Source organism: Mustelus asterias, unplaced genomic scaffold, assembly GCF_964213995.1.
Source record: "Mustelus asterias unplaced genomic scaffold, sMusAst1.hap1.1 HAP1_SCAFFOLD_1761, whole genome shotgun sequence".
Lineage (NCBI taxonomy): Eukaryota > Metazoa > Chordata > Chondrichthyes > Carcharhiniformes > Triakidae > Mustelus > Mustelus asterias.
Window position 1 is genome coordinate 2,145 of NW_027591706.1, and position 71,094 is coordinate 73,238.

At 53.7% G+C, this 71,094-nt stretch overlaps 2 protein-coding genes across 3 annotated transcripts in view; both read right to left on the minus strand.

The window, feature by feature from the left end:
- Nucleotides 1-2,899: 2,899 nt before the first annotated feature.
- LOC144488674 (SLIT-ROBO Rho GTPase-activating protein 3-like) lies at nucleotides 2,900-32,812 on the minus strand (the record flags this gene model as incomplete). Its single annotated transcript, XM_078206761.1, has 8 exons — nucleotides 32,580-32,812; nucleotides 31,235-31,548; nucleotides 29,139-29,334; nucleotides 10,827-10,989; nucleotides 9,168-9,230; nucleotides 7,536-7,721; nucleotides 6,655-6,783; nucleotides 2,900-3,130 (listed from the first exon to the last, which is right to left on the minus strand). Coding segments are annotated over exons 2-8 (1,032 nt in total), but the record flags the coding sequence as incomplete, so codon positions are not given.
- A 12,858-nt stretch (nucleotides 32,813-45,670) lies between these two features.
- Nucleotides 45,671-71,094, minus strand: part of LOC144488675 (U8 snoRNA-decapping enzyme) — a 25,605-nt gene continuing 181 nt past the window's right edge. The window contains exons 1-3 of one of the 2 annotated variants that reach the window (XM_078206763.1): nucleotides 71,000-71,094; nucleotides 62,819-62,954; nucleotides 45,671-46,257 (exon numbers count right to left, since the gene is read on the minus strand). The exon at nucleotides 71,000-71,094 is cut by the window's right edge and continues 181 nt beyond it. In XM_078206763.1, coding sequence (XP_078062889.1) covers nucleotides 46,157-46,257; nucleotides 62,819-62,954; nucleotides 71,000-71,094 — 332 coding nt within the window. In that variant the 3' untranslated portion in view covers nucleotides 45,671-46,156. Of the gene's footprint in view, nucleotides 46,258-61,438; nucleotides 62,955-70,999 lie in introns of those variants that run through there. The other variant, XM_078206764.1, reaches the window with a different exon arrangement.

Here is a 71,094-nt window from a genome sequence, read left to right on the forward strand (position 1 = left end):
CCTCCGCCCTCGCCCCTCCGCCCTCGCCCCTCCGCCCTCGCCCCTGCCCCTCCGCCCCTGCCCCCACCCCCCCGCTCCACCCCCCCGCCCCTCTGCCCCTCCGCCCCCACCCCTCTGCCCTCACCCCCGCCCCCACCGGCAGCTTTATTCTGCAGCTTTCTGAGTTCAGTAACGCTTCCTCAATGCTGGCGCTTTCGAGTTCTGCTCAGCAAGGGGAACCATTAGAACAAACTTCCTCCTTTTCCCCGTGGAAAGGGGAACTATTTGCTCTTTTGGGACAGATTCCTTCTCTGATCTTGCTGTTTTGGAGAAAAAGGAAACAGCCAGGACCTGAAGCGGGGTCAGCCGCAGAGACACAGATACCAAGTCCCAGGGTCTTCCTTCTCTCCGTGGGGGGGAAGGGAGGGGAAAGGGGCAGAGGAGGGAGAATGGTGGGCGAGCACAGGGTTCAGATCATTGAGAGCTGACGAGGTGGCCGGGGGGGGAGACGGGGACGGAGCAATTATTTAATCCAGACAGAATGTCCAGCACAGACGCAGGCCATTCAGTCCCTTTCTTCCACACCAGCCTTTCCCCCACCTCCTCTCCATCTCCTCATACCCCTGCATCCATCGATCACTTTCTCCCTCATGTGTTTATCCAGTTTCTCTCTTTAAATACATGGGATAATATTCATCTCCCCCACTCCCCGTAGCAGCAAGTCCCACATTCTCCCCACTCCCCCGTGGGAGCGAGTCCCACATTCTCCCCACTCCCCCGTGGGAGCGAGTCCCACATTCTCCCCACTCCCCCGTGGGAGTGAGTCCCTCATTCTCCCCCACTCCCCGTGGGAGCGAGTCCCACATTCTCCCCACTCCCCCGTGGGAGCGAGTCCCACATTCTCCCCACTCCCCCGTGGGAGCGAGTCCCACATTCTCCCCCACTCCCCCGTGGGAGCGAGTCACACATTCTCCCCCACTCCCCGTGGGAGCGAGTCCCACATTCTCCCCCACTCCCCGTGGGAGCGAGTCCCACATTCTCCCCCACTCCCCGTAGGAGTGAGTCCCACATTCTCCCCCACTCCCCGTGGGAGCGAGTCCCACATTCTCCCCCACTCCCCCGTAGGAGCGAGTCCCACATTCTCCCCCACTCCCCGTGGGAGCGAGTCACACATTCTCCCCCACTCCCCGTGGGAGCGAGTCCCACATTCTCCCCCACTCCCCCGTGGGAGCGAGTCCCACATTCTCCCCCACTCCCCCCGTGGGAGCGAGTCCCACATTCTCCCCCACTCCCCCGTGGGAGCGAGTCACACATTCTCCCCACTCCCCGTGGGAGCGAGTCACACATTCTCCCCCACTCCCCCGTGGGAGCGAGTCCCACATTCTCCCCCACTCCCCCGTGGGAGCGAGTCCCACATTCTCCCCCACTCCCCCGTGGGAGCGAGTCACACATTCTCCCGGGAGGTGGCATAAAGCTAGAAAGTAGGGGTTGGGGGTTTCATTGTTAGAGGATAACAGATGGGTGGGTATTCTAAAAGCATCATCAAACACTGGGCTAGAACCTGCTGGGAGGACTGGCTCTCATTCTGGGGCCTCAGGCGGAGTTAGTCTGAGGATCATGGTCAGGGTTAGGAGAAGCAGAAGGAGGCCATTCGGCCCATCGAGTCTGCTCTGCCATTCAATGGGATTCTGACTGATCTGATGTGAGGTTCCTCAACTCCCACTTTCTCACTTTATCCCCGTAATGACAGCACGGTGGCCCAGTGGGTTAGCACTGCTGCCTCACAGCGCCAGGGCCCCGAGTTCGATTCCCGGCTTGGGTCACTGTCTGTGCGGAGTCTGCACGTTCTCCCCGTGTCTGCGTGGGTTTCCTCCGGGTGCTCCGGTTTCCTCCCACACTCCAAAGACGTGCTGGTTAGGGTGCACTGGGCCGTGCTAAATTCTCCCTCAGTGTTACCCGAACAGGGGCCGGAGTGTGGCGACTAGGGATTTTCACAGTAACTTCATTGCAGTGTTAATGTAAGCCTTACTTGTGACGCTCATAAACTTTAAAACTTAACCCCTTGATTCCCTTCCTGATGAAAAATCTGTCTGTCTCAGCCTTGAACATACTGGACAACCCGACCTCCACAGGCCTCTGCGGGAAAGAATTCCACACACTCACTCCCCTCCCAGAGAAGAAATTCCTCCCCATCTCTGTCTCCAATGGGTGACCCCCCCTCACTCTGAGATTATTCACCCTGGTCCCAGACTCTCCCACAAGGGGAAACACCCTCTCAGCATCCACCCTGTCAATCCCCCCTGAGAATCCGATATGGAGTCTGGTCCCAGACTCTCCCACAAGGGGAAACACCCTCTCAGCATCCACCCTGTCAACCCCCCCTGAGAATCCGATATAGAGTCTGGTCCCAGACTCCCCCACAAGGGGAAACACCCTCTCAGCATCGACCCTGTCAACACCCCTGAGAATCCGATATGGAGTCTGGTCCCAGACTCTCCCACAAGGGGAAACACCCTCTCAGCATCCACCCTGTCAACCCCCCCTGAGAATCCGATATAGAGTCTGGTCCCAGACTCCCCCACAAGGGGAAACACCCTCTCAGCATCCACCCTGTCAACCCCCCCTGAGAATCCGATATGGAGTCTGGTCCCAGACTCCCCCACAAGGGGAAACACCCTCTCAGCATCCACCCTGTCAATCCCCCCTGAGAATCCGATATGTCTCAATAAGGTCGCCCCTCATTCTTGGGGAGGGACTTGGGGGGGGGGGGAGGGGAGAGGGCGGAGGGATGAGGGGATTTCGAGAAACTGGGAGAAGGCGGGCTTATGGAGGTCTCTGTCCAGGTTAGAATAGATTAGAATGGATGGGTGCTCGATGGCCGGGGTAGACAGGATGGGCCGAAGGGCCTCTGCTGTAAAACTCTACATACCTCGTCCTGGTCGTGGGGCAGGAACTCAAATTTATTTGGGAGGCAGAAGGCACTGTAGTTGATGTCCATGATCTTGGTTTTGTCATTCTGGGGGTCCAGGCCATCGATGGCGTTCTCGATAAGGTTCAGGCCATCACGTCGGGAGCTCTCCACCCGGGTCTCCGCCATCAAGTAAGTCCTCAGCATTCTGCTCAGCGACGAGTGGAAGCCCAGGTCCCAGCACTGCCGGGGAGACAGGACAGCGTCAGCATCAGGGTGCAAGGGAGCTCCCGTGCCCCACTCCCCCAACACAAACTCCCCCCACACCCCCCGCCACCACCAGCCACCCAGCCCCACCCCCCAACACAAACTGCACCCCTCAACCCCCCACCACAAACTGCCCCCACCACCCCCCCCGCCACCACCAGCCACCCAGCCCCACCCCCCAACACAAACTGCACCCCTCAACCCCCCCAACACAAACTCCCCCCCCACCCCCCCCGCCACCACCAGCCACCCAGCCCCACTCCCCACCACAAACTGCCCCCACCACCACCACCACCAGCCACCCAGCCCCACCCCCCACCACAAACTCCCCCCCTCAACCCCCCCAACACAAACTCCCCCCACCCCCCCCCAACACAAACTCCCCCCACACCCCCCCCGCCACCACCAGCCACCCAGCCCCACCCCCCACCACAAACTCCCCCCCTCAACCCCCCCAACACAAACTCCCCCCACACCCCCCCCGCCACCGCCAGCCACCCAGCCCCACCCCCCAACACAAACTGCACCCCTCAACCCCCCCCGCCACCACCAGCCACCCAGCCCCACCCCCCAACACAAACTCCCCCCCCACCCCCCGCCACCACCAGCCACCCAGCCCCACCCCCCAACACAAACTCCCCCCCCACCCCCCCGCCACCACCAGCCACCCAGCCCCACCCCCCAACACAAACTCCCCCCCCACCCCCCCGCCACCACCAGCCACCCAGCCCCACCCCCCACCACAAACTGCCCCCACCACCACCACCACCAGCCACCCAGCCCCACCCCCAACACAAACTCCCCCCACACCCCCTCCACCACCAGCCACCCAGCCCCACCCCCCACCACAAACTCCCCCCCTCAACCCCCCCCAACACAAACTCCCCCCACCCCCCCCGCCACCACCAGCCACCCAGCCCCACCCCCCAACACAAACTGCCCCCACCACCACCATCACCAGCCACCCAGCCCCACCCCCACCACAAACTCCCCCCCTCAACCCCCCTGCACCACCTCCAGCCACCCCCCCCACCACAAACCCCCGCAACCCCCCCCAAACCAGCACCAGCTACCCCCCACCACAAAACCCCCCAAAACCTGCACCACCACCAGGCATCCCCCCCCCACCACAAACACCCCCCCCCCCCAACAAAACCCCCCCCCGAACCCTCCACCACCAGCCACCCCCCCATCCCTCACCAGAAACTTCCCCCCCCCAACCCCACACCACCACCACCCACCCACTCCCCCCACCACAAACTGCCCCCCAACTGCACGACCACCAGCCACTCCTTCCTATCGAACTAGAACAAAGAACAAAGCAAATTACAGCACAGGAACAGGCCCTTTGGCCCTCCAAGCCTGCACCGACCATGCTGCCCGCCTGAACTAAAACCCCATATCCCTCTATTCCCATCCTATTCATGTCTTTGTCCAGACGCCCCTTAAAACTCACTATCGTATCTGCTTCCACTACCTCCCCCTGCAGCGAGTTCCAGGCACCCACCACCCTCCGTATAAAAAAACTTGAAATACGACCAGTTGCAGTGAAGGCTCAGTGCTGAGGGAGCGCCGCACTGTGGGAGGGTCAGTGCTGAGGGAGCGCCGCACTGTGGGAGGGTCAGTGCTGAGGGAGCGCCGCACTGTGGGAGGGTCAGTGCTGAGGGAGCGCCGCACTGTGGGAGGGTCAGTGCTGAGGGAGCGCCGCACTGTGGGAGGGTCAGTGCTGAGGGAGCGCCGCACTGTGGGAGGGTCAGTGCTGAGGGAGCGCCGCACTGTGGGAGGGTCAGTGCTGAGGGAGCGTCGCACTGTGGGAGGGTCGGTGCTGAGGGAGCGCCGCACTGTGGGAGGGTCAGTGCGGAGGGAGCGCCGCACTGTGGGAGGGTCAGTGCTGAGGGAGCGTCGCACTGTGGGAGGGTCGGTGCTGAGGGAGCGCCGCACTGTGGGAGGGTCAGTGCTGAGGGAGCGCCGCACTGTGGGAGGGTCGGTGCTGAGGGAGCGTCGCACTGTGGGAGGGTCGGTGCTGAGGGAGCACCGCACTGTGGGAGGGTCAGTGCGGAGGGAGCGCCGCACTGTGGGAGGGTCAGTGCTGAGGGAGCGCCGCACTGTGGGAGGGTCAGTGCTGAGGGAGCGCCGCACTGTGGGAGGGTCAGTGCTGAGGGAGCGCCACACTGTGGGAGGGTCAGTGCTGAGGGAGCGCCGCACTGTGGGAGGGTCAGTGCTGAGGGAGCGCCGCACTGTGGGAGGGTCATTGCCGAGGGAGCAGTGCACTGTGGGAGGGTCAGTGCTGAGGGAGCGTCGCACTGTGGGAGGGTCAGTGCTGAGGGAGCAGTGCACTGTGGGAGGGTCAGTGCTGAGGGAGCGTCGCACTGTGGGAGGGTCAGTGCTGAGGGAGCGCCGCACTGTGGGAGGGTCAGTGCTGAGGGAGCAGTGCACTGTGGGAGGGTCAGTGCCGAGGGAGCGCCGCACTGTGGGAGGGTCATTGCCGAGGGAGCAGTGCACTGTGGGAGGGTCAGTGCCGAGGGAGCGCCGCACTGTGGGAGGGTCAGTGCTGAGGGAGCGCCGCACTGTGGGAGGGTCATTGCCGAGGGAGCAGTGCACTGTGGGAGGGTCAGTGCTGAGGGAGCGCCGCACTGTGGGAGGGTCAGTGCTGAGGGAGCGCCGCACTGTGGGAGGGTCAGTGCTGAGGGAGCAGTGCACTGTGGGAGGGTCAGTGCTGAGGGAGCGCCGCACTGTGGGAGGGTCAGTGCTGAGGGAGCGCCGCACTGTGGGAGGGTCAGTGTTGATCCACTCATTATTACATTGCTGTCTGTGGAATCCTGATGTGTATAAATTATCTGTCACCTTTCCTTACTTTCCAGCAGTGAACGCGTCGCTGTCTGAAGCTCAGTGTTGTCCTGACTCCAATGTCAACCAGCAGACCCGTGTCTGGTCTGCATATCTGTCTGGCTGGCTGTCTGTCTACCTTCCTGTCTGTCTTTCTTTCTGCCTTTCTGTGTGCCTGTCTGCCTGGCCAGCTATCTGTCTAGCTGTCTAAGTGTGTATGTCCATCCGTCTGTCTGTCTGTCTGGCTCTCTCTCTGTCTCTCCCTCTCTGTCTGATTGTCTGTCTTCCCGCGGAGGTGCTGGAGTTCATATGATTTGGGCCCCTGGGAGACGGTGGGGTGACTCAGAGTGAAAGGGGAAGGAAGGTGGCGAGGTCACACACCGGAATCAATGAGGTCGCTCTGAGTACACAGCACCACTTGCAGAATGGGCTGCAGGTAGGCCCGGGGGGGGGGGGGGGGGGGGGGGGGGGGCCTGGGAGACAGTCAGCCCTGCCAGAGAGAGAAATAAAACCCCGGAGCTTCTCAGCGAGAGAATCACACCCACACGGTGATGCCCAGCTCCTTCCAGCCACGGCGCAAACAGACAATCCTGAGGCAACGTGGAGATTCCCCAGTCAATCCCCAGCGCCGTCCCCCCACCCCACCCACCCTGCCCACAGGGGCTGACACCTACGTCAATCAGTGTGGAGACATCATGAATGAAGTAGCTACTCAGAGCAGCATTGGCCACCGACAGGTTCAGCAGATACTCGTTTCGAGCCTTGGTGCATTTCAGCTGGTTTTCCAGGTAGCGTTCCTGCCTCTGGGAGAGAAAGGGCAAAGGTCAATGTGCGAGGAGCGCCCCCTCATTCACCCTCCGTCCCCTCGACGCTCATCCCTCTTGCCACCCAGCGGACAACATTGTGTTCTCCAACCCTTCCTCACTCTGTATCGAACCCCGTGCTGTACCTGTCCTGGGAGTGTTTGATGGGGACAGTGTAGAGGGAGCTTTACTCTGTATCTAACCCCATGCTGTACCTGTCCTGGGAGTGTTTGATGGGGACAGTGTAGAGGGAGCTTTACTCTGTATCTAACCCCGTGCTGTACCTGTCCTGGGAGTGTTTGATGGGGACTGTGTAGAGGGAGCTTTACTCTGTATCTAACCCCGTGCTGTACCTGTCCTGGGAGTGTTTGATGGGGGACAGTGTAGAGGGAGCTTTACTCTGTATCTAACCCCGTGCTGGACCTGTCCTGGGAGTGTTTGATGGGGACTGTGTAGAGGGAGCTTTACTCTGTATCTAACCCCGTGCTGTACCTGCCCTGGGAGTGTTTGATGGGGACAGTGTAGAGGGAGCTTTACTCTGTATCTAACCCCGTGCTGTACCTGTCCTGGGAGTGTTTGATGGGGACAGTGTAGAGGGAGCTTTACTCTGTATCTAACCCCGTGCTGTACCTGTCCTGGGAGTGTTTGATGGGGACAGTGTAGAGGGAGCTTTACTCTGTATCTAACCCCGTGCTGTACCTGTCCTGGGAGTGTTTGATGGGGGACAGTGTAGAGGGAGATTTACTCTGTACCTTTTCCTTCATTTTCTCGATCTTGCGGAGAGAGCCACGTCTCTGAACCTTGTTGTCCAATCCGGGTTGGGTTCCTCCCGGCTCGCTGGACTTCCCGATCTGTTTCTCCTGCATCTTTTCCACCTCCTTGAGTTTGCTCTCGGCGGTGGCGCTCTCCAGGTGGTACGTGTGATAGGTCTTCATGGTCTGCTTACACAACATCAGGGAAATCACTAGCCGGCTTGCTCCAGCTGTGCAGGGCTGACGTGAGGCCACATCTGGATTACCGAGTGCAGTGTGGTCTCAACGTTTAAGAATCTACGTTCTCGTACTGGAGGCAGCGCAGAGAGATTTCAAAGAGATCAGAATCCCTACAGTGCAGAAGGAGGCCATTCGGCCCATTGGGTCTGCACCAACTCTCCGAAACAGCATCCCACCCAGGCCCTCCCCTTCCACCTCTACCTGTAACCCCACACATTTACCATGGCCAATCCCTCTAACCCGCACATCTTTGGACACGAAGGTACAATTTAGCATGGCCAATCCTCTAACCCGGACATCTTTGGACACGAAGGTACAATTTAGCATGGCCAATCCACCTAACCTGCACATCTTTGGACACTAAAGGGCAATTTAGCATGGCCAATCCACCTAACCCGCACATCTTTGGACACTAAGGGGCAATTTAGCATGGCCAATCCCCCTAACCAGCACATCTTTGGATACTAAGGGACAATTTAACACGGCCAATCCACCTAACCTGCACATCTTTGGACACTAAGGGGCAATTTAGCATGGCCAATCCACCTAACCTGCACATCTTTAGACACTAAGGGACAATTTAGCATGGCCAATACACCTAACCTGCACATCTTTGGACACTAAGGGACAATTTAGCACGGCCAATCCACCTAACCCGCACATCTTTGGATACTAAGGGACAATTTAACACGGCCAATCCACCTAACCTGCACATCTTTGGACACTAAGGGGCAATTTAGCATGGCCAATCCACCTAACCTGCACATCTTTAGACACTAAGGGACAATTTAGCATAGCCAATACACCTAACCTGCACATCTTTAGACACTAAGGGACAATGTAACACGGCCAATCCATCTAACCTGCACATCATTGGACTTTGGACTTTGGACATCTTTGGGAGGAAACCGGAGCACCCGGAGGAAACCCACGCAGACGGGGAGAACGTGCAGACTCTGCACGGACAGTGACCCGAGGCCGGAATTGAACCTGGGTCCCTGGCGCTGCGAGGGAGCAGTGCTAACCACTGTGCCACCGTGGCATAGAATGCAGGCTGATATCGACTCTCATTGTGAACCCTAAGTGCTGAGCTCCGCTGTAAGCTGCCTGAGGCTCGAGATGTAGATTTGTTTTCGGCGGGGGAGGGGTGGATGGGAATGAGTTGAGGTCACCCCCCCCCCCCCCCCACCCCCCTGGGAGAGGGAAGGATCAGTTAACAAGGTGAGGAACTTTCCAGGTGTCGAGCGAATGAGTTTCCCCTCCCCCACCCTCGATGGTTAATGGAGGATGGGTATAGGTGACTGGGACATGGCGATGTTCCGGGGGGAAGGGTGCGAGGGGTGCACAGTTCCCCCGGGCTCTGTTAGTGAAGGGAGAGAGGGTGATACTCACTGTCTGTAGCTGACCGGTGACCTTCAGTAGTTCCTCCTGCATCTGCACCGCAATCTCCTTACTCTGCAAAGGGAATGACCGGCTGGTTAGCTGGACGGCTGCACTGGAGTCTAGACAGACGTGTCTCCAACACCCTTCACCCTCGTCGTGTCCCAAAGCACTGCCCACATGGTGAGCTGTCCTGCGGGGCCGTGGCCAATGTTGGGGGCGCGGAAACCAACTTGCGCACAGCAAGATCCCAGGGGCTGCAGCGCAGTGAACAGCTGGATCACTGGGGTTTCACTTCGCAATGTTGGTTCAGAGTAAATACACCTCGTGGATCCACTCACGCAGATCAAATGGAGCGCCATCACCGAACTGGCCAATTGGGGTTGACACCCAATGTCAGGGGTCGTGACCTGGCGTCAGGGAACATGACCCAGTGTCGGGGGCCGTCACCCAGTGTCGAGGATCGTCATACAGTGTCAGGGGTCATCACGCAGTGTCAAGGGTTGTGACTCAGTGTTAGGAGTTGTCATCCATTGTCAGGGGTCGTGACCCAGTGTCAGGGGTCATTACCCGGTGTCAGGGGTCGCTGCGCAATGCTGGCTGTTGCCAGTCGGTGGAATGTTCCAGATCTCAGTGTGACGATTCAGTAACTGTGGAGAAACAGCCATCAACAGGCAGCACAGGGACAGTTGCCAAGGGAGACAGACATTTGGGTAACAGGACAGACAGTTGTGAAGCAGACGGTTGTGAGATGGACAGAGGGTTGTGAGATGGGACAGACAGATACGAGGCAGAGCAGACGCTTGTGAGACGGGATAGACGGGTACGACGCATGGCAGACGGTTGTGAGACGGGGCAGACAGTTGTGAGACGGGGCAGACGGTTGTGAGACGGAGCAGACGGTTGTGAGACGGGGCAGACGGTTGAGAGACGGGGCAGACGGTTGAGAGACGGGGCAGACGGTTGTGAGACGGGGCAGACAGCTGTGAGACGGGGCAGACGGTTGAGAGACGGGGCAGACGGTTGAGAGACGAGGCAGACGGTTGAGAGACGGGGCAGACGGTTGTGAGACAGGGCAGACAGCTGTGAGACGGGGCAGACGGTTGAGAGACGGGGCAGACAGCTGTGAGACGGGGCAGACGGTTGAGAGACGAGGCAGACGGTTGAGAGACGAGGCAGACGGTTGAGAGACGGGGCAGACGGTTGTGAGACAGGGCAGACGGTTGAGAGACGGTTGAGAGACGGGGCAGACGGTTGTGAGACGGGGCAGACGGCTGTGAGACGAGGCAGACGGTTGAGAGACGGGGCAGACGGTTGTGAGACAGGGCAGACAGCTGTGAGACAGGGCAGACGGTTGAGAGACGGTTGAGAGACGGGGCAGACGGTTGAGAGACGGGGCAGACGGTTGAGAGACGGGGCAGAAGGCTGTGAGACAGGGCAGACGGTTGAGAGACGGTTGAGAGACGGGGCAGATGTTGGCAGCTGGGACTTGCTGCTTCACTGCGTGCCGTGTGGGAGCTGCGATTCTGGATGGAGTTAGTGTTGGGTGGGGGAAGAGTGGAGGAGGGTATCTGAGCCCAGACCCCAGGGGAGGAGGGAGGCTGTGTGACATACTGTCTAGACGGTGTCTGACATACCACACAAACTGCAATTGTGCGCCACGGCCAATACCTTCTTGGAAATCCGCGTGACGTCCTCAGAAATGTGAGACAGGCGCAGTACAATGTTGGTGCTGTAGATCTCACTCAGAGAGACGTGATCCTTGCTCTCACGGCGAGTCTGGTCCAGGATCACATACCAGCAGTTCACAGTCGACAGCAGGTTCTGGTCCTTCCTATAAAAACAAGATTATTCCCATTTATCCCGTGTGTGGAACCCGTATCCCAGTGAGAGTCAGTGTGTGTGGAACTCATACCCCAGTGAGAGTCAGTGTGTGTGGAACCCGTACCCCAGTGAGAGTCAGTGTGTGTGGGACCCGTACCCCAGTGAGAGTCAGTGTGTGTGGAACCCGTACCCCAGTGAGAGTCAGTGTGTGTGGAACCCGTACCCCAGTGAGAGTCAGTGTGTGTGGAACCCGTACCCCAGTGAGAGTCAGTGTGTGTGGAACCCGTACCCCAGTGAGTGTCAGTGCGTGTGGGACCCGTACCCCAGTGAGAGTCAGTGTGTGTGGGACCCGTACCCCAGTGAGAGTCAGTGTGTGTGGGACCCGTACCCCAGTGAGAGTCAGTGTGTGTGGGACCCGTACCCCAGTGAGAGTCAGTGTGTGTGGGACCCGTACCCCAGTGAGAGTCAGTGTGTGTGGGACCCGTACCCCAGTGAGAGTCAGTGTGTGTGGAACCCGTACCCCAGTGAGAGTCAGTGTGTGTGGGACCCGTACCCCAGTGAGAGTCAGTGTGTGTGGGACCCGTACCCCAGTGAGAGTCAGTGTGTGTGGGACCCGTACCCCAGTGAGAGTCAGTGTGTGTGGGAACCCGTACCCCAGTGAGAGTCAGTGTGTGTGGAACCCGTACCCCAGTGAGAGTCAGTGTGTGTGGAACCCGTACCCCAGTGAGTGTCAGTGTGTGTGGGACCCGTACCCCAGTGAGAGTCAGTGTGTGTGGAACCCGTACCCCAGTGAGAGTCAGTGTGTGTGGAACCCGTACCCCAGTGAGAGTCAGTGCGTGTGGGACCCGTACCCCAGTGAGAGTCAGTGTGCGTGGGACCCGTACCCCAGTGAGAGTCAGTGTGTGTGGGACCCGTACCCCAGTGAGAGTCAGTGTGTGTGGGACCCGTACCCCAGTGAGAGTCAGTGTGTGTGGGACCCGTACCCCAGTGAGAGTCAGTGTGTGTGGGACCCGTACCCCAGTGAGAGTCAGTGTGTGTGGGACCCGTACCCCAGTGAGAGTCAGTGTGTGTGGGACCCGTACCCCAGTGAGAGTCAGTGTGTGTGGGACCCGTACCCCAGTGAGAGTCAGTGTGTGTGGGACCCGTACCCCAGTGAGTGTCAGTGTGTGTGGAACCCGTACCCCAGTGAGAGTCAGTGTGTGTGGGACCCGTACCCCAGTGAGAGTCAGTGTGTGTGGGACCCGTACCCCAGTGAGAGTCAGTGTGTGTGGAACCCGTATCCCAGTGAGAGTCAGTGTGAGTGGAACCCGTACCCCAGTGAGACTCACTGTGTCTGGAACCCGTATCCCAGTGAGAATCAGTGTGTGTGGGACCCGTACCCCAGTGAGAGTCAGTGTGTGTGGGACCCGTACCCCAGTGAGAGTCAGTGTGTGTGGGACCCGTACCCCAGTGAGAGTCAGTGTGTGTGGGACCCGTACCCCAGTGAGAGTCAGTGTGTGTGGAACCCGTATCCCAGTGAGAGTCAGTGTGAGTGGAACCCGTACCCCAGTGAGACTCAGTGTGTCTGGAACCCGTATCCCAGTGAGAGTCAGTGTGTGTGGGACCCGTACCCCAGTGAGAGTCAGTGTGTCTGGAACCCGTACCCCAGTGAGAGTCAGTGTGTGTGGGACCCGTACCCCAGTGAGAGTCAGTGTGTGTGGGACCCGTACCCCAGTGAGAGTCAGTGTGTGTGGGACCCGTACCCCAGTGAGAGTCAGTGTGTGTGGGACCCGTACCCCTGTGAGAGTCAGTGTGTGTGGGACCCGTACCCCAGTGAGAGTCAGTGTGTGTGGGACCCGTACCCCAGTGAGAGTCAGTGTGTGTGGGACCCGTACCCCAGTGAGAGGCAGTGTGTGTGGAACCCGTTCCCCAGCGAGAGTCAGTGTGTGTGAGACCCGTACCCCAGTGAGAGTCAGTGTGTGTGTGGGACAGTCAGGGAGAGGGAGAAGAGCAAATATTTAGGTAAATCACATTTAAGTGTAAAATCAATCGTAATAACAGTGGGGAATTTCAATTTCGCCAATAGTAATTGGGATGGGCAGAATGTGAAAGGCTTTAGAAGGGGTGGGCTTCTTAAAGTGAATCCAGGAGAGTTTTGTAGAAAGCCCTACAAGACTGGACTAATATTTTGAAATGAAGCTGGGCAGGTGGTGGAGGTGTCAGTGGGGGAGCACCTTGTTAATAGTGACCATAACTCAGTAAGATTTAAGGTGGTTACGGATAGGGTCAAAGATAGGGCCAGAAATAAAGGTTCTGGATTGGGAGAAGGCCAATTTTAATCGGATTGGTCAGGATCTGGCCAAAGTGGAGTGGGAGCAGTTACTTGGAGGAAAATCCACATAAGAACATAAGAAATAGGAGCAGGAGTAGGCCATCTAGCCCCTCGAGCCTGCCCCGCCATTCAATAAGATCATGGCTGATCTGACGTGGATCAGTTCCACTTACCCGCCTGATCCCCATAACCCTTAATTCCCTTACCGATCAGGAATCCATCCATCCGCGCTTTAAACATATTCAGCGAGGTAGCCTCCACCACCTCAGTGGGCAGAGAATTCCAGAGATTCACCACCCTCTGGGAGAAGAAGTTCCTCCTCAACTCTGTCTTAAACCGACCCCCCTTTATTTTGAGGCTGTGTCCTCTAGTTTTAACTTCCTTACTAAGTGGAAAGAATCTCTCCGCCTCCACCCTATCCAGCCCCCGCATTATCTTATAAGTCTCCATAAGATCCCCCCTCATCCTTCTAAACTCCAACGAGTACAAACCCAATCTCCTCAGCCTCTCCTCATAATCCAAACCCCTCATCTCCGGTATCAACCTGGTGAACCTTCTCTGCACTCCCTCCAATGCCAATATATCCTTCCTCATATAAGGGGACCAATACTGCACACAGTATTCCAGCTGCGGCCTCACCAATGCCCTGTACAGGTGCATCAAGACATCCCTGCTTTTATATTCTATCCCCCTCGCAATATAGGCCAACATCCCATTTGCCTTCTTGATCACCTGTTGTACCTGCAGACTGGGCTTTTGCGTCTCATGCACAAGGACCCCCAGGTCCCTTTGCACGGTAGCATGTTTTAATTTGTTTCCATTGAGATAGTAATCCCATTTGTTATTATTTCCTCCAAAGTGTATAACCTCGCATTTCTCAACGTTATACTCCATTTGCCATATCCTCGCCCACTCACTCAGCCTGTCCAAATCTCTCTGCAGATCTTCTCCGTCCTCCACACGATTCACTTTTCCACTTATCTTTGTGTCATCTGCAAACTTCGTTACCCTACACTCCGTCCCCTCCTCCAGATCATCTATATAAATGGTAAACAGTTGCGGCCCGAGTACCGATCCCTGCGGCACGCCACTAGTTACCTTCCTCCAACCGGAAAAACACCCATTTATTCCGACTCTTTGCTTCCTGTCGGATAGCCAGTCCCCAATCCACTTTAACACACTACCCCCAACTCCGTGTGCCCTAATCTTCTTCAGCAGCCTTTTATGGGGCACCTTATCAAACGCCTTTTGGAAATCCAAAAACACCACATCCACCGGTTCTCCTCCATCAACCGCCCCAGTCACATCTTCATAAAAATCCAACATGTTCGTCAAGCACGACTTTCCCCTCATGAATCCATGCTGCGTCTGATTGATCGAACCATTTCTATCCAGATGCCCTGCTATCTCCTCTTTAATAATGGATTCCAGCATTTTCCCTACTACAGACGTTAAGCTGACCGGCCTATAGTTACCCGCCTTTTGTCTCCTTCCTTTTTTAAACAGCGACGTAACATTAGCCGTTTTCCAATCAACCGGCACTACCCCAGAATGCAACGAGTTTTGATAAATAATCACTAACGCATCCACTATTACCTCTGACATTTCTTTCAATACCCTGGGATGCATTCCATCCGGACCCGGGGACTTGTCCACCTTCAGTCCCATTAGTCTACCCAGCACTGCCTCTCTGGTAACATTAATTGTATTAAGTATTTCTCCTGCTGCCAACCCTCTATCATTAATATTTGGCAAACTATTTGTGTCCTCCACCGTGAAGACCGACACAAAAAACTTATTTAAAGACTCAGCCATATCCTCATTTCCCACTATTAACTCCCCCCTCTCGTCCTCCAAGGGTCCAACATTCACTCTAGCCACTCTATTCCTTTTTATATATTTATAAAAACTTTTACTATCATTTTTTATATTAATTGCTAGCCTAGCTTCATAGTCTATCCTTCCTTTCTTTATCGCTTTCTTAGTCTCTCTTTGTTGTTTCTTAAATTTTTCCCAATCACTTGTTTCTCCACTATTTTTGGCCACTCTGTACGCAGCTGTTTTTATTTTAATACTCTCCTTTATTTCCTTCGTTATCCATGGCTGGTTCTCCCTTTTCTTAAAATCCTTGTTTTTTGCTGGAATATATTTTTGCTGAGAACTGAAAAGGATCTCCTTAAAAATCCTCCACTGTTCCTCAGCTATCCTACCTGCCAGCCTGCTCTCCCAGTCTACCTTAGCCAATTCATCCCTCATCCTATCATATTTCCCTCTGTTCAAACAGAGGACACTGGTTTGGGACCAAACTTTTTCCTCTTCCATCTGAATCAGAAATTCGACCATATTGTGGTCACTAGACCCAAGAGGGTCCTTCACAATAAGATCCTTAATTCTACCTACCTCGTTACACAGTACCAGATCCAAAATAGCTCGTTCCCTCGTCGGTTCCGTAACATGCTGTTCAAGGAAACTATCCCGACAGCATTCTAAGAACTCTTCCTCCATTCCACCCTTACCGACTTGAGTCTGCCAGTCAATGTGCATGTTGAAGTCCCCCATGATTATTGCCGTTCCGTTTTTACACGCATCCCTTATCTGCTTGTTTACAGCCCTCCCTACCTCAACATTATTATTTGGGGGCCTATATACCACACCTACTAGTGTCTTTCTCCCTCTACTATTCCTCATCTCTACCCATAATGATTCCACGTTTTGTTCCTCAGAGCCTATGTCATCCCTCAGTACTACCCTGATATTATCTCTTATTCATAGCGCATCAGTTAATTAACATCAGTGCAGTCATTCATCAAGAAAACAGAGAGAGTACAAAGCCAACATGTCCCTGTAAGGGTGGGAGCAACAAGGCCAGGGAACAGGCACGGTGGCACAGCGGTTAGCGCTGCTGCCTCACAGTGCCAGGGACCCGGGTTCGATTCCGGCCTCGGGTCACTGTCTGTGTGGAGTTTGCATGTTCTCTCCGTGTCTGCGTGGGTTTCCCCAGGGTGCTCCGATTTCCTCACACACTCCAAAGCTGTACAGGTTGGGGTTATGTGGCCCTAAACTGCCCTTGGTGTCGGGTGGGGGGGGGGGGGGGAATGGGGGGGAATGGGGGGGAGGGGGGGGGGGGAATGGGGGGGAGGGGGGGGGGGGAATGGGGGGGAGGGGGGGGGGAATGGGGGGGAGAATGGGGGTGGGGGGAGGGGGGGGGGAATGGGGGGGAGGGGGGGGGAATGGGGGTGGGGGGAGGAATTGGGGGGGGGGGGAGGAATTGGGGGGGGGAATGGGGGGGGGGGAATGGGGGGGGGGAATGGGGGGGGGGAATGGGGGGGGGGAATGGGGGGGGGAATGGGGGGGGGGGAATGGGGGGGGGGAATGGGGGGGGGGAATGGGGGGGGGGAATGGGGGGGGGGAATGGGGGGGGGGAATGGGGGGGGGGGATGGGGGGGGGAATGGGGGGGGGGGATGGGGGGGGGGATGGGGGGGGGAATGGGGGGGGGGAATGGGGGGGGGAATGGGGGGGGGAATGGGGGGGGGGAATGGGGGGGGGAATGGGGGGGGGAATGGGGGGGGGGAAGGGGGGGGGATGGGGGGGGGGGATGGGGGGGGGGGATGGGGGGGGGGGATGGGGGGGGGGAATGGGGGGGGGAAGGGGGGGGGATGGGGGGGGGAAGGGGGGGGGATGGGGGGGGGGATGGGGGGGGGGGATGGGGGGGGGGAATGGGGGGGGATGGGGGGGGGATGGGGGGGGGGGATGGGGGGGGGGAATGGGGGGGGGGATGGGGGGGATGGGGGGGGGGGGGGAATGGGGGGGGGGATGGGGGGGGGGGAATGGGGGGGGGGAATGGGGGGGGGGGAATGGGGGGGGGGGAATGGGGGGGGGATGGGGGGGGATGGGGGGGGGATGGGGGGGGGATGGGGGGGGGATGGGGGGGGGGATGGGGGGGATGGGGGGGGGATGGGGGGGATATGGGGGGGATATGGGGGGGGTGGGGGGAGATGGGGGGGGGATGGGGGGGGGATGGGGGGGGGATGGGGGGGGGATGGGGGGGGATTGGGGATGGGGGGGATGGGGAGGGGGGGGATGGGGAGGATGGGGTGGGGGGGATGGGGAGGGGGGGGATGGGGTGGGGGGGATGGGGAGGGGGGGATGGGGAGGGGGGGGATGGGGAGGGGGGGGATGGGGAGGGGGGGGAGTTGGGGGGGGGATGGGGAGGGGGGGATGGGGAGGGGGGGATGGGGAGGGGGGGGATGGGGAGGGGGGGGTGCGGAGGGGGGGCGCGGGGGGGGGAGGTTGAAGGGCGATGAAGACGAACATCTCGCCAAGGCCATCCCCACTTCTTGCCTTCAAACAACCGCACAACCTCAAACAGACCATTGTCCGCAGCAAACTACCCAGCCTTCAGGAGAACAGTGACCACGACACCACACAACCCTGCCACAGCAACCTCTGCAAGACGTGCCGGATCATCGACACGGATGCCATCATCTCACGTGAGAACACCATCTACCAGGTACACGGTACATACTCTTGCAACTCGGCCAACGTTGTCTACCTGATACGCTGCAGGAAAGGATGTCCCGAGGCATGGTACATTGGGGAAACCATGCAGACGCTACGACAACGGATGAATGAACACCGCTCGACAATCACCAGGCAGGAGTGTTGCCTTCCTGTTGGGAAACACTTCAGCGGTCACGGGCATTCAGCCTCTGATCATTGGGTAAGCGTTCTCCAAGGCGGCCTTCGACACACAACGCAGAATCGCTGAGCAGAAACTGATAGCCAAGTTCCGCACACATGAGGACGGCCTCAACCGGGATATTGGGTTCATGTCGCACTACCTGTAACCATTTGACCTGGGCTTGCAAAATCTCACTAACTGTCCTGGCTGGAGACAATACACATCTCTTTAACCTGTGCTTAACCCTCTCTCCACTCACATTGTCTGTACCTGTAAAGACTTGATTACCTGTAAAGACTCGAATTCCAACTATTGTCTTGTAATTGAGTCTGTGTCTATATATTGCCCTGTTTGTGAAACAAATCCTGCACTCACCTGATGAAGGGGCAGTGTTCCGAAAGCTCGTGCTACCAAATAAACCTGTTGGACTTTAATCTGGTGTTGTGAGACTTCTTACTGCGCCCACCCCAGTCCAACGCCGGCATCTCCACATCAGGGGGGTTAGCAGGGTAAAAGTATGTGGGGTTACGGGTATAGGGTCTGGCTGGGAGTGTGGTCGGTGCAGACTCGATGGGCTGAATGGCCTCCTTCTGCGCTGTCGGGATTCTATGATTGTCTGATTCTAATGACCCTTCGTCAGAGCTGAAAGGAAAGCGAGTCAGCAGAGATTTATACTCTGAGGGTTGGGAGGGTTGGTGGAATGGGAGAAAGGGAATGTAAATGAGGATACAGGAGGCTGAGAAGGTGTTGAAAGTGTCCATTAAGTGATCAGAATGCGTGAATGGCAAAACAAAGGTACAGCTTGGTAAAGGACTGCCTGAGGAAGGTGGCATTTGCCCTGGAGGAGGAGGGGGTGGGGTGGAGTGCAAAGATGTGTGGGTTCGGTGGATTGGCCATGCTAAATTTCCCCTCAGTGTCAGGAGGACTAGCTAGGGGAAGTACATGGGGTCATGGGGATTGGGCCTGGGTGGGATTGTGGTTGGTGCAGACTCGATGGGCCGAATGGCCTCCCTCTGCACTGTAGGGTTTCTCTCATTCTAAGGAGAGTGATAAAATGGAGAATGAGACGAAATGAAATGAAACAAAATAAAATAAATGGAAATGGGGTGGAGGGGGAGCGTTCATGCTCTGAAATGGTTGAACTCAATTTAGATTTACTGGGATGCTACCGGGACTTGATGGTTTGAGTTATAAGGAGAGGCTGGATAGACTGGGATTTTTTTCCCTGGAGCGTAGGAAGCTGAGGGGTGATCTTATAGAGGTCTATAAAATAATGAGGGGCGCAGATCAGCGAGATAGTCAATATCTTTTCCCAAAGGTAGGGGAGTCTAAAACCAGAGACGGGAGGAGTATAGAAAGTGCAGGGGAGTGCTTACAAAACAAATTAGGAGAGTGAAGGGGAGGCATGGACGAACACTGGCAGGTAAAATAAAGCATTTCGTAAGTATATTCAGTATATTCAGAGCAAGAGCAAGAGTAAGGCCCATTATTGTATTTATCTATTAGTGTCACAAGGAGCCTTACATTAACACTGCAATGAAGTTACTGTGAAAATTCCCTAGTCGCCACACCTGTTCGGGTACACAGAGGGAAAATTTAGCACGACCAATGCACCCGAACCAGCACGTCTTTGGACACTAAGGGGCAATTTAGCACGGCCAATGCACGTAACCTGCACATCTTTGGACACGAAGGACAATTTAGCATGGCCAATCCACCTAACCTGCACATCTTTGGACACTAAGGGACAATTTAGCACGGCCAATGCACGTAACCTGCACATCTTTGGACACGAAGGACAATTTAGCATGGCCAATCCACCTAACCAGCACGTCTTTGGACACTAAGGGGCAATTTAGCACGGCCAATGCACGTAACCTGCACATCTTTGGACACGAAGGACAATTTAGCATGGCCAATCCACCTAACCTGCACATCTTTGGACACTAAGGGACAATTTAGCATGGCCAATCCACCTAACCTGCACATCTTTGGATAGTAAGGGCAATTTAGCAATCTGCCTAACCAGCACATCTTTGGACACTAAGGGACAATTTAGCATGGCCAATCCACCTAACCATAGAACCATAGAAAATTACAGCTCAGAAACAGGCCTTTTGGCCCTTCTTGTCTGTGCTGAACCATTTTTTGCCCAGTCCCACTGACCTGCACTTGGACCATATCCTTCCACACCCCTCTCATCCATGAACCTTTCCAAGTTTTTCTTAAATGTTAAAAGTTACCCCGCATTTACCACTTTATCCAGCAGCTCATTCCACACTCCCACCACTCTCTGCGTGAAGAAGCCCCCCTAATATTCCCTTTAAACTTTTCTCCTTTCACCCTTAACCCATGCCCTCTGGTTTTTTTCTCCCCGAGCCTGAGTGGAAAAGGCCTGCTTGCATTCACTCTATCTATACCCATCAAAATCTTATACACCTCTATCAAATCTCCCCTCAATCTTCTACGCTCCAGGGGATAAAGTCCCAACCTATTCAATCTCTCTCTGTAACTCAGCTTCTCAAGTCCCGGCAACATCCTTGTGAACCTTCTCTGCACTCTTTCAACCTTATTTATATCCTTCCTGTAACTAGGTGACCAAAACTGTACACAATACTCTAAATTCGGCCTCACCAATGCCTTATATAACCTTGTAAGAGTTTTAACAACACCAGGCCAAAGTCCAACAGGTCCACCTGGCAGCAAATGCCATCAGCCTTCGGAGCGCCGCTCCCTCGTCAGATGAACCTGCACATCTTTGAATACTAAGGAACAATTTAGCATGGCCAATCCACCTAACCTGCACATCTTTGGACACTAAGGGGCAATTTAGCATGGCCAATCCACCTAACCTGCACATCTTTGGACACTAAGGGACAATTTAGCATGGCCAATCCACCTAACCTGCACATCTTTGGACACTAAGGGACAATTTAGCATGGCCAATCCACCTAACCTGCACATCTTTGGACACTAAGGGACAATTTAGCATGGCCAATCCACCTAACCTACACATCTTTGAACACTAAGGGACAATTTAGCATGGCCAATCCACCTAACCTGCACATCTTTGGACACTAAGGGACAATTTAGCATGGCCAATCCACCTAACCTGCACATCTTTGGACACTAAGGGACAATTTAGCATGGCCAATCCACCTAACCTGCACATCTTTGGACACTAAGGGACAATTTAGCATGGCCAATCCACCTAACCTGCACATCTTTGGACACTAAGGGACAATTTAGCATGGCCAATCCACCTAACCTGCACATCTTTGGACACTAAGGGACAATTTAGCATGGCCAATCCACCTAACCTACACATCTTTGAATACTAAGGAACAATTTAGCATGGCCAATCCACCTAACCTGCACATCTTTGGACACTAAGGGGCAATTTAGTATGGCCAATCCACCTAACCTGCACATCTTTGGACACTAAGGGGCAATTTAGCATGGCCAATCCACCTAACCTGCACATCTTTGGACACTAAGGGACAATTTAGCATGGCCAATCCACCTAACCTACACATCTTTGAATACTAAGGGACAATTTAGCATGGCCAATCCACCTAACCTGCACATCTTTGGACACTAAGGGACAATTTAGCATGGCCAATCCACCTAACCTACACATCTTTGAATACTAAGGGACAATTTAGCATGGCCAATCCACCTAACCTACTCATCTTTGAATACTAAGGAACAATTTAGCATGGCCAATCCACCTAACCTGCACATCTTTGGACACTAAGGGGCAATTTAGCATGGCCAATCCACCTAACCTGCACATCTTTGAACACTAAGGGACAATTTAGCATGGCCAATCCACCTAACCTGAATGTCTTTGGACTGTGGGAGGAAACCGGAGCACCCGGAGGAAACCCACGCAGACACGAGGAGAATGTGCAGACTCCACACAGACAGTGACCCAAGCCGGGAATGAAAGAGGTGCTGGTTAAGTGCATTGGCCGTGATAAATTCTCCCTCAGTGTTACCCGAACAGGAGTGTGGCGACGAGGGGATTTTCACAGTAACTTCATTGCAGTGTTAATGTAAGCCGACTTGTGACTAATAAATAAACTTTAATGTGGGAGGTGTGATCAGTAAATTTGGAGATGATACAGAAATTGGTGTGCGGTACATAACGAGGAGGGAAGTCTTAGATTGCAGGATAATATAGACAGGGATGGTCAGATGGACAGAACAGGAACTTAACCCTGAAAAGTGTGAGGTGATATGTTTTCGGAGGACTAACAAGGCAAGGGAATACATAATGAACGGTAGGATATTGGGGCAGAGTATGAGAGGGTGTGCGTCTACAGATCCCTGAAGGCAGCAGGACAGGGGGATAAGGTGGCTAAGAAGGCAGAAGGAATACTTGCCTTTGTTAATCGAGGGATAGAATATAAGAATGGGAGGTTGTGATGGAGCTGTATAAAACGCTGGTTAGGTCACAGCTAGAGTACTGGGTGCAGTTCTGGTCTCCACACTATCGGAAGGATGTGATTGCACTGGAGAGGGTGCGGAGGAGATTCACCAGGATGCTGCCTGGGATGGAGCGTCTCAGCGATGGAGAGAGGCTGGTTAGACTGGGGTTGTTTTCCTCAGAGCAGAGAAGGCTGAGGGGGGGATCTGATTGAGGTGTACAGAATTATAGGGTGGATAGGAAGAAACTTTTCCCCTGAGTAGAGGCATCAGTAACCAGGGGCAGAGATTTAAAGGAAGGGGCGGGAGATTTAGAGGGATTTAGGGAGAAGGTTTTTGACCCAGAGTTGGGTGGGAGTCTGGGATTCGCTGCCTGAAAGGGCGGGAGAGGCAGGAACCCTCACAATATTCGGATGAGCTCGAAATGCCGCAGCATACATGGCTACAGAGAATGGGATCAGAGTAGATAGGAGCTTGATGGGCAGGGCAGACATGATGGGCTGAAGGGCCTCTCTCTGTGCTGCAAAACTCAGTGACTCGATGACTCAGTCAAAGTCTGTGAACTTAAGATGTAATTTTTTACAGAGTCAGCTAACAATCATACAGCACGGCCCACAAAATCAAGCAGATTAATTTAATAAAGTGCTCACTTGGGATGGTCATTCATCACTGATAGACTTTCAACACAGTCACACAAACTGTGATCAATACAACTTCCCTCAGGCCTCCCACTTCAAAACAGACTGCACCAGTCATAGAACATAGAACAGTACAGCACAGAACAGGCCCTTTGGCCCTCGATGTTGTGCCGAGCTTAGTCAAAAACCAAGATCAAGCTATCCCACTCCCTATCATCCTGGTGTGCTCCATGTGCCTATCCAATAACCGCTTGAAAGTTCCTAAAGTATCCGACTCCACTATCACTGCAGGCAGTCCATTCCACACCCCAACCACTCTCCGAGTAAAGAACCTACCTCTGATATCCTTCCTATATCTCCCACCATGAACCCTATAGTTATGCCCCCTTGTAATAGCTCCATCCACCCGAGGAAATAGTCTCTGAAAGTCCACTCTATCTATCCCCCTCATCATCTTATAAACCTCTATTAAGTCGCCTCTCACCCTCCTCTGCTCTCAAGAGAAAAGCCCTCGCTCCCTCAACCTTTCCTCATAAGACCTACCCTCCAAACCAGGCAGCATCCTGGTAAATCTCCTCTGCACTCTCTCCAATGCTTCTACATCCTTCTTACAGTGAGGTGACCAGAACTGCACACAATATTCCAAATGTGGTCTCACCAAGGTCCTGTACAGTTGCAGCATAACCCACGGCTCTTAAACTCCAACCCCCTGTTAATAAAAGCTAACACACTATAGGCCTTCTTCACAGCTCTATCCACTTGAGTGGCAACCTTCAGAGATCTGTCGATATGAACCCCAAGATCTCTCTGTTCCTCCACATTCCTCAGAAGCCTGCCGCTAACCCTGTAATCCGCATTCAAATTCAAATTTGTCCTACCAAAATGAATCACCTCGCACTTATCAGGGTTAAACTCCATCTGCCATTTTTCAGCCCAGCTTTGCATCCTATCTATGTCTCTTCGCAGCCTACAACAGCCCTCCACCTCATCCACTAATCCACCAATCTTGGTGTCATCAGCAAATTTACTGATCCACCCTTCAGCCCCCTCCTCCAAGTCATTGATAAAAATCACAAATAGCAGAGGACCAAGCACTGATCCCTGTGGCACTCCGCTGGTAACTGGTCTCCAGTCTGAAAATTTTCCATCCACCACCACCCTCTGTCTTGGATGGGGTCTGATGTTGCAGATGTATAGAACGTTGGTTCGGTGGCATTTGGAATACTGCGTCCAGTTCTGGTCGCCACACTACCAGAAGGACGTGGAGGCTTTAGAGAGAGTGCAGAGGAGGTTTACCAGGATGTTGCCTGGTATGGAGGGGCTTAGTTATGAGGGCGGCACGGTAGCACAGTGGTTAGCACTGCTGCTTCACAGCTCCAGGGACCTGGGTTCGATTCCCGGCTCGGGTCACTGTCTGTGTGGAGTTTGCACATTCTCCTCATGTCTGCGTGGGTTTCCTCCGGGTGCTCCGGTTTCCTCCCACAGTCCAAAGATGTGCGGCTTAGGTCGATTGGCCATGCTAAAATTGCCCCTGAGATGCGTAGGTCAGAGGGATTAGTGGGTAAAATATGTAGGGATATGGGGGTAGGGCCTGGGTGGGATTGTGGTCGGTGCAGACACGATGGGCCGAATGGCCTCTTTCTGCACTGTAGGGATTCTATCTATCAGGAGAGATTGGGTAAACTGGGGTTGTTCTCACTGGAAAGACGGAGGATAAGGGGAGACCTAATAGAGGTGTATAAAATTATGAAAGGCATAGATAGGGTGAACGGTGGGAAGCTTTTTCCCAGGTCGGTGGTGATGTTCACGAGGGGTCATAGGTTCAAGGTGAGGGGGGGGGGAGGTTTAACACGGATATCAGAAGGACATATTTTACACAGAGGGTGGTGGGGGCCTGGAATGCGCTGCCAGGCAAGGTGGTGGAGGCGGACACACTGGGAACGTTTAAGACTTATCTAGATATCCACATGAACAGAGTGGGAATGGAGGGATACAAAAGAATGGTCTAGTTTGGACCAGGGAGTGGCGCGGGCTTGGAGGGCCGAAGGGCCTGTTCCTGTGCTGTATCGTTCTTTGTTCTTTGTTTTTGTTCTTTGTCTTCTATGAGATAGCCAGTTACTTAACCAATCAGCCAAATTTCCCTCTATCCCACACCTCCTTACTTTCTTCATGAGCCGACCATGGGGAACCTTATCAAAATCCATGTATACGACATCAACTGCTCTACCTTCATCTACACACTTAGTTACCTCCTCAAAGAATTCAATCAAGTTTGTGAGGCAAGACTTACCCTTCACAAATCCGTGTTGACTATCCTGGATTAAGCTGCATCTTTCCAAATGGTCATAAATCCTATCCCTCAGGACCTTTTCCATTAACTTACCGACCATCGAAGAAAGACTAACCGGCCTATAATTACCAGGGTCATTCCTATTTCCTTTCTTGAACAGAGGAACAACATTCGCCACTCTCCAGTCCTCTGGCACTATCCCCATCGTCAGATGGAGTGGAAATGTGCTCTCAAACAGTGCACAGACACAGAAATCAAGTTACAGAATACTAATTAGAATGCGAATCTCTACAGCCAGCCAGGTCTTAAAGGTACAGACAATGTGGGTGGAGGGAGCATTCAACACAGGTTAAAGAGATGTGCATTGTCTCCAGACAGAACAGCCAGTGAGATTCTGCAAGACCAGGGGGAAAGCTGTGGGGGTTACTGATAATGTGACATAAATCCAACATCCCGGTTTAGGCCGTCCTCATGTGTGCGGAACTTGGCTATCAGTTTCTGCTCAGCGACTCTGCGCTGTCGTGTGTCGTGAAGGCCGCCTTGGAGAACGCTAACCTGAAGATCCAAGGCTGAATGCCCGTGACCGCTGAAGTGCTTCCCCACAGGAAGAGAACAGTCTTGCCTGGTGATTGTCGAGCGGTGTTCATTCATCCGTTGTCGTAGCGTCTGCATGGTCTCCCCAATGTACCATGCCTCGGGACATCCTTTCCTGCAGCGTATCAGGTAGACAACGTTGGCCGAGTTGCAAGAGTAGGTACCGTGTACCTGGTAGATGGTGTTCTCACGTGAGATGATGGCATCCGTGTCGATGATCCGGCACGTCTTGCAGAGGTTGCTGTGGCAGGGTTGTGTGGTGTCGTGGTCACTGTTCTCCTGAAGGCTGGGTAGTTTGCTGCGGACAATGGTCTGTTTGAGGTTGCGTGGTTGTTTGAAGGTAAGAAGTGGGGGTGTGGGGATGGCCTTGGCGAGATGTTCGTCTTCATCAATGACATGTTGAAGGCTCTGGAGGAGATGCCGTAGCTTCTCCGCTCCGGGGAAGTACTGGACGACGAAGGGTACTCTGTCCACCGTGTCCCGTGTTTGTCTTCTGAGGAGGTCGGTGCGGTTTTTCGCTGTGGCGCGTCGAAGACAAACACCTTCAGGTTTTTCAAAATTGCAAATACATCTTCCTTCAGAACATCTACCTCCTCCAGCCTATCAGCCTATATCACACTCTCATCCTCAAAAACATGGCCCCTCTCCTTGGTGAACACTGAAGAAAGGTATTCATTCATCACCTCTCCTATCTCTTCTGACTCCATGCACAAGTTGCTACTACTGTCCTTGACCGGCCCTAACCTCGCCCTGGTCATTCTTTTATTTCTCACATAAGAGTAAAAAGCCTTGAGGTTTTCCTTGATCCGACCCGCCAAGGACTTCTCATGCCCTCTCCGAGCTCTCCAGAGCCCTTTTTTTAGCTCATTCCTTGCAACCTTGTAACCCTCAAGCGACCCAACTGAACCTTGTTTTCTCATCCTTACATCCTTACATCTCACCCGTGCTGTACCTGTCCTGGGAGTGTTTGATGGGGGACAGTGTTGTGGGAGTTTTACTCTGTATCTAACCCTGTGCTGTACCTGTCCTGAGAGTGTTTGATGGGGACAGTGTAGAGGGAGCTTTACTCTGTATCTAACCCCATGCTGTACCTGTCCTGGGAGTGTTTGATGGGGGACAGTGTAGAGGGAGCTTTACTCTGTATCTAACCCCGTGCTGTACCTGTCCTGGGAGTGTTTGATGGGGGACAGTGTAGAGGGAGCTTTACTCTGTATCTAACCCCGTGCTGTACCTGTCCTGGGAGTGTTTGATGGGGGACAGTGTAGAGGGTGCTTTACTCTGTATCTAACCCCGTGCTGTACCTGTCCTGGGAGTGTTTGATGAGGGACAGTGTCGAGGGAGCTTTACTCTGTATCTAACCCCGTGCTGTACCTGTCCTGGGAGTGTTTGATGGGGAGAGTTGTCGGGCAATTTCGGAAATTGTGGCTTATATATTTCAATTTAGCCGAGGGAGGGATAAAGTTTATTCTGGCCGTCCCACAGGAGAACCCATTCAAAGGAACCTTTTGGGTCAGCTGTCAGTTTGAGTCACTGGGATCAGTGCAGGAGGGCGGGGTTTATCGGACTGGATCTGGGGGATATATAGCCCACCAAAGTGACCTGGCAAACACGTGCGGAGAGCTATTCGGAGTCAGCACATTACATAGCGTGTGGCTGTCGGACATTTGAACCCTTGTCAAATAACAGCAAGATAATAGTCGATCTGCTGCAGCTTTTACAGCCACCCCAGTCAGCCCGACGCAATGCTGTTTCATTACACCAGAGATAATCACAGGGCAGTCCCCCTTGTGTGGCAGCAGGCCACAGCTTCTGTCTGCAAGTGACAGACTCTTTAACAGTGGGGGAATTTCACCTCCCCGGACCAACGCCAGGCTACCTATCTGGGACCTGGTGGGATCATTCACTGCACATTGACAAAACACCGGGCAGAATAATCCCGACGGGCCACGCACCAAGCAACAGAGCTCGCTCAGGAGTACATTGGGCAAGCAACAGATCAGATACGCAAGGGAAGGATCCGGGTGGACTGAGCCAGCCAGACCGCCACCCGAGTGGGAGAGTCCGGGACACAACACTGGTGGGATATATTCGTCCCAGGGTCAGCAGGTCAACAGACGGGTGGGAGATAATTAGAATAAGGATGACTGTCGGTACGGGCATAATGCTGGCACCACGGTTATGTGCTGGCTACAACGGAAAGTGGATAAAACTCAGACTGTCCTTCAACATACCCCACTAGCCGCCTTTAGTATTTGGGAAGAGGAGAAGCTCGTGGCTGTTACTCACAGCAAGGTGGTCCAGGACACTTTCCATGATCTGGAGAGCTGGCCACCCGAACGATCCAGTACGGTGTCCTCAACAATGACCAAGGCAGAAGAGCTTCCATGAGGAAAGGCAACGATATCCACATAGTTTAGAATACAACAGGGTACACGGACATCAACAGATGTCTGTTAGTGGCTTTCTTGGGTATGACCAAGAGCCAGCAAGGGGGGATTGTTATAGGACAATATCGGGGATTGTGTCTTTTATATTTTAATTTATATGTCCGTTCATATTTTATTTAATTTCAACGTAATACATGCAGGGCTACATAGAGCAAGCCCAGAGAGCAAGGCCTCACCAGAGGGAAGGAAAGGGTTAATACAGACCGCTGGAGGCGTGCTTTGCTGACAGACAATGATTAATGCATACTACCAACTTCTGGTGTGTAGGAGATCGCTCCGAATTATCACAACAATGGGAGAACCGGTAGTTAGACAGCCAGGCTCCATATAGTCCACGGAGGGTATAATCTTCTATAAAACACAATCATCTAGCAGAGGGGAGAACGATTAACACATCAGTGCAAATCGGCTGGGAAAATACAACGCTTTGACATTTATAATCGGGTAAAGGGAACTGCCCAAGAAACTGATTAACAAAGTTGTACTGAACAATGCAGTCTACATAACATGATTAAAAGAACCATCTTGTATCCAACTCGAGGAATTAAGATGCTAATGTAAACCTTTGTGTCTTGAAACAGTATATTAACCTGTACCAATCCACCAGGGGCAGAGAGGACTCGCCTGGGATTTCAGGCCCGAGTCCAGCTCTCCCTCATGCACTTGGAATAAAAACTTTTCTTGAACTTCGACATGGTCTCCAAGACTCGATTCATTTTATTTCCCTCCGACAGGGACAGTGTAGAGGGAGGTTAATGTCACTCGCCTGAATCCTTGGTGGTCCTTGGAATTGCGAATCTTGGATGAGAATCGCTCTGCGAGCTTGTCGAGGCCTCGGGAATACTCGAGTTCAATCTCGGCCTTTCTGCGGAAGAACTCGGAGAGATCCTGGAGACACTGGCTCCGGAATTCTACCTGCGTGTCCAGACATTTCATCTGGTCAGTTAGCTGTCCACGGATCTCTGTGGGAACAGCAACAAGAACATTCTTAAAGCAATCAGAACCCTGTTAACATTGTCCCAAAGAACTGCACAGGGCCTGGAACCCCACATCCAGACACAAAGACATGTTAGAATAAGGGGTCAGTTTTAAGGAGAGGGAGAGGTGGAGAGGTTTACAGAGGGAATTCCAGAGCTTATCTCCCCCCCCCCCCCCCCCCACACCGCACCCTCCCCCTCCGCCAGCCCCTTCCCCAGGCAGCTGAAGGCACGGCCGCCAATGGCAGAGCAATGGGAATCGGTGGGGGGGGGGGGATGTTCGAAAGGCCAGAATTGGAGAAGCGCAGAGATCTCGGAGGGTCATAGGAGGGTGCAGAGATAGGGGGACGGTGCAGGGGATGGAGGAGATTACAAAGCTAGGGAGGGGTATAGGGGAGTGGAGGAGGTTACAGAGATAGGGAGGGAATTAGGGGCTGGAGGAGGTTACAGAGATAGGGAGGGGTGTAGGGGAGTGGAGGAGGTTACAGAGATAGTGAGGGTGTGTAGGGGCTGGAGGAGGATACAGAGATAGGGAGGGGTGTAGGGGCTGGAGGAGGTTACAGAGATAGGGAGGGAATTAGGGGCTGGAGGAGGTTACAGAGATAGGGAGGGGTGTAGGGGAGTGGAGGAGGTTACAGAGATAGTGAGGGTGTAGGGGCTGGAGGAGGATACAGAGATAGGGAGGGTGTGTAGGGGCTGGAGGGGGTTACAGAGATAGGGAGCGGTGCTGGGGCTGGAGGAGGTTACAGAGATAGGGAGGGTGTGTAGGGGCTGGAGGAGGTTACAGAGATAGGGAGGGGGTGTAGGGGCTGAAGAAGGTTACAGGGATAGGGAGGGGGTGTAGTTGCTGGAGGGGGTTACAGAGATAGGGAGGGGTGTAGGGGCTGGAGGAGGTTACAGAGATAGGGAGGGGTGTAGGGGCTGGAGGAGGTTACAGAGATAGGGAGGGGTGTAGGGGCTGGAGGAGGTTACAGAGATAGGGAGGGGTGTAGGGGCTGGAGGAGGTTACAGAGATAGGGAGGAGTTGTAGGGGCTGGAGAAGGTTACAGACAGGGAGGGGTGTAGGAGCTGGAGGAGGTTACAGAAATAGGGAGGGGTTGTAGGGGCTGGAGGAGGTTACAGAGATAGGGAGGGGGTGTAGGGGCGGGAGGAGGTTACAGAGATAGGGAGGGGTGTAGGGGCTGGAGGAGGTTACAGAGATAGGGAGGGGGTGTAGGGGCTGGAGGAGGTTACAGAGATAGGGAGGGGGTGTAGGGGCTGGAGGGGTTACAGGGATAGGGAGGGGTGAAGCGGAGTGGAAGGGGTTACAGGGATAGGAAAGGTGTAGGGGCTGGAGGAAGTTACAGACATAGGGAGGGGTGTCGGGGCTGGAGGAGGTTACAGAGATAGGGAAGTGTGTAGGGACGGGGGGAGGTTACAGAGATAGCGAGAGGTGTAGGGGCTGGAGGAGATTACAGAGATAGGGAGGAGTTGTAGGGGCTGGAGAAGGTTACAGACAGGGAGGGGTGTAGGAGCTGGAGGAGGTTACAGAAATAGGGAGGGGTTGTAGGGGCTGGAGAAGGTTACAGAGATTGGGAGGGGTGTAGGGACTGGGGGAGGTTACAGAGATAGCGAGAGGTGTAGGGGCTGGAGGAGGTTAAGGGATAGCGAGAGGTGTATGGGCTGGAGGAGGTTACAGAGATAGGGAGGGGTGGTAGGGGCTGGAGAAGGTTACAGAGATAGGGAGGGGTGTCGGGGCTGGAGGAGGTTACAGGGGTGGCGAGAGGTGTCGGGGCTGGAGGAGGTTACAGAGATAGGGAGGGGTGTCGGGGCTGGAGGAGGTTACAGAGAGAGGGAGGGGTGTCGGGGCTGGAGGAGGTGACACTCACACTCAGACTGGGCTCACCTTTCAGTTGCGAATCGTGTTCTGTGACTGGTCCCTTCTCCTTTCTCTTTCCCTGCAAGGCCATCCTGGGGCTGTCTGGAGATGGGGGCCTGACGCAGCCTGGAACAATCCCAACCCTGTGAGTCCCGACCCCTCTGGGCACCGGATTCTCCCCCGACTCCCCGACGCTTCGCAAATCCTCGCCCGGGGCGACAGTGACTGCGGTCCCTCAGCGGCGCAGAGCAAGAGGCAACATTCCAGCTGCCAAACACCGAACAGTCCCGTCCCAAAAGCTGGCCTGAGGTCTGAGCAGGCCTTCAGCCCGACCGACAGCTCTTCATTCAGAGAAAACAAACAGAGAGCATTTGTTACTGGTGTACGCCGAGGTACAGTATGACTCAAACATGCCCCAGTTACAAGATTCACTCCTGCTCGAACCACAAACGGTTCAGGCAGAAGGTGAGATCCTTCACTCCGTATCTGTGATCTCACAGTGAGTTGTTGTGATCTGGGAGGAGCTGCCTGAGAGAGCGGCGGAAGCAGATTCAGCAAGAACGCTCAAAAGGGGGAAATACTGGAAGGGGGAAAATTCACAGACATACAGAGGAAAGAGCGGGAGGCGAGTGGGGTCAACTGGTTAGCTCCAAGGTCTAGCACGGGCATGATGGAGCAAACGGCCTCTTGCTGTGCCGTGTCTGACTACCTTCTCAGTGTTGCCCACAAAACCATTCTTCACAAGTTGGTGCGTCCGATAGAGGAGCAAAGAGAATGAGAGAGAGTAACAGAGAGAGAGACAGAGAGAGACAGAGAGACAGAGAGGGAGAGACAGACAGAGAGAGACATGGATAGAGGGAGACAGAGAGAGAGAGACAGAGAGAAAGAGACAGAGAGAGACGGAGAGAGAGACAGAGAGCAAGAGAGACAGAGAGAGAGACAGGGAGAGAGAGAGAGACAGAGAGAGAGAGACATGGATAGAGGGAGACAGAGAGAGAGAGAGACAGAGAGAGAGACAGAGACGGAGAGAGAGAGACAGAGACGGAGAGAGAGAGACAGAGAGAGAGACAGGGAGAGAGAGAGACAGAGAGAGAGAGAGAGACAGAGAGAGAGAGAGACAGAGAAAGAAAGAGAGATAGAGGGACAGAGAGAGACAGAGAGAGAGCGAGAGAAAGACAGAGAGACAGAGACAGAGAGAGAAAGAGAGACAGAGAAAGAAAGAGAGATAGAGGGACAGAGAGAGAGCGAGAGAAAGACAGAGAGAAAGACAGACAGACAGAGAGAGAGAGACAGAGAGACAGAGAGAGAGAGAGACAGACAGTGAAATTGAGATGGAGAGACGAAGAGGGAGAGGAATAAAAACTGGACTCACCTATCCCTTACCAAGCGACGTAGGTGGGTGCGGGGATCGAGAGGGTGGGTGGGAGCAAGGGGGTGAGTGCGGACAGCGAGGGCGTGAGTGGGGGGGGAAGCAAGAGGCTGGCTGGAGGTTGTGAGGGGGTGGGTGCGGGGAGCGAGAAGGTGGGTGGGGGTGAAAGGGGGTGGGTGCGGGGAGCGAGAGGGATTGGGTGCGGGCAGTGAGGGTGTCGGTGGTGGGCGTGATGGGGTGGGTGCGGAGAGTGAGGGGGTGGGTGCTGTGCTCACGGTGATCAGAGCGCCCTCGAATCTAAAGTTTGGTGATGCGACAGGCAGAGAGGAAGTGTGCGGTGAGGTCCTGGTGTGTGTGCGTGTGTGACAGGCTGCGTCCTCTTTGCTTGGTCCCTCCCACAGCCACTGGGCCACGCTTTGCGTTCCACACAGTGTCCCCCATCGCTAAAACCCACAGGCGCCAAACACACCCAGCCAGAGACTGACTCACCTCCTGGACCGAGCACAGCGCTCAGAAACTGCCCAGCATGAGAGCTCGAATCCAGCTGCTTCAGGCTGCAGCAGCGAGCTGGCCAGACTAACAGCAGCCTCCCTCTCTCTCTCTCTCTCTCGCGCTGGCTGTTAGAGCATCAACACTGCAAAGCACATGGGTAATCGCAGGGGAAAACCACAAACAGACACCACAGAATGCCAGGGAGACAGCGCTCTCACACACACTGCCACAGAATGCCAGGGAGACAGCGCTCTCACACACACTGCCACAGAATGTCAGGGAGACAGCGCTCTCACACACACTGCCACAGAATGCCAGGGAGACAGCGCTCTCACACACACTGCCACAGAATGTCAGGGAGACAGCGCTCTCACACACACTGCCACAGAATGTCAGGGAGACAGCGCTCTCACACACACTGCCACAGAATGTCGATAAACAGCAGTCAGAGCGCCAACACATCATTGCACAGGGCAGCACCTCACTATCAATCTATCCCCCACTGTCACTGGCTGCTACACGACACCGAAACACAGACAGGGCCTCAAACAGAGAGATTCACTCTGGGTCCGTGTGTCACAGTGTCAGCTCCTGTACGGTCCGTGTGTCTCAGTGTCAGCTCCTGTATGGTCTGTGTGTGTGTCTCAGTGTCAGCTCCTGTACAGTTTGTGTGTGTGTCACAGTGTCAGCTCCTGTACAGTTTGTGTGTGTGTCACAGTGTCAGCTCCTGTACGGTCCGTGTGTGTGTCTCAGTGTCAGCTCCTGTACGGTCTGTGTGTGTGTCTCAGTGTCAGCTCCTGTACGGTCCGTGTGTCTCAGTGTCAGCTCCTGTATGGTCTGTGTGTGTGTCTCAGTGTCAGCTCCTGTACAGTTTGTGTGTGTGTCACAGTGTCAGCTCCTGTACAGTTTGTGTGTGTGTCACAGTGTCAGCTCCTGTACGGTCCGTGTGTGTGTCTCAGTGTCAGCTCCTGTACGGTCTGTGTGTGTGTCTCAGTGTCAGCTCCTGTACGGTCTGTGTGTGTGTCTCAGTGTCAGCTCCTGTACGGTCTGTGTGTGTGTCTCAGTGTCAGCTCCTGTACGGTCCGTGTGTGTGTCTCAGTGTCAGCTCCTGTACGGTCTGTGTGTGTGTCTCAGTGTCAGCTCCTGTACGGTCCGTGTGTGTGTCTCAGTGTCAGCTCCTGTACGGTCTGTGTGTGTGTCTCAGTGTCAGCTCCTGAACGGTCTGTGTGTGTGTCTCAGTCAGCTCCTGTGCGGTCCGTGTGTCTCAGTGTCAGCTCCTGTATGGTCTGTGTGTGTGTCTCAGTGTCAGCTCCTGTACGGTCCGTGTGTGTGTCTCAGTGTCAGCTCCTGTGCGGTCCGTGTGTGTGTCTCAGTGTCAGCTCCTGTGCGGTCCGTGTGTCTCAGTGTCAGCTCCTGTATGGTCTGTGTGTGTGTCTCAGTGTCAGCTCCTGTACAGTCCGTGTGTGTGTCTCAGTGTCAGCTCCTGTACAGTCCGTGTGTCTCAGTGTCAGCTCCTGTATGGTCTGTGTGTGTGTCTCAGTGTCAGCTCCTGTACCGTCCGTGTGTGTGTCTCAGTGTGAGCTCCTGTACGGTCTGTGTGTGTGTCTCAGTGTCAGCTCCTGTACAGTCCGTGTGTGTGTCTCAGTGTCAGCTCCTGTACGGTCTGTGTGTGTGTCTCAGTGTCAGCTCCTGTACGGTCTGTGTGTGTGTCTCAGTGTCAGCTCCTGTACGGTCTATGTGTGTGTCTCAGTGTCAGCTCCTGTACGGTCTGTGTGTGTCTCAGTGTCAGCTCCTGAACGGTCTGTGTGTGTGTGAGTGTGTGTGTGAGTGTGAGTGTGTGTGAGTGTGTGTGAGTGTGTGAGTGTGTGTGAGTGTGAGTGTGTGTGTGAGTGTGTGTGTGACTGTGTGAGCGTGTGAGTGTGTGTGTGTGTGTGAGCGTGTGAGTGTGTGTGAGTGTGTGTGTGTGTGTGTGAGTGTGTGTGTGAGTGTGTGAGTGTGTGTGTGTGTGAGTGTGTGTGTGTGTGTGAGAGTGTGTGTGTGTGTGAGTGTGAGTGTGTGTGTGTGAGTGTGTGTGTGTGAGTGTGTGTGTGAGAGTGTGTGTGTGTGAGTGTGAGTGTGTGTGTGTGAGTGTGTGTGTGTGTGTGTGTGAGAGTGTGTGTGTGAGTGTGTGTGAGTGTGTGAGTGTGTGTGTGTGTGAGAGTGTGTGTGTGTGTGTGAGTGTGAGTGTGTGTGTGTGTGTGTGTGTGAGAGTGTGTGTGTGAGTGTGAGTGTGTGTGTGTGAGTGTGTGTGTCTCAGTGTGCAGCCTGGGTCTCTCTCGACTCTCGAAGGCTGAGTAAGAGGGATCACTCCCAATCCGCCATTGCGTTCAGCTCCATTGCCATGGGAACGCAGGTCTGCCTGAGCAGGATGTGGTTGGCCTCGCTTCTGTCGCGAGCTACACTGTCCCCATCAAGACCTTTCGCTCTGGCTGCAGGCTGGGGGAAGGGCGGGGAATTCACTCCACGAATGCGGAACGTCCTAATTCCACCAAATCCGAGTGTTGTCGCACGCTCAGCCTGCGCAGGTCTCCGAGGAGGGCACTGTGACTAACTCAGGGCGCTCCCTCCTCACAATCCATCCAGAGGCTCCTGCATCTGGAAACCAATCTTCAATTGATGGGAAATAGATTTCAGTGGAAATTTAATCCAGCTTCCTCACCAAACATGTGCCGGATTAAAAATTATAGCAAAGTACAGTACAACAGCTCAACAAACCTTAACGTACAGAGGGATCTGGGCGTGCAGGTCCACAGTTCCCTAAAAGTGGCAACACAGGTGGCCAAGGTGATTAGGGAGACATACGGCACGCTTGCCTTCATCAGCTGGGGCACTGAGTGCAAGAGTACGGCCTGGCGGCAGAGTGGGTTAGCACTGCTGCCTCACAGCGCCAGGGACCTGGGTTCGATTCCCGGCTTGGGTCACTGTCTGTGTGGAGTCCGCACGTTCTCCCCGTGTCTGCGTGGGTTTCCTCCGGGTGCTCCGGTTTCCTCCCACAATCCAAAGATGTGCGGGTTATGTGGATTGGCCGTGCTAAATTGACCCTTAGTGTCAGGGGGCTTAGCAGGATAAATATGTGGGGTTATGGGGATAGGGCCTGGGTGGGATTGTGGTCAGTGCAAGGCTCGATGGGCCGAATGGCCTCCTTCCGCACTGTAGGGATTCTATGATTCTGTTCAGAGTTGGAAAATTATGTTGCAGCTATATAAAACCTTGGTTAGGCCGCAGTTCTGGTCACCACACTACAAGAACAAAGAACAAAGAACAGTACAGCACAGGAAACAGGCCCTTCAGCCCTCCAAGCCTGTGCCGCTCCTTGGTCCAACTACACCAATTATTTGTATCCCTCCATTCCCAGGCTGCTCATGTGACTATCCAGGTAAGTCTTAAACGATGTCAGCGTGCCTGCCTCCACCACCCTACTTGGCAGCGCATTCCAGGCCCCCACCACCCTCTGTGTAAAAAACGTCCCTCTAATATCTGAGTTATACTTCGCCCCTCTCACCTGGAGCCCGTGACCCCTCGTGAACGTCACTTCTGATCTGGGAAAAAGCTTCCCACCGTTCACCCTATCTATCCCCTTCAAAATCTTGTACACCTCTATTAGATCTCCCCTCATTCTCCGTCTTTCCAAGGAGAACAACCCCAGTTTACCCAATTTCTCCTCATAGCTAAGACCCTCCATACCAGGCAACATCCTGGTAAACCTTCTCTGCGCTCTCTCTAATGCCTCCACGTCCTTCTGGTAGTGCGGCGACCAGAACTGGATGCAGTACTCCAAATGTGGCCTAACCAGCGTTCTATACAGCTGCATCATCAGACTCCAGCTTTTATACTCTATACCCCGTCCTATAAAGGCAAGCATACCATATGCCTTCTTCACCACCTGTGTTGCCACCTTCAAGGATTTGTGGACTTGCACACCTCGGTCCCTCTGTACACCTGATGACTCTGCCATTTATTGTATAACTCCCCCCTACATTATTTCTTCCAAAATGCATCACTTCGCATTTATCCAGATTAAATTCCATCTGCCACCTCTCCGCCCAATTTTCCAGCCTATCTATACCCTGCTGTATTGCCCGACAATGCTCATCGCTATCCGCAAATCCAGCCATCTTCGTGTCATCCGCAAACTTGCTGATAACACCAGTTACACCTTCTTCCCAATAATTTATATATATCACAAATAGCAGAGGTCCCAGTACAGAGCCCTGCGGAACACCACTGGTCACAGACCTCCAGCTGGAAAAAGACCCTTCGACCGCTACCCTCTGTCTCCTATGGCCAAGCCAGTTCTCCACCCATCTAGCCACTTCTCCTTGTATCCCATGAGCCTTAACCTTCTTAACCAACCTGCCATGTGGGACTTTGTCAAATGCCTTACTGAAATCCATATAGACGACATCCACGGCCCTTCCTTCGTCAACCGTTTTTGTTACTTCCTCAAAAAACTCCACCAAATTTGTAAGGCACGACCTCCCTCTTACAAAACCATGCTGAGATTGTTCCGTTCTAAATGCACATACATCCTGTCTCTAAGCATCCTCTCCAACAACTTCCCTACCACGGACGTCATGCTCACCGGCCTATAATTTCCCGGGTTATCCCTGCTACCCTTCTTAAACAACGGGACCACATTCGCTATCCTCCAATCCTCAGGGACCTCACCTGTGTCCAAAGAAGCGACAAAGATTTCCGTCAGAGGCCCAGCAATTTCATCTCTCGTCTCCCTGAGCAGTCTAGGATAGATATAGGACCATGATGTGGAGATGCTGCGTTGGACTAGGGTGGGTACAGTAGTCTCACGACACCAGGTTAAAGTCCAACAGGTTTATTTGGAATCAAATTTATGTGACTCCAAATAAACCTGTTGGACTTTAACCTGGTGCCGTGAGACTTCTTACTGTGCCAGAAGGACGTGAAAGCTTTGGAGAGAGTGCAAAGAAGGTTCACCAGGAACCTGCCTGGCCTCGAGGGTGTTGGCTTATGGGACGAGCTTGCACAGGACCAGTGAGCTTGCTCAAGCCGGCGGGAGAGAGGCTGCAGCCAGAGTGAGATTCAGCCAGAGTGAGGGTATCGGGAATTTGGAACTGTGTGGGAATTCAGTGCTGAGGGGAAAGAGGTGTACACCTTCGGGAGGAGAGGAGAGGTGGGCCTGTGAGGGAAACCCGAAGGCAAGTGAGAGGCAGAAAGAAATCAAACCGTGACGTCACAGCCAGCAGGAAACTCCAAAGGTGTGCGAGTTAGGTGGATTGGCCATGCTAAATTGACCCTAGTGTCAGGGGATTAGCAGGGAAATGTATGGGGTTACGGAAATAGGGCCTGGGTGGGATAGTGGTTGATGCAGACTCAATGGGCTGAATGGCCTCCTTCTGTACTGTCGGATTCTATGACTGGTAAATAGTTTTTCTTTCCTTTTTTCTCTCGGCATTGTAGTTGTTGCTGTCAGTTAGCTTAAGGGTTAAGTCATGGCAGGAGGCCCCAGATCCATGTCATGCTCCTCCTGTGCGATGTGGGAATTCAGGGATCTTTCTGGTGTCCCCGGCTCCTTCACGTCCAAGAAGTGCGTCCAGCTGCAGCTGCTGTTGGACCGCCCGACGGCTCTGGAGCTGTGGACGGATTCACTTTGGAGCATCCTCGATGCTGAGGAAGTCGGGGATAGCACGTTCAGTGAGTTGGTCACAGCGCAGATAAAGGTTACTGAGGGGGATAGGGAATGGGTCACCACCAGACGGAGGAAGAGTAGGAAGGCAGCGCAGGGGTCCCCTGCGGTCATCTCCCTCCTAAACAGATATACTGTTTTGCATAGTGTTGGGGGAGATGGCTGAGCAGGGGAAGGTGGCAGCAGCCAGGTTCATGGCACCGTGGCTGCGGAGGAGGGCAGGAAAAAGAGTAAGAAGTTTAACAACACCAGGTTAAAGTCCAACAGGTTTATTTGGTAGCAAAAGCCACACAAGCTTTCGAGGCTCTGAGCCCCTTCTTCAGGTGAGTGGGAATTCTGTTCACAAACAGAACTTATAAGACACAGACTCAATTTACATGAATAATGGTTGGAATGCGAATACTTACAACTAATCCAGTCTTTAAGAAACAAAACAATGGGAGTGGAGAGAGCATCAAGACAGGCTAAAAAGATGTGTATTGTCTCCAGACAAGACAGCCAGTGAAACTCTGCAGGTCCACGCAACTGTGGGAGTTACAAATAGTGTGACATAAATTCTGATTCTAGGATCGCATGATAAAGACTCAGGAGGAAAAAAGCAGAAATATTTATGTGAAATAGTGTGACATAAACCCAATATCCCGGTTGAGGCCGTCCTTGTGTGTGCGGAACCTGGCTATCAGTTTCTGCTCCGCGACTCTGCGCTGTCGTGTGTCGCGAATGCCGCCTTGGAGAACGCTTACCCGAATATCAGAGGCCGAATGCCCGTGACCGCTGAAGTGCTCCCCAACAGGAAGAGAACAGTCTTGCCTGGTGATTGTCGAGCGGTGTTCATTCATCCGTTGTCGCAGCGTCTGCATAGTTTCCCCAATGTACCATGCCTCGGGACATCCTTTCTTGCAGCGTATCAGGTAGACAACGTTGGCCGAGTTGCAAGAGTATGTACCGTGTACCTGGTGGATGGTGTTCTCACGTGAGATGATGGCATCTGTGTCGATGATCCGGCACGTCTTGCAGAGGTTGCTGTGGCAGGGTTGTGTGGTGTCTTGGTCACTGTTCTCCTGAAGGCTGGGTAGTTTGCTGCGGACAATGGTCTGTTTGAGGTTGTGCGGTTGTTTGAAGGCAAGAAGTGGGGGTGTGGGGATGGCCTTGGCGAGATGTTCGTCTTCATCAATGACATGTTGAAGGCTCCGGAGGAGATGCCGTAGCTTCTCCGCTCCGGGGAAGTACTGGACAACGAAGGGTACTCTGTCCACTGTGTCCCGTGTTTGTCTTCTGAGGAGGTCGGTGCGGTTTTTCGCTGTGGCGCGTTGGAACTGTTGATCAATGAGTCTAGCGCCATATCCTGTTCTTATGAGGGCATCTTTCAGCGTCTGGAGGTGTCTGTTGCGATCCTCCTCATCCGAGCAGATCCTGTGTATACGGAGGGCTTGTCCGTAGGGGATGGCTTCTTTAACGTGTTTAGGGTGGAAGCTGGAGAAGTGGAGCATCGTGAGGTTATCCGTGGGCTTGCGGTACAGTGAGGTGCTGAGGTGACCGTCCTTAATGGAGATGCGCGTGTCCAAGAATGCAACCGATTCCGGAGAGTAGTCTATGGTGAGCCTGATGGTGGGATGGAACTTGTTGATGTCATCATAGAGTTGTTTCAGTGATTGTTCACCATGAGTCCAAAGGAAGAAAATGTCATCGATGTATCTAGTGTATAGCACCGGTTGAAGGTCCCGTGCGGTGAAGAAGTCTTGTTCGAACCTGTGCATGAAGATGTTGGCATATTGAGGTGCAAATTTGGTCCCCATGGCTGTTCCGTGTGTCTGGATGAAGAACTGGTTGTTGAAGGTGAAGATATTGTGGTCCAGGATGAAGCGGATGAGATGTAAAATTGCATCTGGAAACTGGCAGTTGTTGGCGCTGAGCACTGAGGCCGTTGCAGCAATGCCATCGTCATGGGGGATGCTGGTGTAGAGTGCCGAGACATCCATTGTGACGAGGAGCGCTCCTGGTTCAACTGCTCCATGTGTGCCGAGTTTCTGTAGGAAGTCCGTCGTGTCGCGACAAAAGCTGGGGGTTCTTTGTACAATGGGTTTCAGGATGCCCTCGACATAGCCGGAGAGGTTCTCGCACAGGGTCCCATTGCCCAGGTTCTTTGTACAATGGGTTTCAGGATGCCCTCGACATAGCCGGAGAGGTTCTCGCACAGGGTCCCATTGCCTCCCGAAGATACACAAGGCAAACACACCCGGCCGTCCCATCGTATCGGGCAATGGGACCCTGTGCGAGAACCTCTCCGGCTATGTCGAGGGCATCCTGAAACCCATTGTACAAAGAACCCCCAGCTTTTGTCGCGACACGACGGACTTCCTACAGAAACTCGGCACACATGGAGCAGTTGAACCAGGAGCGCTCCTCGTCACAATGGATGTCTCGGCACTCTACACCAGCATCCCCCATGACGATGGCATTGCTGCAACGGCCTCAGTGCTCAGCGCCAACAACTGCCAGTTTCCAGATGCAATTTTACATCTCATCCGCTTCATCCTGGACCACAATATCTTCACCTTCAACAACCAGTTCTTCATCCAGACACACGGAACAGCCATGGGGACCAAATTTGCACCTCAATATGCCAACATCTTCATGCACAGGTTCGAACAAGACTTCTTCACCGCACGGGACCTTCAACCGGTGCTATACACTAGATACATCGATGACATTTTCTTCCTTTGGACTCATGGTGAACAATCACTGAAACAACTCTATGATGACATCAACAAGTTCCATCCCACCATCAGGCTCACCATAGACTACTCTCCGGAATCGGTTGCATTCTTGGACACGCGCATCTCCATTAAGGACGGTCACCTCAGCACCTCACTGTACCGCAAGCCCACGGATAACCTCACGATGCTCCACTTCTCCAGCTTCCACCCTAAACACGTTAAAGAAGCCATCCCCTACGGACAAGCCCTCCGTATACACAGGATCTGCTCGGATGAGGAGGATCGCAACAGACACCTCCAGACGCTGAAAGATGCCCTCATAAGAACAGGATATGGCGCTAGACTCATTGATCAACAGTTCCAACGCGCCACAGCGAAAAACCGCACCGACCTCCTCAGAAGACAAACACGGGACACAGTGGACAGAGTACCCTTCGTTGTCCAGTACTTCCCCGGAGCGGAGAAGCTACGGCATCTCCTCCGGAGCCTTCAACATGTCATTGATGAAGACGAACATCTCGCCAAGGCCATCCCCACACCCCCACTTCTTGCCTTCAAACAACCGCACAACCTCAAACAGACCATTGTCCGCAGCAAACTACCCAGCCTTCAGGAGAACAGTGACCAAGACACCACACAACCCTGCCACAGCAACCTCTGCAAGACGTGCCGGATCATCGACACAGATGCCATCATCTCACGTGAGAACACCATCCACCAGGTACACGGTACATACTCTTGCAACTCGGCCAACGTTGTCTACCTGATACGCTGCAAGAAAGGATGTCCCGAGGCATGGTACATTGGGGAAACTATGCAGACGCTGCGACAACGGATGAATGAACACCGCTCGACAATCACCAGGCAAGACTGTTCTCTTCCTGTTGGGGAGCACTTCAGCGGTCACGGGCATTCGGCCTCTGATATTCGGGTAAGCGTTCTCCAAGGCGGCATTCGCGACACACGACAGCGCAGAGTCGCGGAGCAGAAACTGATAGCCAGGTTCCGCACACACAAGGACGGCCTCAACCGGGATATTGGGTTTATGTCACACTATTTCACATAAATATTTCTGCTTTTTTCCTCCTGAGTCTTTATCATGCGATCCTAGAATCAGAATTTATGTCACACTATTTGTAACTCCCACAGTTGCGTGGACCTGCAGAGTTTCACTGGCTGTCTTGTCTGGAGACAATACACATCTTTTTAGCCTGTCTTGATGCTCTCTCCACTCCCATTGTTTTGTTTCTTAAAGACTGGATTAGTTGTAAGTATTCGCATTCCAACCATTATTCATGTAAATTGAGTCTGTGTCTTATAAGTTCTGTTTGTGAACAGAATTCCCACTCACCTGAAGAAGGGGCTCAGAGCCTCGAAAGCTTGTGTGGCTTTTGCTACCAAATAAACCTGTTGGACTTTAACCTGGTGTTGTTAAACTTCTTACTGTGTTTACCCCAGTCCAACGCCGGCATCTCCACATCAGGAAAAAGAGTGGCAGAGCGATAGTGATAGGGGATTTACTTGTAAGAGGAATAGACAGGAGTTTCAGCAGACACAAACAAGACTCCAGGATGGTATGTTGCCTCCTTGGTGCAAGGGTCAAGGGTGTCTTGGAGGGGCTGCAGGACACTCTGGAGGGGGAGGGAGAACAGCCAGCTGACATGGTGCATATAGGAACCAACGAGATAGGTAATGGGGTCCTACAAGCTGAATTTAGGAAGTTAGGAGTTAAACTAAAAATAGGACCTCAAAGGTAGTAATCTCAGGATTGCTGCCAGTGCCACGTGCTAGTCAGAGTAGGAATGTCAGGATCGCTAAGATGAATACGTGGCTTGAGGGATGGTGCAAGAGGGAGGGATTCAAATTCCTGGGACATTAGAACCGGTTCTGGGGGACCGGTACAAATCGGACGGTTTGCACCTGGGCAGGACTGGAACCAATGTCCTAGGGGGAGTGTTTGCTCGTGCTGCTGGGGAGGGTTTAAACTAATGTGGCAGGGGGATGGGAACCGATGCAGGAAGTCAGAGGGAAGTAAAGTGGGGACAGAAACTAAAGGCAGTGAAAGGAAAAGTGAAAGGTAGAGAAACCAAAGACAAAAAACAAAAAGGGCCAGAGTGCAGAGACTGTGGAGAGCTCAGTGAATGGGTCCAGTAAGGCTAAGAGAAATAAAACACAGGGAGAGTGTACAAAACATGACCAGACTGATGGCCTGAGAAAGCAGGGCAGAGGGCAAGGAAGGTCCAGATTAAACTGCATTTATTCCAATGCAAGAGGCCTGACGGGCAAGGCAGATGCACTCAGGGCATGGATGGGTACGATGGGTACTATTATAGCAATTACTGAAACATGGTTAAGGGAGGGACAGGACTGACAGCTCAATGTTCCAGGGTACAGAGGCTATAGGAAAGATAGAACAGGAGGTAAGAGAGGAGGGGGCCTGGCGTTTTTGATTAGGGAAGACATCACGGTAGTACTGAGAGGGGATATATCCGAGGGTTCGGCCACTGAGTCTATATGGGTAGAACTGAGAAATAAGAAGGGGGAAATCACTTTGATCGGGTTGTACTATAGGCCCCCAAATAGTCAGCGGGAAATTGAGGAGCAAATATGTAAGGAGATTACAGATAGCTCCAAGAAAAATAGGGTAGTAATAGTAGGGACTTTAACTTTCCCAACATTGACTGGGACAGCCATAGTATTAGAGGGTTGGATGGAGAGAAATTTGTTGAGTGTATTCAGGAGGAATTTCTCATTCAGTATGTGGACGGCCCGATGAGAGAGGGGGCAAAACGTGACCTCTTCTTGGGAAATGGGGAAGGGCAGGTGACAGAAGTCTCATACACACACGCACACACACACATTCACACACCCACACACACACACACGCACTCACTCCTCTTGGGAAATAAGGAAGGGCAGGTGACAGAAGTCTTAGTGAGGCATCACTTTGGGACCAGTGACCATAATCCCATTAGTTTTAAGATAGCTATGGAGAATGATAGGTCTGGCCCAAAAGTTCAAATTCTAAATTGGGGCAAGGCCAACTTTGATGGTATCAGGCAGGAACTTTCAAAAGTTGATTGGGGGAGTCTGTTGGCAAGCAAAGGGACGTCTGATAAGTGGGAGGCTTTCAAAAGTGTGTTAACCAGGGTTCAGGGTAAGTACATTCCTGTTAGAGTGAAGGGCAAGGCTGGCAGAAGTAGGGAACCCTGGATGACTTGGGATATTGAGGCCCTAGTCAAGAAGAAGGAGGCATATGACATACATAGGCCGCTGGGATCAAGTGGATCCCTTGAAGAGTATAGAGGGTGTCGGAGTAGAGTTAAGAGAGAAATCAGAAGGGCAAAAAGGGGACACGAGATTGCTTTGGCAGATAAGGCAAAGGAGAATCCAAAGAGTTTCTACAAATACATAAAGGGCAAAAGAGTAACTAGGGAGAGAGAAGGGCCTCTTAAGGATTAACAAGATCATCTATGTGTGGATCCACAAGAGATGGGTGAGATCCTAAATGAATATCTCTCATTGGTATTTACTGTTGAGAAAGGCATGGATGTTAGGGAACTTGGGGAAATAAATACTGATGTCTTGAGGAGTGTACATATTACAGAGAAGAAGGTGCTGGAAGTCTTAAAGCGCATCACGGTAGATAAATCCCCAGGACCTGATGAAATGGACATTGTGGGAGGCTAGGGAGGAAATTGCAGGTCCCCTAGCAATATTTGAATTATCGACAGCCACAGGTGAGGTGCCTGAAGATTGGAGGGTGGCAAATGTTGTTCCTTTGTTTGAGAAGGGCTGCAGAGAAAAGCCTGGGAACTACAGGCCAGTGAACCTGACGTCTGTGGTGGGTAAGTTGTTAGAAGGTATTCTGAGAGACAAGATCTACAGGCATTTAGAGAGGCAAGGACTGATTAGGGACAGTTAGCATGGCTTTGAGAGTGGAAAATCATGTCTCACGAATTTGATTGAGTTTTTTGAAGGGGTAACCAGGAAGGTAGATGAGGGCAGTGCAGTAGACATTGTGCATTTATTGTCCATTCCTAATTGCCTCTTGAGAAGGTGGAGAATGAGCTATCTTCTTGAACCCACTGCAGTCCCCATGTGGTTTAGGTACATCCACAGCGCTGTTAGAGAGGAAGTTCCAGGAGTTTGACCCCCACAATGAAGGAACGGCCGATATATTTGATTTGGTTTGCTTTATTATTGTCACATGTATTGGGATACATTGAAAAGTATTGCTTCTTGCACACTATACAGACAGAGCATACCGTTCATAGAGTACAGAGGGGAGAAGGAAAGATCCATAGAATCATAGGGGAGGGTACAGAATGTAGTGTTACAGTCATAGCTAGGGTGCAGAGAAAGACCAACTTAATATAAGGGAGATCCATTCAAAAATCTGTTGGGAAGAAGCTGTTCTTGAGTCGGTACGTGACCTTGGACTTTTGTATCTTTTTCTCGATGGAAGAAGGTGGAAGAGAGAATGTCCGGGGTGTGTGGGGTCCTTAATTATGCTGCTGCTTTTCCGAGGCAGCAGGAAGTGTAGACAGAGTCAATGGATGGGAGGCTGGCTTGCATGATAGACTGGGCTTCGTTTACCACCTTTTGGATGGTGAGTGGCTTGGAGGGGGAAGCTCCACGTGGTGGTGTTCTCCAGGTATCTGCTGCCCTTATCCTTCCTGATGGTCGAGGTGGTGGGTTTGGAAGGCTCTGCCCAAAGAGCCTTGGGAGTTTCTGCAGTGCATCTTGTAGACGGTACACACGGCTGTCACTGTGCATCGGTGGTGGAGGGAGTGAATGTTTGTGGTTAGCGTGTCGAACATAGAACATAGAAAAAATACAGCACAAACAGGCCCTTCGGCCCACAAGTTGCGCCGGTCATGTCCCTACCTACCTAGGCTTATATATAGGCTTACCTATAACCTTCAAATCCTATTAAGTCCCATGTACTCATCTAGAAGTCTCTTAAAAAGACCGTATCGAGTTTGCCTCCACCACCACTGACGGCAGCCGATTCCACTCACCCACCACCCTCTGAGTGAAAAACGTACCCCTGACATCTCCTCTGTACCTACTCCCCAGCACCTTAAACCTGTGTCCTCTCGTAGCAGCCATTTCAGCCCTGGGAAAAAGCCTCCGAGAATCCACCCGATCTATACCTCTCAACATCTTATACACCTCTATAAGGTCACCTCTCATCCTTCATCTCTCCAAGGAGAAAAGACCAAGCTCCCTCAACCTATCCTCATAAGGCATGCCAACCAATCCAGGCATCATCCTTGTAAATCTTCTCTGCACCCTTTCAATCATTTCCACATCCCTCCCGTAATGAGGTGACCAGAACTGAGCACAGTACTCCAAATGGGGTCTGACGAGGGTCTTATAAAGCTGCATCATTATCTCCCGACTCCTAAACTCAATCCCTTGATTGATAAAGGTCAGCACACCATACGCCTTCTTAACCACCTCCTCTACCTGCGAGGCCGATTTAAGAGTCCTATGGACCCGGACCCCAAGGTCCTTCTGATCCTCTACACTGCTAAGAGTCTTACCCTTGATATTATATTCCTTCATCCCACTTGACCTGCCAAAATGGACCACTACACATTTATCCAGGTTGAAGTCCATCTGCCACTTCTCCGCCCAGTCTTGCATTCTAACTATGTCACGCTGCAGCTTCTGACATCCCTCCAAACTATCCACAACACCACCAACCTTCGTGTCATCGGCAAACTTACCAACCCATCCCTCCACTTCCTCATCCAGGTCGTTTATGAAAATGACAAACGGCAAGGGTCCCAGAACAGATCTCTGGGGCACTCCACTGGTGACCGACCTCCATTCAGAAAAAGACCCATCTACAACCACTCTCTGCCTTCTGCAGGCAAGCCAGTTCTGGATCCACAAGGCAACAGCCCCTTGGATCCCATGCCCTCTCACTTTCTCGAGAAGTCTTGCATGGGGGACCTTATTGAACGCCTTGCTGAAGTCCATGTAAACCACATCTACCGTTTTCCCTTCGTCAATGAGCGGGGCTGCTTTGTCCTGGATGGTGTTGAGCTTCTCAAGTGTTGTTGGAGCCGCACCCATCCAGGCAAGTGGAGAGTGTTCCGTCACACTCCTGACTTGTGTCCGTGTAGATGGTGGACAGGCTTTGGGGAGGGAGTCAGGAGCTGAGTGACTCTCCGTAGGATTCCCAGTCTCTGACCTGCTCTGGTAGCCACAGTACTCATATGGCTGGGTCCAGCTCAGTTTCTGGTCAGTGGTAACCCCCAAGATGTTGATAGTGGGGGACTCAGCGATGGTAACACCATTGAATGTCAAGGGGCGATGGTTAGATTCTCTCTCGTGGGACATGGTCATTGCCTGGCGCTTGTGTGGGGTGAATGTTAGTTGCCGCTTGTCAGCCCGAGCCTGGATATTGTCCCGGTCTCACTGCGTTTGGACACGGGCTGCTTCAGTATCTGAGGAGTGGCGAATGGTGCTGGACACTGTGCAGTCAGCAGCGAACATCCCCACTCTGACCTTACGATGGAGGGAAGGTCATTGATGAAGCAGCTGAAGATTGTTGGGCCGAGGACACTAACCCTGAGGGACTCCTGCAGAGATGTCCTTTGGATGATGAACTGGGTGCAACAGGTGAGTGTTCACTGGATCGAGCAGGAGTCGTCGGATCCATTAGATAAGGGCTAGCACAGGTACGATGGGCTGATTGGCTTCCAGCTGGGCTGTTAGTCTCAGAAGATGAACAGGGGGCTCTGAGATCAGGCAAGGCTCTCCCACCAGAGGTATTCCCTCTCCCGCCTCTGCGTCTAATAGAAATTCACATCTGCACCATTCTCCACATGCAACTCACGAGCCCGTCACCACAGGCAGCTAATGGACAGAAACAGGGACGTTCGCAACTCCAAGGGCAAGTCACCCCTCACTCAGAGCATTCCCCATTGCCTGCAGCGAGCAGGGACATCCATCCCCCCCACACTCCCCACTGAAAACTCAGCACGGTGAACACTGCACTGAGGTCAGCAAAGAGACTCTCACTCTCACTACATCGCTGTAAAGGGTGATTCAGAGTTATACAGTGAGCAGACACTGGAGAAATCCAACAACTAATAACAGCGAGGGAAGAGATCTCAAACACCAGATAGAGTGAGAGCAACAGGGAGAAAACAGGCCAGACAGGGAGAGAGAGTGAGAGCAAGAGAAAGACAGAGAGAGAGCGAGAGAGTGAGAGAGAACGAGAGAGAGAGAGAACAAGAGAGAGAGAGACAGAGAGAGACCGAGAGAGTGAGAGCAAGAGAAAGACAGAGAGCGAGAGAGTGAGAGTGCGAGAGAACAAGTGAGCGAGAGAACGAGAGAGAACAAGAGAGAGACAGAGAGTGAGAGCAAGAGAAAGACAGAGAGAGAGCAAGAGAGTGAGAGAGCGAGAGAGAACAAGTGAGCGAGAGAACGTGAGCGAGAGAACAAGAGAGAACAAGAGAGACAGAGAGTGAGAGCAAGAGAAAGACAGAGAGTGAACGAGAGAGCGAGAGCACAAGTGAGAGAACGAGAGAGAGAGAGAGAGAGAGGGACAGAGAGAGACCAAGAGAGTATAGCTCAGAATATAAAAACAGATAGCAAAAGTTTCTACAAATATATAAAACGAAAAAGAGAGGCTAAAGTAAACATTGATCCTTTAGAGGACGAGAAGGGGGATGTAATAACTGGAAATGAGGAAATGGCTGAGGCATTGAACAGGTATTTTGTGTCGGTCTTCACAGTGGAAGACACAAATAACATGCCAAAAATTGATGACAGGAAGGCTATGGCAGGTGAGAACCGAGAAACTATCATTATCACGAAGGAGGTAGTGTTGGGCAAGTTAATGGGGCTAAAGGTAGACAAGTCTCCTGGTCCTGATGGAATGCATCCCAGGGAACTAAAAGAGATGGTGGGGGAAATAGCAAATGCACTAGTGGTAATTTACCAAAATTCGCTGGACTCTGGGATGGTTCCCGCAGATTGGAAAACAGCAAATGTGTCGCCACTGTTTAAAAAAGGAGGTAGACAAAAGGCGGGTAACTATAGGCCGGTTAGCTTAACTTCTGTCGTAGGGAAAATGCTTGAATCTATCATCAAGGAAGAAATAGCGAGACATCTGGATATAAATTGTCCCATTGGTAAGACGCAGCATGGATTCGTGAAGGGAAGGCCATGTTTGACTAATTTGGTGGAATTCTTTGAGAACATTACATGTGCAATGGACAGTGGGGAACCTGTGGATGTGGTGTATCTGGGTTTCCAGAAGGCATTTGACAAGGTGCCGCACCAAAGACTGCTACATAAGATAAAGGTGCACGGTGTTACAGGTAATGTATTAGCATGGATAGAGGATTGGTTAACTAACAGAAAGCAAAGAGTGGGGGTAAATGAGTGTTTTTCTGGTTGGCGATCAGTGACCAGTGGTGTGCCTCAGGGATCAGTGTTGGGACCACAATTGTTTATGATTTACATCGATGATTTGGAGTTGGGGACCAAGTGTAGTGTGTCAAAATTCACAGATGACACTAAGATGTCAGAAGTTACAGAGGGACATAGATAGGATGCAAGACTGGGCGGACAAGTGGCAGATGGACTTCAACCCAGATAAATGCGTCGTGGTCCATTTTGGTAGGACAAATGGGATGAAGGAGTACAATATAAAGGGAAAGACTCTTAGTACTGTAGAGGATCAGAAGGACCTTGGGGTCCGGGTCCATAGGGCTCTGAAATCGGCCCCGCAGTTGGAGGAGGTGGTTAAGAAGGCGTATGGTGTGCTGGCTTTTATCAATCGAGGGATTGAGTTTAGGAGTCCGGGGATAATGATGCGACTATATAAGACCCTCGTCAGACCCCACTTGGAGTACTGTGCTCAGTTCTGGTCGCCTCACTATAGGAAGGATATGGAAAAGATTGAAAGGGTGCAGAGGAGATTTACAAGGGTGTTGCCTGGATTGAGTGGCATGCCTTATGAGGATAGGCTGAGGGAGCTCGGTCTTTTCTCCTTGGAGAGACGAAGGATGAGAGGAGACCTAATAGAGGTGTATAAGATGTTGAGAGGCATTGATCGGGTGGACTCTCAGAGGCTTTTTCCCAGGGTGGAAATGGCTGCTACCAGAGGACACAGGTTTAAGGTGCTGGGGGGTAGGTACAGGGGAGATGTTAGGGGTAAGTTTTTCACACAGAGGGTAGTAGGCGAGTGGAATCGGCTGCCGTCAGGGGTGGTGGAGGCGAACTCAATAGGGTCTTTTAAGAGACTCCTGGATGAGTACATGGAGCTTAATAGGATGGAGGGTTATATGTAGGTCTAGAAGGTAGGGATGTGTTCGGCACAACTTGTGGGCCGAAGGGCCTGTTTGTGCTGTAGTTTTTCTATGTTTCTAAGATGGGTGGAAGAGCAAAATGTGCAGAGGATGCTGAAAGTCTGCAAAGGGATATAGATAGTCTAAGTGAGTGGGCGAGGGTCTGGCAGATGGAGTACAATGTTGGTAAATGTGAGGTCATCCATTTTGGTAGGAATAACAGCAAAATGGACTATTATTTAAATGGTAAAAAATTGCAGCATGCTGCTGTGCAGAGGGACCTGGGTGTCCTTGTGCAGGAATCTCAAGGAGTTGGTTTGCAGGTGCAGCAGGTAATTAAGAAGGCAAATGGAATTTTGTCCTTCATTGCGAGAGGGATGGAGTTTAAAAACAGCGAGGTTTTGTTGCAGCTGTATAAGGTGCTGGTGAGGCCACACCTGGAGCACTGTGTACAGTTTTGGTCTCCTTACTTGAGAAAGGATATACTGGCACTGGAGGGGGTGCAGAGGAGATTCACCAGGTTGATTCCGGAGTTGAGAGGGTTGGCTTATGAGGAGAGACTGAGTAGACTGGGGCTATACTCATTGGAATTCAGAAGAATGAGGGGAGATCTTATCGAAACATATAAGATTATGAAGGGAATAGATAAGATAGAAGCAGGGAAGTTGTTTCCACTGGCGGGTGAAACTAGAACTAGGGGGCATAGCCTCAAAATAAGGGGAAACAGATTTAGGACTGAGTTGAGGAGGAACTTCTTCACACAAAGGGTTGTGAATCTGTGGAATTCCCTGCCCAGTGAAGCAGTTGAGGCTCCCTCATTGAATGTTTTTAAGGCAAGGATAGATAAATCTTTGAACAGTAAAGGAATTAAGAGGTGGGTAAGTGGAGCCGAGTCCACAATAAGATCAGCCATGATCTTATTGAATGGCGGAGCAGACTTGAGGGGGCCAGATGGCCCACTCCCGCTCCTAGTTCTTATGTGACAGAGAGGGAGAGAGAACGAGAGACCGAGAGAGCGAGAGAAAGACAGAGAGCGAGAGCGAAAGAGCAAGAGAGAAAGACAGAGAGAGAACGAGACAGTGAGAGATAGAAAGACAGAGACAGAACGAGAGACAATGAGAGAGAGAGACGGAGAGAAAAACAGAGAGAATGCGTGAGACCACGAGAGAGTGAGAGATCAAGAGAACGAGATTACAAGGGAGAGTGAGAGAGAATGAGAGATACAGAAAGAGAGAGATCCCAAGAGCAAGACAGCGCGAGAGAGTGAGACTCAAGAGAGCGAGAGAGAACGAGAGAGAGAGAGAACGAGAGAGAGAGGGCATGCAGGAGAGCACGAGAAGAGAGAGACAGAGAGAGCAAGCGAGCGAGAGAGAATGAGAGCCAAGGAAAGAGATAGAGTTTTAAGTTTATTTATTAGTGTCACAAGTAGGTTTACATTAACACTGCAATGAAGTTACTGTGAAAATCCCCTAATCGCGACACTCCGGCGCCTGTTCGGGTAACACTGAGGGAGAATTTAGCACGGGCAATCCACCTAACCAGTACGTCTTTCAGACTGAGGGGGGAAACCGGAGCACCCGGAGGAAACCCACGCAGACACGGTGAGAACGTGCAGACTCCGCACAGACAGTGACCTGAGCCGGAATCGAACCCGGGTCCCTGGCGCTGTGAGACAGCGGTGCTAACCCACTGTGTCACCTTGCCGCCCCCAGAGAGAGACGGCACGGTAGCGCAGTGGTTGGGCGGCACGGTAGCACAGTGGGTTCGCACTGCTGCTTCACAGCTCCAGGGACCTGGGTTCGATTCCCGGCTTAGGTCACTGTCTGTGTGGAGTTTGCACATTCTCCTCGTGTCTGCGTGGGTTTCCTCCGGGTGCTCCGGTTTCCTCCCACATTCCAAAGATGTGAGGGTTAGGTTGATTGGCCATGCTTAAATTGCCCCTCAGTGTCCTGAGATGCGTAGGTTAGAGGGATTAGTGGGTAAAATATGTAGGGATATGGGGGTAGGGCCTGGGTGGGATTGTGGTCGGTGCAGACTCGATGGGCCAAATGGCCTCTTTCTGTACTGTAGGGTTTCTATGATATTCTATGAGTGAGAGAGTGAGAGTAAGGTCCTGGTGTTTGAAACCTCTTCATTCCTCTTCTTTGGGGGTTCCATGTTCCTGAGTATGGTCGGCGTTCCGAATGGTTGGAGATACATCGTATGGGTTCCACCATCTCCCACGCTACATCGAGAAACTGTGACAAGGTTTCTGCAGGTGCGGGGTAGCTGATGTCCTGGTCTCTGACAATGGCACTGCCTTTACTAGCACCGAGTTTCAGACCTTTATGCTTCCCAATAGAACACATCAGCACTACTCCCTACCATAGAATCATAGAATCCTACAGCACAGGAGGCCATTCGGCCCATCGAGTCTGCACCAACCACAATCCCTCCCGGGCCCTATTCAACCCCATGCATTTACCCTAGCTAGTCCCTCTGACACTAAGGGGCAATTTCCCATGGCCAATACATCTAACCCGCACATCTTTCAGACTGTGGGAGGAATCCGGAGCACCCGGAGGAGACCCACGCAGACACGGGGAGAACGTGCAGACTCCACACAGACAGTGACCCGAGCCGGGAATCGAACCCGGGTCCCCGGCGCTGTGAGGCAGCAGTGCCAACCCACTGTGCCACCGTGCTGCCCCCACCCGCCCGTCAGCGAATGGGCTGGCTGAATGAGCAGTGCAGACTTTTAAACTCAGCGTGAAGGAGGAACCTGCAGCGTCCATGGAGTCCAAACTGGCGCGATTTCCATTCGCCGACAGGACTGCCCCTCACACAAGGACAGGGATCGCCCCAGTGGAATTGTTAATGGGGCAGTGGTTTCGGGGGTGGTCGGCACTGCTGCCTCACAGAGACTGTTCCCAAAGCTGGCGGGGAGGGCGAGATCCCAGCGAGAGATCCAGAGGAAGAACGGTGATTCTGTCAGGACAGAAAGAGCATTCAGAACCCGGCGACCCAGTCCACGCGAGGTATTGCAGGGACCGTCTCAGTTGGGTCCCCGGAATCGTAACGGGCCAGCGTCTTAAACGGTCCAAGTGCTGGGCAAGATAGTCAGGAAACATCTGGACCACCTCAGGAGCCTGGGCCAGTGCCGGCTTCATTACCAGCCATGGGCACGACGAATGCCAGGGTCGTGCCATGACTGGAGGTCGACCCTACACCCGCCCCCCCCCCCACCCCCAGGAGAGTCTGGCGCCCCAGCTGAGCGAGAGCTCAGGAAGAGCCGGCCTCGAGGGATTTGCAGCATTCCCTTCAGAAGGGAAGGTCTCCAATAAGCTTCACACCCTCCCCCCCCCCCCCCGCCCCTCCCCACCCTCTGCCTCCGATCGCCCCAGGCCGATCGCCAAGCGGTGGAAGTGCCCCCGCTCCCGGCAGGGTGCGGGGGAGGAAACTGACTTCAGGGGGTAGCAACGTTAAGATGGCCATGGCGGGGGGAGAGGAGAAGGTCGTCAATAGATCTCCCCGTGGGCCTCGTAGAGTACGAGCTCCCCGATTGCGCGAGCCTCCACACTGAGGGTGTGTACAGAGCGTGTACAGAGATTACACAGTCAGACCGGACACTGAGAGTGTGTACAGAGTGTGTACAGAGATCACACAGTAAAGCCGGACACAGTGGGTATACAGAGTGTGTACAGAGATCACACAGTAAAGCCGGACACAGTGGGTATACAGAGTGTGTACAGAGATTACACAGTCAGACCGGACACAGTGGGTATACAGAGTGTGTACAGAGATTACACAGTCAGACCGGACACAGTGGGTATACAGAGTGTGTACAGAGATTACACAGTCAGACCGGACACAGTGGGTATACAGAGTGTGTACAGAGATCACACAGAGAGACTCAGACACTGAGTGTACAAAGTGTGTACAAAGATCAGTTTAGGCCAGACACAGATGTGAAAGACATGGCATGGGGAGTGAGAGAAGGAGATAAAGATCATTTTAACGGATGTTGCTTGTAACAGGGAAGTCGAAACAGCTAATCTATCATCTGTGTCTCATCCGCTTCATCTAACTCACATTTTAACCCCTCCGACAACCCAGCAGAATTACAAATGGCTGCTCACCATGTACAAACCCAAAGATGTGCAGGTTAGGTGGATTGGCCATGCTAAATTGTCCCTTCGTGTCCAAAGATGTGTAGGTTAGGTGGATTGGCCATGCTAAATTGCCACTTGTTCATAGAATCATTCACAGAATCCCTACAGTGCAGAAGGAGGCCATTCGGCCCATCGAGTCTGCACCGACCGCAATCCCACCCAGCCCCTATCCCCATACATTTACCCTAGCTAGTAGCCCTGACACTAAGGGGCAATTTAGCATGGCCAATCCACCTATCCCGCACATCTTTGGACTGAGGGAGGAAACCGGAGCACCCGGAGGAAGTCCTCGCAGACACAGGGAGAATGTGTAAACTCCACACAGACAGTGACCCAAGCTGGGAATCGAACCTGGGTCCCTGGCGCTGTGAGGCAGCAGTGCTAACCCACTGTGTCCAAAGATGTGCAGTTAGGTGGATTGGCCATGCTAAATTGCCGCTTAGTATCCAAAGATATGCGGGTTAGGAGGATTAGTCTTGGCACATGGGTGTGCGGTTATGGGGATAGGGTGTGCAGTCTGGATCCAACTATCCGATGCTATCCTCTCCGCTTTCCAATGTTTCACTCTCTGTAAATTTCAGCTCATCCCAAACTCCGCTGCCCCCGTGTCCTAACTCAGACCGGGACCCCCTCTCACCCCCAGTCCAATTCACCCCGTGCCCACTTCTTTCTCTCCTTTAAGCTGCTCCTTAAGGCTTGACTCCTATCCAACTTGTGGTCGCCTGCCTTGATATCTGTTTACGGGGCCTGGTGACTGATTTCCCATCATGTGAAGGGCATTGCATTGTGAAATCCACTGGTGTGTGTGTGTGTGTCTCTGGGTGTTTAAATTCACAGACCATGGAGTCTGTGACCTTTAAGGAATGGGATGTTCGTGTGTTTGTTACGTTGGTTCCTGCCCAGTGACAAGGGTGGGACTTTCTGGGAGTGTTTTGATGGGTCACCGGATCAGCAAAAGGATCAGTGAAGTTCTTCTCGGAGCAGTCCAGTTCGGGCAGTCAACAGGTGCCTCGGAGACAGGGAGAGGCAGAGGTCCCAGTTGAGTTAAAAGGTGGGAGCAGGAGCCGCGGGGAGTAGAGTGGACAGGGCCAAAGGTACCCCCTTTGGAGCAGTGGGATTCTACTTGGCACAGCCAAGTGTGCTTGCAAACGAGTGTTTTGAGTGTTCTCAGGGAGAAGGCGGGCCACTGCTAAAGACATCCCGGTGGGAGTGACTATTGGAGGGAATTCCAAGAATGAGATCTCGAAAGATGGGGATTGGAAACCCTCATGAAACAGACGAAGTTTCAGTGAGATCGGCTGACTCACAGTGGGACTAACGTCTGGGTGACTGGCTGAGAAATCCATGGTATCTGTCTTGGTTGCGTCTGTCATGTACTCTGTAGTGTGGTGCGTCTGACCACAGTTCACAGGTAACCTTGAAAGTTAGAGTCTCAGACAGGTTTGCAAATCGATTCATCTTCTCAACTTGTAAATTTTTGCTTTTGTGTGATCGAATCCCGTTGGAACCTTGCGGTCTAACCTGTGAGCAGGTGCCTTAAATCTCGACTTATCCTACTGAAAACAAAATCTTATTAGTCCCTAACCGGATCTCTCTCCCCACACTGCGGAGTATGGCCAGGGATTGTAGCACAGACAAGGGATCGAAACCCAGGGACTAACTCAACCCCAGTCCACAGCTTGTGCGGGTGGGTACGGGAGAGATACTGTGTGCGTGCACGAGTGGGTGTGTGCATGTGTGCACTAGTGTGTGCAAGAGTGCATGCACGGGTTTGCGTGTGTATCCATGTATATGCACGAGGGTACGTAAGTGTGTGTGCATAGGGACATAGGAATTACAAAGAATAAAGAAAATTACGGCACAGGAAGAGGCCCTTCGGCCCCTCCAAGCCTGCACCGACCATGCTGCCCGACTGAACTAAAACCCCCTATCCTTCTGGGGACCGTATCCCTCTATTCCCATCCTATTCATGTATTTGTCCAGACGCCCCTCAAAAGTCACTATCGTACCCGCTTCCACTACCTCTCCCGGCAGCAAGTTCCAGGCACCCACCACCCTCTGTGTAAAAAACTTGTCTCGTACATCTCCTTTCAACCTTGCCACTCTCACCTTAAACTTAAGGCACCGAGCAATTGACTCCTTGGAAAAAGCTTCTGACTATCCACTCGGTCCGTGCCCCTCATCATCTTAATTAGGAGCAGAAGTTGGCAAATTCAGATCTTTTGAGTCTGCTCCGCCATTCCATCAGATCACTGCTGACCCCTCCCTGGTCTCAAATCCACCTCCCCCCATATCCCTCTTTGTTCATTAGAAATGTATCCATCTCCTTCTTGAAACTATTCAACGATTGAGACTCCACTGCGCTATGGGGCAGCGAGTTCCACACGTTCACCACCCTCTGCGTGAAGTAAAGATAGAATACAGGTGCAGGAGGAGGCCATTCGGCCCTGCCCCACCATTCAATGTGATCATGGCCGATCATGCACTTCCAGTATCCCTGCTTTCCCTCCAAAACCCCTTCATCCCTTTAGCCACCAGGGCCACGCCCGGCTCCCTCTTTGAACATATCTAACGAACCGGCCCCAACAGCTTTCTGTGGGAGAGAGATTCCACAGGTTCACAACTCCCTGAGTGAAGAAGTTCTTCCTCAGCTCAGTCCTGAATGGCTTATCCTTTATTCTTAGACTGTGATCCCCTAGTTCTGGACTTCCCCAACATCGGGAACATTCTTCCTGCATCCAGCCTGTCCAGTTCCCTCAGGATTTTATGTGTTTCTATGAGATCCCCTCTCATTCTTCTAAATTGCAGGGAGCACAATCCCAGTCGATCCAGTCTCTCTTCATATGTCAGCCCTGCCATCCTGGCAGGGGGTCTGGCGAACCTTCGCTGGACTCCCGCAATAGCAAGAATGTCCTTCCTCAGACTAGGAGACCAAAACTGCACACAATATTCAAGGTGTGGCCTCACCAAGGCTCCGTATAACTACAGCAAGATATCATTACTCCTTTACTCAAATACTCTTGCTATGAAGGCCAGCATGCCATTAACTTTCCTCACCGCCCGCTGTACCTGCATGCCAACCTTCAGGGACAGTTCCACCACTTGATTTGATTTATTGTCACATGTATTATACTGAAGAATATTTTTTCTTGTGCGCTATACAGACAAGGCATAGAGAAGGAAAGGAGAGAGTGCAGAATGTAGCGTTACAGTCAGAGCTCGGGTGTAGCGAAAGAACAGCTTAATGCGAGGTCGGTCCATTCAAAAGTCTGACGGCAGCAGGGAAGAAGCTGTTCTTGAGTCGGTTGGTGCGTGACCTCAGACTTTTGTATCTTTTTTCCCCAATGGAAGGTGGTGGAAGAGAGAATGTCCGGGGTGCGTGGGGTCCTTGGTTACGCTGGCTGCTTTACCGAGGCAGTGGGAAGTGTAGACAGAGCCAATGGATGGGAGGCTACCATTAGACCCAGGTCACATTGCACTTCCCCTTTTCCTAAACTGCCACCATTGAGATAATAATCTTCCTGTTTTTTGCCACTAAAGTGGATAACCTCACATTTATCCACATTATATTGCATTTGCCAAGTACTTGCGCACTCAGCCAGCCTGTCCAAGTCACCCTGGAGCCTCTGAGCATCCTCCTCACAGCACACGCTGCCACCCAGATTAGTAAGAAGTCTCCAAACACCAGGTTAAAGTCCATAAGGTGGATTTGGTATCACGAGCTTTCGGAGCGCTGTTCCTTCATAAACCTGTTGAACTTTAACCTGGTGTTGAGAGACTTCTTATTGTGCCCACCCCAGTCCAACGCCGGCATCTCCACATCATGGCTATCAACCCAGCTGAGTGTCGTCTGCAAATTTGGAGATATTGCATTCAATTCCTTCGTCTAAATCGTTAACGTATATTGTGAATAGCTGGGGTCCCAGCACTGAACCCTGCGGTACCCCACTAGTCACTGCCTGCCGCTCTGAAAAGGACCCATTTATTACCACTCTTTGCTTCCTGTCTGCCAACCAGTTTCGCTATCCACGTCAATACATTGCCCCCAATACCACGAGCTTTAATTTTGCTCACTAATCTCTTCTTGGAACCTTGTCAAAAGCCTTTTGAAAGTCCAGATACACAACATCCACTGGTTCACCCTTGTCCATTCTACTGGTCACATCCTCAAAACATTCCAGATTTGTCAAGCACGATTTCCCTAGTAATAATAGTAGTTCCTCATCTGAGTTTTAAATCTACCGCCTCTCAACCTATACCTGTGACCTCTTAACATAGAAACCCTACAGTGCAGAAAGAGGCCATTCGGCCCATCGAGTCTGCACCGACCACAATCCCACCCAGGCCCTACCCCCATATCCCTACATATTATACCCACTAACCCCTCTAACCTACGCATCTAAGGACACTAAGGGGCAATTTTAGCATGGCCAATCAACCTAACCCGCACATCTTTGGACTGTGAGAGGAAACCGGAGCACCCGGAGGAAACCCACGCAGACACGAGGAGAATGTGAAAACTCCACACAGACAGTGACCCAAGCCGGGAATCGAACCCAGGTCCCTGGAGCTGTGAAGCAGCAGTGCTAACCACTGTGCCACCGTGTCTTGTTCCAGATTGCCCCACAAGAGGAACTATTTGGTCGACATTTACTCTATCAATCCCTTATAGTATTTTATACAGCTCAATCAGATGGGGGGCGCAGCACAGTGGGTTAGCACTGCTGCCTCACAGCGCCAGGGACCCGGGGCAGCACGGTGGCACAGTGGGTTAGCACTGCTGCCTCACAGCGCCAGGGACCCGGGGCAGCACGGTGGCACAGTGGGTTGGCACTGCTGCCTCACAGCGCCAGGGACCCGGGGCAGCACGGTGGCACAGCGGTTAGCACTGCTGCCTCACAGTGCCAGGGACCCGGGGCAGCACGGTGGCACAGTGGGTTAGCACTGCTGCCTCACAGCGCCAGGGACCCGGGGCAGCACGGTGGCACAGTGGGTTAGCACTGCTGCCTCACAGCGCCAGGGACCCGGGGCAGCACGGTGGCACAGTGGGTTAGCACTGCTGCCTCACAGCGCCAGGGACCCGGGGCAGCACGGTGGCACAGTGGGTTAGCACTGCTGCCTCACAGCGCCAGGGACCCGGGGCAGCACGGTGGCACAGTGGGTTAGCACTGCTGCCTCACAGCGCCAGGGACCCGGGGCAGCACGGTGGCACAGTGGGTTAGCACTGCTGCCTCACAGCGCCAGGGACCCGGGCTCGATTCCCGGCTTGGGCCACCTGTCTGTGCGGAGTCTGCACGTTCTCCCCGTGTCTGCGTGGGTTTCCTCCGGGTGCTCCAGTTTCCTCCCACAGTCCGAAAGACGTGCTGGTTAGGGTGCACTGGCCGTGCTGAATTCTCCCTCAGTGTTACCCGAACAGGTGCCGGAGTGTGGCCACGAGGGGATTTTCACAGTAACTTCATTGCAGTGTTAACGTAAGCCCGGCACAGTGGGTTAGCACTGCTGCCTCACAGCGCCAGGGATCCAGGTCAATTCCTGGCTTGGGTCACTGTCTGTACAGAGGCTGCACATTCTCCCCATGTCTGCGTGGGTTTCCTCCGGGTGCTCCGGCTTCCTCCAACAGTCTGAAAGACTGTGCTGGTTAGGGTGCATTGGCCGTGCTAAATTCTCCCTCAGTGTTACCCGAACAGGAGTGTGGCGACTGGGGGATTTTCACAGTAACTTCATTGCCGTGTTAATGGAAGCCAACTTGCGACACTAATAAATAAAGTGAAACAAGCGCGTGTGTGCATGAGTGTATGCATGCACAAGCGTATGAGTGTGCACGAGTCTGTGCGTGCACGCAAGGTTAGTGAGACAGAGACAATCGAGAGTTTCCACATTGTGCTTTTATTTCCGAACCCTCGTGCTTTCACACAAACATCAACAAGGTGCATGCACACATTCACACTTATTCAGGCAGCTCAGGGCAGAAACACGGACGCAGGAACGGACACATCCCCACTCTGGTTAACCCCTCCTGCACCCTGGGAGGAGGCGGGCGCAGGTGTGACAGACACTTCGGCACCAGTTCCCAACCAGCAGAGGTGGGGAGGGCTGTGTGGGTGTGGTGGGGGCTCCACCAGACTCATTCCACACCCCGCCACGTCTCGCCCGGCCAATATCCCTGGAGTGGAGAGCAGGTCAACACACCTGCCCCTCCATGCCACCCCCACACCCCTGTACCCCAGGAAGAGAGAGCATTGGCCCCTATGACCCAGGGCTGGACAGAGTATTCGACATTGCAGATTGCCCAGATCCAGTTCAATCCAGAGTCAACCAGATCCCAACACCTCAGGTCAAGGCAACACCTCACAATAACGGCGCACATAAAATAATACCTTCAACAGAAAATACAGTTATAACCCCTTATAACAGTCATAGACTGAGATCTCCAGATAAAGAGTCAGCACCCATCCAAGACTCAATCGCTGCAATCTACACCATCACTCGGAGTGCAACGCTGAGGGAGCGCCGCACTGCGGGAGGGTCAGTGCTGAGGGAGCGCCGCACTGCGGGAGGGTCAGTGCTGAGGGAGCGCCGCACTGCGGGAGGGTCAGTGCTGAGGGAGCGCTGTACTGCGGGAGGGTCAGTGCTGAGGGAGCGCCGCACTGTGGGAGGGTCAGTGCTGAGGGAGCGCCGCACTGCGGGAGGGTCAGTGCTGAGGGAGCGCTGTACTGCGGGAGGGTCAGTGCTGAGGGAGCGCCGCACTGTGGGAGGGTCAGTGCTGAGGGAGCGCTGCACTGTGGGAGGGTCAGTGCTGAGGGAGCGCCGCATTGTGGGAGGGTCAGTGCTGAGGGAGCGCCGCAATGTGGGAGGGTCAGTGCTGAGGGAGCGCCACACCGTGGGAGGGTCAGTGCTGAGGGAGCGCCGCACTGTGGGAGGGTCAGTGCTGAGGGAGCGCCGCACCGTGGGAGGGTCAGTGCTGAGGGAGCGCCGCACTGTGGGAGGGTCAGTGCTGAGGGAGCGCCGCACTGTGGGAGGGTCAGTGCTGAGGGAGCCCCGCACTGTGGGAGGGTCAGTTCTGAGGGAGCACCGCCCTGTGGGAGGGTCAGTGCTGAGTGAGCGCCGCACGGTGGGAGGGTCAGTGCTGAGGGAGCGCCGCACTGTGGGAGGGTCAGTGCTGAGGGAGCGCCGCACGGTGGGAGGGTCAGTGCTGAGGGAGCGCCGCACTGTGGGAGGGTCAGTGCTGAGGGAGCGCCGCACTGTGGGAGGGTCAGTGCTGAGGGAGCGCCGCACGGTGGGAGGGTCAGTGCTGAGGGAGCGCCGCACTGTGGGAGGGTCTGTGCTGAGGGAGCGCCGCACGGTGGGAGGGTCAGTGCTGAGGGAGCGCCGCACTGTGGGAGGGTCAGTTCTGTCGGAGGTCCTGGCTGCTCTCTCAGCTGGTGTTTGAGGCTCCTGTAGTGGGGTGGGGGGTTGGGGGGATGGGGGGGCGTTCACACTGAACGCCTCTCTGTGAAATCAACTTACCTTCAACCAAGTGGCAGGTAGAAAGGGAGGTCAGGCGAGAATGGGGCGCGACGGACAGTCCCGAGTGACCGGCTTCCCAGTCCCAGGACGCTGGTGGGCTGGGCGTGTGTGGGGTGCGAGCGGGTGACAGACATGAATCAAACGCATTAGGAACATTGCTCGAGTGGCTGGTTTCGAAGACATGCAGACAGTTGCATTCTGGCTGTAGAGTGAGCGAGCTCCCTCCTGCCTCCCGCCCGCCAGTCCTTGGAAATCCTTTTAGGAGCCGGTTCAGCCCCCCCCCGACCCTCGCTCCCCCCACCGCATCCCTATCCAACCCGACTGGCGCTAATGGCCGACTGAAGCTCGGTCTCACTCAGCAGCTTCAGGCTCCTCAGGGCATCCAGCAGCTGCTCCTTGGCATTGCCGATGAAGGTGTTGGTGAGGAAGGCTGGCAGTCCCCCAAACCCGTCACGCAGCGTGTACAGGGGCACCCGGATTATTCCCATCACCTGCAGACACATTGGAGAAGGGAAGAAACCAGTGAGGGAGGGGGGTCTTCAGGAGCAACGCCCCACACACAGAGAACACAGAACCGTACAGCACAGGAACAGGCCCCTTGGCCCACCATCTTGTTCCAAACAGGAGGCCAAATTAAACTAATCCCTGTTCCCTGCCCTTGCTCCCTATCCCTCTGTTCCTTGCATATTCCTGGGCTTATCTAAAAGCCCCTTAATCGCCCCGATCGTATCTGCCTCCACCACCACCCCAGGCAGCGCGTTCCTGACACCCACCACCCTCTGTGTAAAAAACTTACCCCTCACATCTCCTCTGAACTTTCCCCCTCTCACCCTGGTGCCCCCGAGTATTAGACATTTCAACTCTGGGAAAAAGATTCCGACTGTCAACCCTATCTGTGCCTCTCATCATTTTATATTCTTCCATCAGGTCTCCCCTCAGCCTCCGCCGCTCCAGAGAAAACAGCCCCAGTTTGTCCAGCCTTTCCTTATAGCTCCTACCCTCTAATCCAGGCAGCATCCTGGTAAACCTCTTCTGCACCCTCTCCAAAGCCTCCACATCCTCCCTGTAATGCGGCGACCAGAATTGAACGCAGTACTCTAAGCGCGGCCTCACCAAAGTTTTATAAAGCTGCAACGTGACATCCTGACTCTTGTCCTCAATGCCCCGACCAATAAAGGCAAGCGTGTCGTACGCCTTCTTTCCCACCCTATCTACTTGTGTGGCCACTTTCAGGGAGCTATGGACCTGAACCCCAAGATCCCTCTGTACACCAGTGCTGTCCAGGGTCCTGCCATTGACTGTATACTTACCCTTAACACTTGATCCCCCAAAGAGCAGCACCTCACACTTCCCCGGATTAAACCCCATCTGCCATTTCTCCACCCATATCTGCAGCTGATCGATATTCCGCTGTATCCTCCGACAACCTTCCACACTCTCCCCAACTCCACCCACCTGCGGTGAAACAGAGGCATTGCCCTGGCTCCCTGGTGCCAATCCCCTGCTTGGAAGAGGCGGAGGGGGTTGCATTGCTGGTGAAAGAGGAGATTAACACAATTGTGAGGAAGGATATTAGCTGTGACGGAGTGGAATGTGTGTGGGGAGAGCGGAGAAGCACTGAGGGGCAAAAGACATTAGTGGGGGTTGTTTATGATGGGATTGACATTAAACAGGATGCATTGAGGGGTGGGGGGGGGAATGGGGGGGGGGAATGGGGGGGGGGAATGGGGGGGGGAATGGGGGGGGGAATGGGGGGGGGAATGGGGGGGGGAATGGGGGGGGGAATGGGGGGGGGAATGGGGGGGGGAATGGGGGGGGAATGGGGGGGGGAATGGGGGGGGGAATGGGGGGGGGAATGGGGGGGGAATGGGGGGGGAATGGGGGGGGGAATGGGGGGGGGAATGGGGGGGGGAATGGGGGGGGGAATGGGGGGGGGAATGGGGGGGGGAATGGGGGGGGGAATGGGGGGGGGAATGGGGGGGGGAATGGGGGGGGGAATGGGGGGGGGAATGGGGGGGGGAATGGGGGGGGGAATGGGGGGGGGAATGGGGGGGGAATGGGGGGGGAATGGGGGGGGGAATGGGGGGGGGAATGGGGGGGGAATGGGGGGGGAATGGGGGGGAATGGGGGGGAATGGGGGGGAATGGGGGGGGAATGGGGGGGGAATGGGGGGGGGGGCAGAGAGAGAGAACAAGGCAGGCTCATGAAAATCATAGTTTTACAGCACAGAATGAAGCCCTTCAGCCCATCATGTCTGTGCCAGCCAACAAGTCTATCTGTCCCTATCCCATTTTCCACCATGTGACCCATAGCCATGTACACGATGGTCATAGAATCATAGAAACCCTACAGCACAGAAAGAGGCCATTCGGCCCATCGAGTCTGCACTGACCACAATCCCACCCAGGCCCTACCCCCATATCCCTACATATTTTACCCACTAATCCCTCTAACCTACGCATCTCAGGACACTGAGGAGCAATTTTTAGCCTCGCCAATCCACCTAACCCGCACATCTTTGGAGTGTGGGTGGAAACCGGAGCACCCGGAGGAAACCCACGCAGACACGAGGAGAATGTGCAAACTCCACACAGACAGTGACCCAAGCCGGGAATCGAACCCGGGTCCCTGGAGCTGTGAAGCAGCAGTGCTAACCACTGTGCTACCGTGCCGCCCAGTTTGCTATGGTGTTTCAAGTCTCATCCAAATGCTTCTCAAATGTTGTGAGGGTTCCCACTTTGTGCGCAGTTTTGGTGTCTTCATCTGGGGAAGGATGTCCTTGCTATAGAGGGAGCGCAGCGAAGGTTTACCAGGCTGATTCCTGGGATGGCAGGTCTGTCATATGAGGAGAGACTAAGTGGGTGAGGATTATATTCACTGGAGTTTAGAAGAGTGAGAGGGGATCTCATAGAAACTTATAAAATTCTAACAGGGTTCGACAGGGTAGATTCAGAAAGAATGTTCCCGATGGTGGGGGGCGTCCAGAACGAGGGGTCATAGTTTGAGGATAAGGGGGAAACCTTTTAGAACTGAGGTGAGGAGAAATTTCTTCACCCAGAGGGTGGTGAATGTGTGGAATTCACTCCCACAGAAAGTAGCTGAGGCCAAAACGTTGTGTGATTTCAAGAAGGAATTAGATATCGCTCTTGGGGCTAAAGGGGTCGAGGGATATGGGGGGGAAGGGGGGGGGGATCAGGATATTGAATTTGATGATCAGCCATGATCAAAATGAATGGTGGAGCAGCTCGAAGGGCCGAATGGCCTCCTCCTGCTTCTGGTTTCTACGTTACCACCCTTTCAGGCAGTGAGTTCCAGATTCCCACCACCCTCTGGGTGAAAAGGTTTTGCCTCAAATCCCCCGCCCCTTACCCGGTTACTGACCCCTCTACTCAGGGGGAAAGTTTCTTCCTATCCACCCCATTTAAGCCCCTCATAATCTTGTACACCTCGATCCGGTCCACCCTCAGCCTCCTCTGCTCTCACAGCTCCAGTCTGTCCAGCTTCTCCTCATAGCTGAAACGCTGCAGAACCAGACAGCATCCTGGGGAATCTCCTCCGCACCCTCTATGACTGCCTTCCTATAGGGTGTGAAAAAACAGCCGAATCTTTGGGTGCAAGGGACAGCACAGTGGTTAGCACTGCTGCCGCACAGCGCTAGGGACCCGGCTTGGGTCACTGTCTGTGCGGAGTTCGCACGTTCTCCCCGTGTCTGCGTGGGTTTCCTCTGGGTGCTCCAGTTATCCCCAAAGATATGGATTGGCCATGCTAAATTGCCCTTTAGTGTCCAAAGATGTGCAGGTTAGGTGGATTGGCCATGCTAAATTGTCCCAGGATGTGTGGGTCAGGGGGATTAGCGAGGTAAATGTGTGGGGTTAGTGGGGATTGGGCCTGGGTAGAATGGTCTGTCGAAGAGAAGGTGCAGGCTCGATGGGCTGAATGGCCTCCGCCTGCAGTGAAGGGATTCGATGAGTGAAGCACAGGAAATGATTAATATTCTCCAGCATCTTGCACCAACACAGGGCATCACAGAGAAGCAATTCAGAGGCACTCTGTGAGCTGCTGTGGTCATTGCTGCAGGAAAGGCGGAGCTTCACTCGTCAACACCAAGCAGGGGGACGAGGTCTCATATTTAGTGAGGCCCGAACACGAGGTGAGCGCGACCCTGATCACATTCCAATAGTGGCCGTGGGATCTTTAACATCAACTGCAGACAGAAGACCGAGCCTCCCACAGTGCGGCGCTCCCTCAGCACTGACCCTCCCACAGTGCGGCGCTCCCTCAGCACTGACCCTCCCCACAGTGCGGCGCTCCCTCAGCACTGACCCTCCCACAGTGCGGCGCTCCCTCAACACTGACCCTCCCACAGTGCGGTGCACCCTCAGCACTGACCCTCCCACAGTGCGGCGCTCCCTCAGCACTGACCCTCCCACAGTGCGGCGCGCCCTCGGCACTGACCCTCCCACAGTGCGGCGCTCCCTCAGCACTGACCCTCCCACAGTGCGGCGCTCCCTCAGCACTGACCCTCCCACAGTGCGGCGCTCCCTCAGCACCGACCCTCCCACAGTGCGGCACTCCCTCAGCACTGACCCTCCCACAGTGCGGCGCTCCCTCAGCACTGACCCTCCCACAGTGCGGTGCACCCTCAGCACTGACCCTCGCACAGTGCGGCGCTCCCTCAGCACTGACCCTCCCACAGTGCGGCGCTCCCTCAGCACTGACCCTCCCACAGTGCGGCGCTCCCTCAGCACTGATCCTCCCACAGTGCGGCGCTCCCTCAGCACTGACCCTCCCACAGTGCGGCGCTCCCTCAGCACTGACCCTCCCACAGTGCGGCGCTCCCTCAGCACTGACCCTCCCACAGTGCGGTGCTCCCTCAGCACTGACCCTCCCACAGTGCGGCGCTCCCTCAGCACTGACCCTCCCACAGTGCGGCGCTCCCTCAGCACTGACCCTCCCACAGTGCGACGCTCCCTCAGCACTGACCCTCCCACAGTGCGACGCTCCCTCGGCACTGACCCTCCCACAGTGCGGCGCTCCCTCAGCACTGACCCTCCCACAGTGCGGCGCTCCCTCAGCACTGACCCTCCCACAGTGCGGCGCGCCCTCGGCACTGACCCTCCCACAGTGCGGCGCTCCCTCAGCACTGACCCTCCCACAGTGCGGCACTCCCTCAGCACTGACCCTCCCACAGTGCGGCGCTCCCTCAGCACTGACCCTCCCACAGTGCGGCGCTCCCTCAGCACTGACCCTCCCACAGTGCGGCGCTCCCTCAGCACCGACCCTCCCACAGTGCGGCGTTCCCTCAGCACTGACCCTCCCACAGTGCGGCACTCCCTCAGCACTGACCCTCCCACAGTGCGGCGCTCCCTCAGCACCGACCCTCCCACAGTGCGGCGTGCCCTCAGTCATGCATTGGGATCATCAAGAGCTCCGACAAAAGGTCAACTAGACTCGAAACGTTGGCTCTCCTCCCTCTCCACAGATGCTGTCAGACCTGCTGAGATTTTCCAGCATTTTGTTTTTGTTTCGGATTCCAGCAACCGCAGTATTTTGCTTTTATGACTGGGATTGTCAGTGGGACTGGAGTCTTTGGAGCGGGGGTAACCAGTGGCTCACCACTGCCCTCTGATGGAGGAAATCGGGATAGGTGTCAAACGCTGACCCTGTCAGCGGTTCAAGGCTGGGAGGGTACTGAGTAACAATGGCACTCAGATCACCGTCGCTTGTCGGAGGCTTTGGCCTGGTGTGCGGAGGGTGGCAGCTCGCTCTATTTAGCCTTCCCCTAATCCTCCGTGACTGATCGCTGCTGCATTGCGGGCCACGTGACTATCAGAACCGCAGTGTGAATCACCTGACAACACCTCTCCTTCTCGAGCAGGGAGCTGGCGGAGTATTCTTCTCACTGAATACATTAGACACACACACACACACAGCGTGGGCGACTCACTCGGATGGGGGTGGGATGTGCGGCGGTGGTGGGGGGGTGCGGGGGAGAGAGATGAGGGGGGAGGGGGTTACATTGGGGCCTCCGCACATCATCTGAGGGGGCAGCAGAAATGGCCGGGGCACCAGCTGTTCAGAACCGTGAGGCGCAGGAGGCCATTTGGCCCATCACGGTTGCTGCAGCCCCTTTGAAAGTGCAATTCAATTAATTCCCCCCGACCGCTGTCCCTGACAATGACTGTATCACCTCTCTGTTTATCACCAATCTGCTCCCACCGCCCTCTCAGGCAGCGCCTTCCAGATCACAACAACTCGCCGCGTCAATAAAATTCTCCCCATCTCCCCCCCGCCTCTGGTTCATTTACCGATTCTCTTCACTCTGTGTCTCCCCCTCCCTCGCTCTCTGGTTCCCCACCCTCCTGCCGCTGGGAAACACTTTCTCCTCATTCACTCGATCGAGACCCCCTCGCGATAGTGACTGCCTCGATTCAATCTCCCCCTGAACCTTCCCCGCTCCGAGGAGAACGATCCCAGCTTCTCCCGGTCTCTCCTCCTGTGGTTTATCAGTGTCCAGTGACGCCCCTTCCCACTATCGGTCAGTGGTTGTTGGTACACTCCGAGTGAGACACAGCAGGGTGAGAGGGGACTCTGGTGGTGCAGCAGAGGGGAGAGGGAGCCTCAGAGTCCGAGAACGGGAGCCCACCGCCTTGTTGCAATGTCTGAATGGTCCGATAATCACACACCCTCCCCCACCTTTCGCACATCACCCATTTCTACCTGGGTCACGGTCCGGTCTCTGCCTCAGCCCAGCTGCTGCAGATACCCTGATACTCTCTCCCCAACCCCTGGCATCTCGACTATTACAGCTCACCCCTGGCTAGTCTCCAACCTGCCTTGTACCTCACTTCATCCAAACCTCTGCCTCCCGCCTCCTTCACCCCATTTCCTTACACACATCAAATCACATCCACCCAACAACCCACCCTCCCCCTCCATGCTCACTGGCCACACACAATCACACTTCAGTAATGACCCCATTTCCAAATTCGCAACATGTTCAAATCTGTGTCCCCCCCCGCCCTCCTAATGTCCCCATCCTCCTCCAGCCCCTACACCCCCTCCCTATCTCTGTAACCTCCTCCAGCCCCAACACCCCCTCCCTATCTCTGTAACCTCCTCCAGCCCCAACATCCCCTCCGTATCTCTGTAACCCCCTCCAGCCCCTACACATAAGAACAGAAGAACTAGGAGCAGGCGGAGGCCCTCTGGCCCCTCGAGCCTGCTCCGCCATTCAATAAGATCATGGCTGATCTTTTCATGGACTCAGCTCCACTTACCCACCCGCTCACCATAACCCTTAATTCCTTTACTGTTCAAAAAACTATCTATCCTTGCCTTAAAAACATTCAATGAGGTAGCCTCAACTGCTTCACTGGGCAGGGAATTCCACAGATTCACAACCCTTTGTGTGAAGAAGTTCCTCCTCAACTCAGTCCTAAATCTGCTTCCCCTTATTTTGAGGCTATGCCCCCCTAGTTCTAGTTTCACCCGCCAGTGGAAACAGCTTTCCTGCTTCTACACCCCTCCCTATCTCTGTAACCTCCTCCAGCCCAGACACCTCTCCCTATCTCTGTAACCTCCTCCAGCCCCTACACCCCCTCCCTATCTCTGTAACCTCCTCCAGCCCCTCCACCGTCCGTATCTCTGTAAACTCCTCCAGCCCCGACACCTCTCCCTATCTCTGTAACCTCCTCCAGCCCCGACAACCCTCCCTATCTCTGTAACCTCCTCCAGCCCCTACACCCCCGTCCCTATCACTGTAACCTCCTCCAGCCCCTCCACCGTCCGTATCTCTGTAAACTCCTCCAGCCCCGACACCTCTCCCTATCTCTGTAACCTCCTCCAGCCCCGACAACCCTCCCTATCTCTGTAACTGCCTCCAGCCCCTACACCCACTCCCTATCTCTGCAACCTCCTCCAACGCTGAGATCTCTGCACTCCTCCAATTCCGGCCTCTCGAGCATCCCCCGATTCCCACCGCTCCACCATTGGCAGCCGTGCCTTCAGCTGCCCAGGGATGAGCTCTGGAACTCAGAAATCATCGAACCCCCACAGTGCAGGAGGAGACCACTCGGCCCATCGAGTCTGCACCGACCACAATCCCACCCAGGCCCCATCCCCGTATCACCCCACAAATTTAGCATGGCCAATCCACCCAACCTGCATATCTTTGGACACTAAGGGGCAATTTTGCATGGCCAATCCACCTAACCTGCACATCTTTGGACTGTGGGAGGAAACCGGAGCACTCGCAGGAAACCCACGCAGACACGGGGAGAATGTGCAGACTCCACACAGTGACCCAAGCCGGGAATCGAACCCGGACCCCTGGCACTCTGAGGGAGCAGTGCTGAGCACTGTGCCACCTTGCCACCCACTCCCTCCCGAAGCCTCTCCACCTCGCTCTCCCTCTCTCTCTCCCCTCCTCTCAGACACTGTTTCCAGTTGCTCCCTCGTGTTTGTACCCCCGTGAGGGGATCTGGAGGATGTCCTGGTGGTGTTAGTGGGAGTTGTGGGCCGGATCTGCCGTTACCTCACGCCCGTGATCCTTGGCTTGCACAGCGGCGAGCTCCACCTTGCGCAGCTCCTCCAGGGAGATCCTCTTGGTGTAGAAGTGAGCCACCACCT